This window comes from Sus scrofa, chromosome 11, assembly GCF_000003025.6.
Source record: "Sus scrofa isolate TJ Tabasco breed Duroc chromosome 11, Sscrofa11.1, whole genome shotgun sequence".
Taxonomy (NCBI): Eukaryota; Metazoa; Chordata; class Mammalia; order Artiodactyla; family Suidae; genus Sus; species Sus scrofa.
The window spans coordinates 29,919,504-29,991,592 of NC_010453.5; positions in this window are offsets into that span (position 1 = coordinate 29,919,504).

The window sequence follows — 72,089 nt, forward strand, 5'->3', positions numbered from 1 at the left end:
TCAAATCTATTTTTCTTGGCTAATGTCATATAAATCAGAATTTTAATTACTGGCTAAACTAAAGACCATCCTTGAATTTTTTGTTTTATGTGTGTGTTCTTTTCTACTTTCAAAATAAAATATTTTCTATGCTGTTTAGGCAAACTTATATTCTACTTTCTAAAAATATCTGCTATCATTACCCCAAACATTCTTCAGTATAATGCAACATATTAGAATACTGATTGTGAGGGGTGTGTGTGTGTGTGTGTGTCTTATAAGGCTTGCCATCTTAAAAAAAAAAATTCTGGCTGGGAAGATACTACCCCTCTATAGACTAGACAATAGGCAATTCTTGTTTTTGCTATTTTTTTTTTTTAGGGCCACACCTGTGGCATAGGGAGGTTCCCAGGATAGGGGTCAAATTGGAGGTACAACCACCTATGCCACAGCCACAGCAACACAGGTTCCAAGCCACATCTGTGACCTACACCACAGCTCATGGCAATGCCAGATCCTTAACCCACTGAGTGAGGCCAGGGATCGAATCTCATATTTCCTAGTCAGATTTGTTTCCACTGAGCCACGATGGGAACTCCTAGACAATTCTCAGACATAGCAAAAGTTCCATCTCAGAGCATGATATGAAACTAGACAATGCAGATCCTTATGTCAGCTATCTGGACCAGACACTTCAGGGGGCAGTATTTCTCCCTGATATATTCTGTTCAGGGCCTGTCATCAGGTAGGTCAAGGCCAGGCACCAGTGAGCCCAAAGCACACTGAAGAAATTATTCAACCGGCCAATATGAAGCTGTCTATAATTACCCAAAGAAAAGTCCACAAAATATTCTCTAAGTATCCCCACCCCCACTCCTGGCTACTGCCTCCAGATCACACTGGTGTTTTTCCATGGCATGCCATACCTCCTGTCTTTAGACTTAGGAATATTATAAACTTTATTTCCTTAAAAAAGCAGATTGATCAAGAGTCCCATTGTGGTACAGCAGAAATGAATCTGATGAGGAACCATGATGTTGCGGGTTCGATCCCTGGCCTCGCTCAGTGTGTTAAGGATCCGGCATTGTTGTGAGCTGTGGTGTAGGTCACAGACATGGCTTGGATCCTGTGTTGCTGTGGCTGCGGTGTAGGCCAGCAAGCTACAGTTCTGATTCAACCTCTAGGTTGGGAACTTCCATTATGCCATGGGTATGGCCCTTTAATGCAAAAAAAAAAAAAAAAAAATAGATTGATCATAATTCTACAATCTTAGAAAATCTAAATTTCAAAGTAGTTTGCCTAAAATTTAATTTTTATATATATTTTGAAGTGAAATGCCATTTTTTCTATATCTTTTTCTTTTTTTTGGTTATTAAGATAATTAACAGAGCAATAAAAATTCTAAATTGAGTATTATGTTTACATAAGTTCATACCTTTTAAAATATTATTAACAACCATCTTAATTCTCATCAATAAATGTGCAGACAATAAAAGTTCATGTCTAAAAAATTCCCTTCCTATCTTACACATTTACCATCACATTAATCATTTTAAACGATGAACTCACTATCTTAAATAAAATCCACATTTCCTACCTTCTCTGAAAAACTTCTCCATAGTGTGGCTCCAATCAATCTTCTAAAACTAATTTTCCTCCTTTATCTCCGATCAATACTGACACATCTATATTTCCTTTTTAACATTTTTTACTCATTTATGTATATACATGGAGGTGCTTCTAAATATATTTATATATATTTTTTAATAATTTAAAATTTAGTTTTTTACATTTTTCCACAACCTTTTTTAATTGTAAAATTTATGTAAATTTCTATTACCACAGTAGTCCAAAGCAGTTTGAGTAGGATAGAACTGAATAAAAGTTTAGGGAACCAATTTTCCTTTATTAAAAAGTTACCATAATTTACAATATATAGAGATTATGCAATTTTTCTTCTGTGTTTATGATCTCTAGCAAGACTGAGAGAAGAGAAATTACATGTTTTAAAATTTTATCATGTCTATAGAAGTTACATATAAAGTCATAACGAAAATGAAATAGTAAATTATTTTTGCTGTATAATCAATATTCAGCAGTAGTCACTGTATGCCATTAAACCAAAATAAAATTGAATAATAAAATTCAAAATCCATGCATTATTACAAAATATTTAGTTATTTTTCCTGTAATTTTAGAAAATTCTTCTAAAATTTTAGACACATATGTTGTGATAAAATATGTTGTTGACATCTTTTCTCTTTGAGTACATTTAAGCACCACCTGATTCTCTGTATGCTGGGAAAGACTATGTCTTGATTGGCAAAACAGAAACAAGCTTAATTTTAAAGTATTGGCTGAAATGCTATTATACCATTTTCGACAAACGCTGGTTTTACAGCTTTCACACTTCCTACAAAGATCAACCCTTGACTCTTGTAAAAACTTCACTCTAATACTATTAGTTGTATTTGATGACTAAAATAGAAGTTAGTAAACAGCATATACTGCAAGGTTGAATACCTTTTTAAAACATCCATTCTCTTATTTCTGTTGTTTATCAAAAGAGGAATTACATACACCAAATATCTCAGAGCATCAAAGATTATAATGAGACAAATATATATTCCCTAATAACATGATCACCTAGTACATTTCATAGGTGTCATAGGTGTAGAAAAGTACCCAGAGAAAAATAAACAAAAAGAAATTGTCTAAAAAGCTTTGCTTGAAATGGTACAAAGTTTTGAATATTTTGATAGGAAAACTTGAAGTATGTAATTGCCTATTTCAAAGTGTGTGAAAGTTCCTAGTTATTTATGAATATTTGAAGTTATATTCTTCATTCCTTGTTAATTGCTTGTGACAGCCAAGAGTTAAAATATGGCTATCCTATTATATAATGTAGGAGAACAGCTGCAACACAGTCTGCTACTGCTGATGCTCTTGACAATGTGTCTCCTAATGCCCTAAATACAGCTTCTCCAGGCATGGCTGTTACTTCACACTTTCAGGCTCAAACAATTGGCCTGCTGAAATATTCAAGTGCCACGTAGAGGAAAATCCATTTCCACCCATCACAAAGAGATACCAAGACATATTTGCAGTGAGGACAGAAAAATAAAGCAAATTATTGGCCATCACGATTGCCCTGGTTTCTTAAGGAAATGACTGAAAAAATTTAACTTTTTGAAGAAATTGTTATCAATGCTGTCCAAATGTAAAATTGTTGTAGCAAAATTATTCAACATATTCAAAGGAAGAAATGGGTTGTAGAAAAGTCAAAAGACGTATTGTAAAGATGGAACAGGTAATAAGTAAATTTAACTCTGGTATAAGCCATAATTTCCTTGCTAAAATCACAGAGGTCAATGACAGAAAGCCTCTGAAGACATGTGTCTTGTTCCTTGGGAACTTTTGGATGAACCCATGTAACAGATTACAATTTTTCTCTAGACAGAATTCATAGGACATGATACAGGGAACTTTCCTCATTCCACCGAAATAAATTCTTCCACAGAGTAATATCAGAATCACTATTTTCAGTGTGTCTCCTGGCTAGTGAGAACTAAGAGTTCATGAAGTAATTTTCCTGGGGAAATGATTGTACCAACCATCTTTAATTTTTCAAACCTGGTCTAGACAAAACTCTTAATCTAGCCCAGGAAAATACACTTCCCATCAAGTGTGAGCTCCATAAACTCAAGTGACTTCCCTTTTAAAAGGCCCTATGATTGCAAATAAAAAACTCTTGATAAAGGATTCTTGGATCTTCCATGGAAGTAGATAAAAAACAAAGGCATACTAGAAGGAAACTTAACTAGATCTTATCTGTGCACATTTGTTTATATTTATCATCATACTAGTACAACAGTAAATCTTATTACTTAGTTTTCCTATTAGGAAAACATTTTATTTAGTCAAAACAATTTAGTTGCATATAGCTCTCATATATGAGTATTTTCACACATAATTAAGAAATGTGTTTACATCTGCTGTCAATATATCTAATTGATATACTTATATAAATGAGTCTGCAGACTGAGTGAGATTTTGTTCAATTACTTGGAACAAATATCTCAGCACAAAAGAGGAAGTGGAAGGTACTCTATACCTAAATAAATTTAGAATGTGTAATACATACTCCCAAAGAAATTAAATAAAGCCAGAAAGCTGTGAGCAAATTTATTTCTCAACAGAGACTGCTTAAGGCACAAGTACACAGAGGATAGTATTAAGAGTTTTAATAATACTTAATGTTTTATTAAAGTTTAAAATTTTACTAGAAAGCAGTATCTGAAAGTATAAACCGAGCAGTTTATGAAAACAGAGATACTTCATTAAACAAATAAAATGGCTAATGAATCTTAAAGGATTATCTGGTAGAACACATGAAAAGAGGAGCGTTTACTCACTCCTGAGAAAATAAATTGATGAGGGAAACCTAATGAATATAAAAAACATCCTGGCTTTGCTTAAGTCTGCCTTCCCCTTAGAACAATACCTATTTTAACAAGAACCACACTGATTTCTAGATTATAGAATCTAGAAATCAAAAGATATTTTTAAAACTACGTAAAAGTTTTATTTGTTTTTAAACTATGAATATGGTAGTAATGAAAAAATATGATTACTTTGATGCTGGTGAAACTCTGTTTAGGGTAGCTATTGACAAAACATTTCACGCTAACTCATTTAAAATAATGTAACTATTGCTAATACTTCATTCCAGTTTTTAATTTTTTATATACAGATAGAGTGTACTCTATCTGTATTAGATATTTTGCTAAATATAAAATTTCCTAAATCATTTTTTGTTTAAAAATGTACATCAGACAAATATTCTTATATTTTTTGTTTAAAGATATACACCAGACAAATATTCTTATATTGTTATATACTTAGAAAAAAAAATAGTGTCTAGATGATCATTAATCATCTCTTAATATGAACAATTAAAAGATTGTTAATTACTAATAACTAACACATGGTTTTCAAATGTTAAACCAACCTCGATTTCTGGTGTAAACCTCATTGATTCATTTTTTTTTTTAATATATTGGTAGGTGTGCATACATTTTCTTAAGCAATTTTGTTTTTTTAATGTCTTTCTTTTTATTATCTGTGTACTTGTGATCTTGTGTTGATAACTGTTACTTCTTTCTCTATTTTTGAAAGATATTGTTTGTATCTGTGTGTGTGTGTGTGTGTGTGTGTGTGTGTGTGTGTGTGTGTGTGTGCATGTGTGTGTTGTCTTTACAGGGCTGCAACTGTGGCATATGGAGGTTCCCAGGCTAGGGGTCCAATAAGAGCTTTAGCGCCCGCCTACACCACAGGATCCCAGCTGCGTCTGCGACCTACACCACAGCTCACCGCAATGCTGGATCCTTAACCCACTGAGCAGGGCCAGGGCTTATACCCACATCCTCATGGATACTATTTGGGTTCACTAACCACGAAACCAAGATGGGAACTCCACATGTTTTCAAATATATAGTTTTAGGAATTCCCGTCGTGGCACAGTGGTTAATGAATCCGACTAGGAACCATGAGGTTGCAGGTTTGATCCCTGGCCTTGCTCAGTGGGTTAAGGATCCCACAGTGCCGTGAGCTGTGGTGTAGGTCACAGATGCGGCTCATATCCCGCGTTGCTGTGGCTGTGGCGTAGGCCTGCGGCTACAGCTCTGATTAGACCCCTAGCCTGGGATCCTCCATATGCCGTGGGAAGCAGCCCTAGAAAAGGCAAAAAGACAACAAAACAAAACAAAACAAAAATAACACAAAGATATAGTTTTAGGATTTATATTATTTTTTCCAACATGATTAATTCACCAGTGAAAACTTGTGGGTTTATAAATTTCTTGGTGTAAAATTTTAATTAAATGATCTTATTTATATTCCTAATAGCTTTCAGTATTATTCTGTATATGGATAAAATATTATCCATATACAGAAGAAAAGTTAATTATAGACAGTTAATTATATCCTTTAAATTCACATTTTTAGTAACTTTTAAACCAATTCAATTATTTTGAGTTATTAAATACCAATCAAATTCTCTTATTTTAAATCTGTATATAATTAACTTTTCTTCTGTATATGGATAATATTTTCCTGTTTTTTTCATATTTAGAAATTTATAATTTTGAAATTTACAATTAAATGTTGAACATTGAAAATGACACATTTGGAGTTCCCGTAATGGCGCAGTGGTTAACGAATCCGACTAGGAACCATGAGGTTGCGGGTTTGGTCCCTGCCCTTGCTCAGTGGGTTAAGGATCCGGCGTTGCCGTGAGCTGTGGTGTAGGTTGCAGACGCGGCTCGGATCCCGCGTTGCTGTGGCTCTGGCGTAGGCCGGTGGCTACAGCTCCTATTCGACCCCTAGCCTGGGAACCTCCATATGCTGCGGGAGCGGCCCAAGAAATAGCAAAAAGACAAAAAAAAAAAAAAAAAGAAAGAAAATGACACATTTCTGTTTTATTATTTTGAAAGGGTATTGCTCTTATTTTTCAGGTATCTAAGTATATTTTGGATTAGCTTATTTTTTATGATAAATATTTTAAAACTATTTGGGACCAGAGCTAGACTTCTCTTTACCTGAGTGCTAATTTCCACTACAATGCATGATAATTCTGGCATCTAAGAAATAACTCTGTTGTTCAATTATACATCTACACTAAGACTGATTAGGGCTCAAGTGTCTCCATGGCTGGCAGCTATGGGAATGTTTCTACCTCGAAGTGCCCAGTAGTTTCTTTGCCAACTCTACGAAGTTTCATACTATTCATTAGCTTTGTATTCAGCAAGAGACGTAAAGGATCCGCTATGTCTGGGCCTTTAAAGAAATACTTAAAACTTTTTATTTAAATATTTGGTTATTACATCGGATAGTATTTTAAATACTTTTTCTAAATTTTGTTGCATTTTCTAGGTACCTTAAATACATGTTTTATTGTTGGAATGTTAAGTTTATGTTTTAATTCTTCCATTGAATGAAGAATTTGTTAAAATCTAGAAGAATAGGCAAAATTATGCTTAAAATGAAATAACTGAATGAGTTAAGTTCTGGATATTCAAATTGCGTAAAAGTTTATTTTGAAATTCTATAATTACCTTTTGAAATCTGGAAAGAACATTTTGGTGAGCTCTTATTTGAATTAAAAGCATTTGCATTCTATCCTGGATGGGATGCAATTGAGAAGGTAGATAATTTTGTAGCACCTAAATGTGGCAATATAGTCAAGCTAATTATAAATACAATTACTTTGATAAGCTTTTTTGCAAAAATATTTTGGAAAAATGATTAGAAGCAAAAGAATAATATTTATCAAGATACTTAACCAAAAATATTTAAACCTTGAATATGAAAATATATATAAGTAAGGATATGTTACTCAGAGATACAAAATGCCACAGCATCTGTATAGACAGATCTTCCTAAATAAATATATTTTCATTTTAAAAATATATAAACAGATGTCAAAAACTTCAATTTTTAGAAAGACACATTTGAAGAAAGCATTAGACAAATGTTGGGAAAAATAAGATGTTATTGAAAAAATTTCCAGGAGTTCCCATAATGGCTCAGTGGTTAATGAATCCCACTGGGAACCATGAGGTTGCAGGTTCCATCTCTGGCCTTGCTCAGTGGGTTAAGGATCTGGCATTGCCATGAGCAGAGGTGTAGGTTGCAGACATGCCTCGGATCCCATGTTGCTGTGGCTCTGGCATAGGCTGGTGGCTACAACTCGGATTAGACCCCCAGCCTGAGAACCTCCATATGCCATGGGAAGCAGCCCTAGAAAAGGCAAAAAGACCAAAAAAAAAAAAATAAGAAAAAAATTCCAGAAAAATAACAATGGCATAGAATCAGGAACAGATACTGATAAGAGGTGAATAGATTTCAAAGGGGTTCTGAGAATTATAAAGCTAATTATAATTTCTATTTAATTCATGTGTTTTAATTAACATATAGTAACATTTTAACTGCTAAAAGTATAGAGCTTGACAACTTTTATGACTGCATACATCCATGTAACCACTAGCCAGATCAAAACATGTAATGCTTCCATTATGTTATAAAATTTTCTTTTCCTCTTTCCATTGTAATAGCAGCACTGGTTGTTATCAACTTAAAATAGATGTTTATAACTATATTTTATATAAACCTCATAATAATAAAAAATGCCTACAGAAGATACTAAAATTTAAAAAAAGAGGAATCAAACTGTATCACTATAAAAATTCAGTGAATTTTGGGAAAACTGGACAGCTGAATGTAAGTCAATGAAACTAGAACACACCCTCATACCATGCACAAAAGTAAATTCAAAATGGCTCTGAAAGACTTAAACATAAGACAAGACACCATCAAACTCCTAGAAGAGAACACAGGGAAAACATTCTCTGACATCAACAATACAAATGTTTTCTTAGGTAAGTCTTCCAAAGCAACAGAAATAAAAATAAAAATAAACCAATGGGACCGAATCAAATGTACAAGTTTTGCACAGCAAAGGAAACCATTAAAAAAAAAAAAAAAAAGACAACCCATGGTAAATAATTCCAAGTGATGCAACTGACCGGGGCTTAATCTCTAAAATTACAACTAATACAACTCAACAGCATCCAACAAGCTATTGAAAAAATGGGCAGAAGACCTGAATAGACATTTCTCCAAAGAAGATATACAGATGGCCAACAGTCACATGAAAAAAGTAATCAAGATCACTAATTAGTAGGGAAATGCAAATCAAAATCACAATGAGGTAACCACCTCAAAACCTGTCAGAATGGCCATCATTAACAAGTCAACAAATAACAAATGCTAGAGAGGGTGTGAAGACAAGGGTACCCTCCTTCCCTATTGCTGGGAATGTAAATTGGTACAACCACTATGGAAAGCAGTATGGAGGTACCTCAGAAAACTAAATATAGAACTACCATATGACCCAGCATATAGCCAGGAAAAATTTCTTTGAAAAGGACACATGAACCCATATGTTCACAATAGCCAAGACATGGAAACAACCTAGACATCCATAGAGAGATGAGAGGATTAAGAATATGTGGTATATATACACAATGGAATACTACTCATCCATACAAAAGAACAAAATAACATGGATGGAACTAGGGATGGTCATACTAAGTGAAGTAAGTCAGAATGAGAAAGACAAATACCATATGATATTATATATTTGGAATCTAATATATGGCACAAATGAACCTATCTACAGAAAAGAAAGAAACTTATGGACTTGGAGAACAAACTCGTTGCCAAGGGGAAGGGGAGTAGATAAACAATGAGATCCTGCTGCATAGCACAAGGAGGAATATCTGGTCACTTGTAATGGAATGTGACAGAAGATAATGTGAGAAAACTGTGTGTGTGTGTGTGTGTGTGTGTGTGTGTGTGTAACTGGGTCACTTTTCTGTAGAGCAGAAATTGATAGAATATTGTAAATCAGCCATGAGAAAAATAAAAATCTTAATAAAAAAAAGAAGACACCAAGAGAGGAAAAGAGGGATAAAAGAACAACAAAACAGACAAAATACAATAAACAAAATGGCAATAGTAAGTCTTTTTCTATCAGTAATTACTTTAAACTTAAATGGATAAAATTTTTCAGTCAAAAAACCTAGAAGTGAAAATAGACCTTGAAAGACAAGCATCATACTATCTCACTTAAATATGGAATCTAAAATAAGAATACAGTAGTTCTCATTGTGTCTCAGTGGAAATGAGCCTTACTAGCATCCATGAGGACACAGGTTCGTTCCCTGGCCTCACTCAGTGGATTAAGGATCTGGCGTTGCTGTGAGCTGTGGTATAGGTTGCAGACGTGGCTTAGATCTGGTGTTGCTGTGGCTGTGGTGTAGGCCAGGAACTGTAGCTCTGATTCGACCCCTAACCTGGGAACCTCCGTATCCCCTGGGTGTGGCCCTAAAAAGACCTAAATAAATAAATAAAAAAGAATACAAATGAACTTGCAGAACAGAAACTGACTCACAGACTTGAAAAACTTATGGCTACCAAAGGAGGAAAGTGGAGGGGTAGTAAGGACTGGAGTTTGGGTTTGCCATATGCACACTGAAGTATATGGAATGACTGGCCAATGGGAATCTGCTATATTACACAGAGAACTCTCTCCCATATTCTGTGACAATCTATGTGGAAAATGTATCTAAAAGAAAAAGGATGTGTGTACATGTTTAACTGAATTACTTTGTTGCACAGAAAAATTTATCACATTGTAACTGATTATACTTCAATAAAACAACTATATTTCAATAAAACTTTACAAAATGAAAAACAAATAAAAGGTATAGAGTTCCTGTTGTGGTACAGTGGGTTAAGCAACCAAGTTCAATCCTCACCCTGGCAGAGTGGGTTGAAGGAAGTGGCATTTCTGCAGCTGAGGCATGGTTCACAGCTGTGGCTTAGATTCAGTTCCTGGCCCAAGAACTTCCCTATGTCCTGGGTGCAGTCAAAATCAAACAATCAGAAGGAAAGACAAAAATTCTCAGTGAATTAAGTATAGAAGAAAACTGAAGTTCTATGATGTTGGTCTTGACAATGATATCTTGTATTTAATTGATAAACTCTGATCAGAGACACAATGTATTTTGCTAACATTACATTTTATGTGTCTGGCAAATGCTTTTGAGTTTCTCAAAGGTAAAACTCTAGAACTCTAAAAACTCAAGTGATTTATACATCAAATTTGTGTTGTTTATATGGGGAAATGCTAACTCTTAAATTTGACTTAATATTTCAATTGGTATTAACTTACCAACATCAAATACAGAGTTAAATCTGTACTTTTCTAAAATAAAAAAATGGATAATATTCCCCCCTACATTTTCACTTTTACTAAATATAAGAATTTTCTCTATAAATTTGATGATTTGCAATAAAAGTACTAAGTAAGTAGCACTTGGTTAAGAATGTGATAAAATTTTCCATTCCTGAAATATGTGCTTGCTCTTAAAAATATACAAGAATTATTGAATTATCCAAAAGAGTTATTAGTAGGCATATCAGAGACACAACATATATAGATTATAAAAGCCTCATTTTAACCATTTCTTTCTACTGCTAGCCTGACAAAGTTCTTTTTACTATCAATTAGTGAGATTAATAAAAGATTTTTTAAGTTCTCTATACTTCTACACAAAACTGTATCAATGCAAATAAAATGCAGGCCTATGAAAAATTTAAACTTAGTATTATTTTGGAAATACAACAAACACAAAATTTCCCATTATTGGAAAAGAGAAAATTAAAATTTCAGGAAAAGATATTATTTCTATTTAAGGTCTTTGGAGAAAGTAGACTTTATGCTGTCTCAGATTCCAGTCTGCTGCTGAATGTGGCCTGAATCTGATGTGAATGAATCATAGCTATGTAGTTTCTAAAATCAGAAGATGATATTTCTGATTAATAAACTTTAAAAAAATATGAATGCACTGTCATATTTTAGACCAGAAAGCAACCAGAAGACTTGTCAGTGCATTCCTTATAGGAAAGTTACTGCCACCAATTATGTTGCTGTTATTTTTATTGTTCTATGTGCCTAGTTGTATGAATGACTTTTATTTAGAGAAAAGATCAGTTTCAAAATATACACAAATGATAAGTTATTGACAATGGATTCAACTTGCACTAATTGTTGGTGGCATACACTGACAAAATTATTTTACTTCTCACTGCATGAACAAGGTGGACACTGAATAGAAGAACTGAAAACTAATTCCCACAAAGCACTTGTATCACTTACATATTTGAAAAAAAAAAGAGACTTGGTTTTTAATATTTAAACAGTTTGTTTAAAAATTAAATAGGATTTTTTTCTCTGATTAAATAAATGAGAACAAATGCTAAAAAAATAAAATAAAAAGGTATTTCTGAGAGGACAAGATGGCGGAGGAGTAGGGAGACACGCTCGCCCTCTCCCACAAACACAACAAAAAAAAGCACATCTACAGAATAAATGACTTGCACAGAACAGCAACCAATCGCTGGCAGAGGAACCTAAACTCCAATAACGGCAAGAAGTTCGTGACATTATTGGGCAGAATGGGAGAAAAGAGGAGAGTGAGAGAAGGTGAATCCGAGCGGGACGGGCACTCCCGAAAGGGAACTGCGGAGGAGAAAGGGATCCCGCACCCTGGAAAGTCACCTACCGGGCGAAAGAGCAAACGAACCGGAGGAATCTCCAGATGCAGAGAAGAGTATAACAGTAAGTTGGAGTACGGAAAAACCGATCAAGAACCCAACGGACCATCTGAACTACGGGCACAGTCACCAAAAATTGAGACGCCTGGGTGGGGGCTGGGCACCGAGACCTAGGCTCCAGAGGTTAGTACCCGGGCTGGGGGGGCGGGGCAGAGCAGAAACTGCTTGGGAGGTCTAGAAACCATTTGACGGGGCAGAGAGTGCCTGGGAGACTAGAAAACAAAGCTGTCGCAGAGGAAGGGAGCAATACTCTAGGGGCGGGGAAGTGGAAAGCCGCATCAGAGGGAACCTGGGAGAAGAGCCTGGTCGGCGCCCGTGCTGGGGAGGGGAGAGAAGAAGGGGTGGGTCCCCATAGAATACCCCCCACGCCACAGCAAGCTTACAGGCCCACTAGCTAGCAGAAAGCTGTGCTTCCCAGTGCATTCCCTCCCCCCACCCCCGCCACCCCCTACGCTCTCGCCGAACCTGGGGCTGCCTGCCATCCAGGAGGGCTGGCCTCAACAATTGCCTGAAGCCTACCACCACAGGGGCTGTCCCTGCACAGGACTGCTTGCCCTTTGGAGGGGCTACACTTCCGCAGAGCAGCACCAAACACCACCAGCCCCCTAGAAAAAGCCTACAGCCCAGAAAAGCTAGAACAAGCCTAGCCAGGCCGTGAATAGATCGGCCTAATTCTCCGACGGTTTTTCTGAGTCGGGCTGCCCCGGGGAGGAGCCTCTTGGGTCTCCAAGGGCCCTGCTACCCGCCCAAGACCCCAGGGGGTGCTGAGACCTAGTGGACCAGCTGCATAGGACTGCCAGCTCCAAGCAGGACCCCCTGCAGCCCAGAAAAGCTGCAACAAGCCTGGCCAAGTAGGGAAAAGATCTCAGACGGTCTTTCTGAGTCGGGCTGCCCTGGGGAGGAGCCTCTTGGATCTCCAACGGCCCTGCTACCCGCCCAAGCTCCCAGGGGGTGCCCTACTCCCGTGAAATAACTGCTCAGCACCACCAGCCCCCTGGAAGAGCCCCTGCAGCCCAGAAAAGCTGCAACAAGCTCGGCCAGACTGTGAAAAGATCCACCTACATTCTCAGGCTGTCCTTCTGAGTTGGGCTGCCCTAGGGAAGAGTCTCTTAGGTTCTCAGTGACCCAGATAGCTGCTCCAGCCCCCAGGGGGTGCTGCACTCCTGAGGAGCAGCTGCCCAACACCACCAACCCCCTGCAAGAACCCCACAGCCTAAAAACACCAGAGCAAGCTCTGCATGACCAAGTGAAATCTGCTACCATCGTGGGGTGGACCTCCCAGTTCTGTCTGCCCTCAGGAAGTCCTCCTTTGCTTCAAAGAAACACTGTTAGCCCCATCAACACTCCAGAAAAGCCACACTGCCTCAAAAAAGATTGACCAACAACGCCAGCCCTCAGGAAATATTCCACGGCAGTGACAAGGCAAACACTACCCGATAACGGAGAGTACATCTCCCTCAGGAGAAAGAAAACAACAAGCAAGATGAAGAAGCTGAGAAACCACCCCCAGTCAAACCAACAGGAGAACTCACCTCAAACAGTCAACAATGAAACAGATCTCTGCAGTCAGACAGACCTGGAGTTCAAAAGAGAAATAGTGAAAATACTGAAGGAATTAAGAGAAGATATGAATAGTTATGCAGATACCCTCAGAAAGGAACTAGAAAATATAAGGAGGAGCCAAGAAAAACTAGACATTCATTTGCAGAGATGCAAACTGAACTAGGGGCAGTAAAAACCAGAATGAATAATGCAGAAGAACGAATCAGTGATATGGAAGATAGAATAATGGAAATCACTCAATCTGGTCAACAGACAGAAAACCGAATCAAAAAACTGGAAAGCAATATAAGAGACCTATGGGATAATATAAAGCGGGCCAATCTACGCATAATAGGAATTCCAGAAGGAGTAGAAAAAGATAAGGGAATGGAAAATATATTTGAAGAAATTATCGCTGGAAACTTCCCAAATCTAAAGGATACTGGGTTCAAGATACAAGAAGCACAGAGGGCCCCAAACAAACTGAACCCAAACAGACCCACACCAAGACACATCATAATAAAAATGGCAAAAGTTAGTGATAAAGAGAGGATCCTAAAGGCAGCAAGAGAAAAACAGAATGTTACTTACAGGGGAACCCCCATAAGAATATCAGCTGATTTCTCTACAGAAACACTACAGGCCAGGAGGGAATGGCAAGAGATATTTAAAGTGCTAAAAGGAAAAAATATGCAACCTAGAATACTCTATCCAGCAAGAATATCATTTAAAATAGAAGGGGAAATAAAAATTTTTCCCAACAAACAAAAACTTAAAGAATACAGCAACACAAAACCCAGGTTAAAGGAAATATTGAAAGGGCTTCTCTAAACCAAAAAGAAAGGAAGGAAAGGGAAGAAAAAAGAAAAGAAAAAAAAAAAAGAAGAAGAAGAGGAAGAACTAGGACTGAGGAAACTGCAATCAGAGAGCAGTCACTCAAATAAGCCAGCATACAGATTTAATCATGAACATGCTTCAAACAAAATAAAATTAAAAAGAAAAAAATAAAAGAGTCATCAAAACCATAAAACATGGGCAAGGGATGTTAGGAGGTAAATAACCCTTTTTGTTTTTATGTATGTCACTCTTCTTAATTTTAATATAGTAATGAAGTGTTTGAACTTACAGGACCATCAGCCTAAAACACACAATTATGGGAAGGGGTTAGCATACTTAAAAAACAGGGCAACCACAAGCCAAAACCAAATATTGCATTTGCAAAAAATGAAAAAAAAATACACTCAAGCGGATAAAAACAGAAAAAAAAAAAAAAGAAAGGAAGAATGGAGAACCATAGAATCAACTGGAACACGAGGTTCAAATGGCAATAAATAATCATCTATCAATTATCACCTTAAATGTCAATGGACTGAATGCCCCAATCAAAAGTCACAGAGTGGCTGAGTGGATAAAAAGGCAAAAACCTTCAATATGCTGCCTACAAGAAACTCACCTTAGGACAAAAGATACATATAGATTGAAAGTGAAAGGGTGGGGAAAAATATTTCACGCCAATCGACATGACAGAAAAGCAGGAGTCGCAACACTCATATCAGACAAAATAGACTTTAAAACAAAAGACATAAAGAAAGACAAAGAAGGACACTATTTAATGATTAAGGGATCCATCCAAGGAGAGGATGTTACTATCATCAACATATATGCCCCAAATATAGGAGCACCCAGATACATACAACAAATATTAACAGACATAAAGGGAGATATTGATGAGAATACAATCATAGTAGGAGACCTAAATACCCCCCTCACATCAGTGAACAGATCCTCTAGACAGAAAACCAATAAAGCAACAGAGATCCTAAAGGAAACAATAGAAATGTTAGACTTAATTGATATCTTCAGGACACTACATCCAAAAAAATCAGAATACACATTCTTCTCAAATGCTCATGGAACATTTTCAAGAATCGACCACGTATTGGGACATAAAGCGAATCTCTATAAATTTAGGAGCGTAGAAATTATCTCAAGTATCTTCTCTGACCACAATGCCATGAAATTAGAAATCAACCATGGGAAAAGCAAAGAGAAAAAACCTACTCCATGGAGACTAAACAACATGCTACTAAAAAACCAATGGGTCAATGAGGAAATCAAGAAGGAAATTAAAAACTACCTGGAAACAAATGATAATGAAGACACAACCTCTCAAAATCTATGGGATGCTGCAAAAGCAGTGCTCAGAGGGAAATTTATAGCAATCCAGGCCTTTCTCAAAAAAGAAGAAAGATCCCAAATTGACAACTTAACCCTCCACCTAAACGAATTAGAAAAAGAAGAACAAAAAAGTCCTAAAGTCAGCAGAAGGAAGGAAATTACAAAGATCAAAGAAGAAATCAATAAAATAGAGACTCAAAAAACAATAGAGAAAATTAATAAAACCAAGAGCTGGTTCTTTGAAAAGGTGAACAAAATTGATAAACCCCTGGCCAGACTCACTAAAAAGAGGAGAGAAAGAACCCAAATAACCAAAATTATAAATGAAAAAGGAGAAATCACAACGGATACAGCAGAAATACAAAAAACCATAAGAGAATACTATGAACAACTGTATGGCAACAAGTTTGACAATCTGGAAGAAATGGACAATTTTCTAGAATCTTACAGCCTGCCAAAACTGAATCAAGCAGAAACAGACCAACTGAACAGACCGATCACTAGAAATGAAATTGAAGAGGTCATAAAATCACTCCCTACAAATAAAAGTCCAGGACCAGATGGCTTCACAGGTGAATTCTATCAAACATACAAAGAGGAATTGGTGCCCATCCTCCTTAAACTCTTTCAAAAGGTTGAAGAAGAAGGAATACTCCCAAAGACATTCTATGAGGCCACCATCACCCTCATTCCAAAACCAGACAGAGATACCACCAAAAAAGAAAACTATCGCCCAATATCATTGATGAATATAGATGCAAAAATTCTCAACAAAATCTTAGCCAACCGAATCCAACAACATACAAAAAAAATTATACACCATGACCAGGTTGGGTTCATCCCAGGTTCACAAGGATGGTTCAACATACGCAAATCAATCAGCATCATACACCACATTAACAAAAAAAAGTCAAAAATCATATGATCATCTCAATAGATGCAGAAAAAGCATTTGACAAAGTTCAACATCCATTCATGATCAAGACCCTCGCCAAAGTGGGTATAGAGGGAACACTCCTGAATATAACCAAAGCCATTTATGATAAACCCACAGCAAATATAATCCTCAATGGGGAAAAACTGAAAGCCTTCTCACTCAAATCTGGAACAAGACAGGGATGCCCACTCTCACCACTGCTCTTCAACATCGTTTTGGAAGTCTTAGCCACAGCAATTCGACAAACAAAAGAAATCAAAGGCATCCATATAGGAAGAGAAGAGAGCAAACTGTCACTGTATGCAGATGACATGATTCTATACCTAGAAAACCCTAAGGACTCAACCCCAAAACTCCTTGAACTGATTAATAAATTCAGCAAAGTGGCAGGATATGATTAACATTCAGAAGTCAGTTGCATTTCTGTATACCAGCAATGAAACATTAGAAAAGGAATACAAAAATACGATACCTTTTAAAATTGTACCTCACAAAATCAAATACCTCGGAATACACCTGACCAAGGAGATAAAGGACCTATATGCTGAGAACTATAAAACTTTAATCAAAGAAATCAAAGAAGATGTAAAGAAATGGAAAGATATTCCATGCTCCTGGATTGGAAAAATCAATATTGTGAAAATGGCCATACTACCCAAAGCAATCTACAGATTCAATGCAATCCCTATCAAATTACCCATGACATTGTTCACAGAACTAGAACAAACAATCCAAACATTTATATGGAACAACAAAAGACCCAGAATCGCCAAAGCAATCCTGAGAAACAAAAACCAAGCAGGAGGCATAACTCTCCCAGACTTCAAGAAATACTACAAAGCCACAGTCATCAAAACAGTGTGGTACTGGTATCAAAACAGACAGACAGACCAATGGAACAGAATAGAGAATCCGGAAACTAACCCTGACACCTATGGTCAATTAATCTTTGACAAGGGAGGCAAGAACATAAAATGGGAAAAGGAAAGTCTATTCAGCAAGCATTGCTGGGAAACCTGGACAGCTGCATGCAAAGCAATGAAACTAGAACACACCCTCACACCATGCACAAAAATAAACTCCAAATGGCTGAAAGACTTAAATATACGACAGGACACCATCAAACTCCTAGAAGAAAACATAGGCCAAACACTCTCTGACATCAACATCATGAATATTTTCTCAGGTCAGTCTCCCAAAGCAATAGAAATTAGAGCAAAAATAAACCCATGGGACCTCATCAAACTGAAAAGCTTTTGCAAAGCAAAGGAAACCCAAAAGAAAACAAAAAGACAACTTACAGAATGGGAGAAAATAGTTTCAAATGATGCAACTGACAAGGGCTTAATCTCTAGAATATATAAGCAACTTATACAACTCAACAGCAAAAAAACCAATCAATCAATGGAAAAATGGGCAAAAGACCTGAATAGACATTTCTCCAAAGAAGATATACAGATGGCCAACAAGCACATGAAAAAATGCTCAACATTGCTGATTATAAGAGAAATGCAAATCAAAACTAACATGAGGTACCACCTCACACCAGTCAGAATGGCCATCATTAATAAATCCACAAATAACAAGTGCTGGAGGGGCTGTGGAGAAAAGGGAACCCTCCTGCACTGCTGGTGGGAATGTAAACTGGTACAGCCACTATGGAGAACAGTTTGGAGATACCTTAGAAATCTATACATAGAACTTCCATATGACCCCGCAATCCCACTCTTGGGCATCTATCCGGACAAAGCTCTACTTAAAAGAGACACTTGCACCCGCATGTTCATTGCAGCACTATTCACAATAGCCAGGACATGGAAACAATCCAAATGTCCATCGACAGATGATTGGATTCGGAAGAAGTGGTATATATACACAATGGAATACTACTCAGCCATAAAAAAGGATAACATAATGCCATTTGCAACAACATGGATGGAACTAGAGAATCTCATCCTGAGTGAAATGAGCCAGAAAGACAAAGACAAATACCATATGATATCACTTATAACTGGAATCTAATATCCAGCACAAATGAACATCTCCTCAGAAAAGAAAATCATGGACTTGGAGAAGAGACTTGTGGTTGCCTGATGGGAGGGGGAGGGAGTGGGAGGGATCGGGAGCTTGGGCTTATCAGACACAACCTAGAATAGATTTACAAGGAGATCCCGCTGAATAGCATTGAGAACTTTGTCTAGATACTCATGTTGCAACAGAAGAAAGGGTGGGGGAAAAACTGTAATTGCAATGTATACATGTAAGGATAACCTGACCCCCTTGCTGTACAGTGGGAAAATAAAAAAAAAAAAAGAAATTAAAATGGGATACTACCATCCTTAAAAAAAAAATAAAATAAAATGCTTCTTTTGGGGGGGTAACCATTCTTTTGTCAAAAAAAAAAAAAGGTATTTCTAATGTCTGTACTGTCTAACAAGACAGTATCACAATATGATGATCACTGGAAATTTTTTCAAATGATACACTTTAATTTTTCATTTCTCTTAAAATGTATTCATATATGTGAAAAAAAATGTTTATCATTCATTCAGGAAATTGCTATACTGTGGCAGGCAAAAAGCGAGGGAGGTTCTCAGCTTTTAGAAAAGCAGTTGGTAATATGCTCCGGTCTTTATTTGTCCTTGGTCAGGACCAAAATACTAACAGCCTGAAAGATGGATCTTTTTGTACTTCAGTGTTTCTGAAGGGTTCTTTAAGGAATTCTTTTATTATACTCACCAGTTAAATAGTGAGATTTCCTTTTCTCTGGATATTGTTTAAATCTGAAGCATTTTAGTAGCATTTTCACTCTTCAAGGATATTGGAGTGAACAATTTGCTCTCTCTCCTTTATTTTTTAAAAATTTTATTAAAATATAGTTATTTCCAAATGTTGTGTCAATTCCTGCTGTACAGCAAAATGACCCAATCATATATACATATATATATGTTCTTTTTTTCATATTATCTTCCATCATGTTCTATCACAAGAGATTTGATTTACTCCCCTGTTATTTCTCTGTGAAATGGGGGAGGATAATTCTCACAGTTTGAGTGAAGAACCTGAGATCAAGAACTAAAAGTGGGCAAACATTTATATTTGTCACTTAAATTTTATATTTCCTCAGTATTGTTTGCATCCTTGATGTTCTTGTTGAAATAATATATTTCTTAGATTATAAATTTGTGAGAGGGGAGATTATCATTTAAACATGTTTTCCCATTCATATGTAGTCAATGATGATTATTAAATGTCCCAGCCCCGAGCTGTGTTCAAAAGAGGATATAACTTATATAACTTAATAAGAATGAATTAGCCACTTGCTAAGTGCAAGGTCCTGTGTACAATACTGTGTGAGTTACATATAAGAAGCAGCTTGAAGAAACTGTTTTTTTGTTTGTTTATTTGTTTTTGCCATAGCCACAGGAATATGGAAGTTCCCAGGCCAGGGATCAAATCTGCCAGTGGCCTTCGCCTCTGTGCTCACAATGCTGCATTTTTAAAATGCTAAGCTGCAAGAGAACTCTTGTGCTCTGTTTTTGATTTGATCAGAGAGAATAAGCAGAAACTGTAAGCCAAGGGAACTCTGCATTGTAACTGAATGGCATCAGTATATTTTCTCATCCAATCTTTCTAAAAGGAAGATTACTCAGTTCTGAATCTTATATGGGATGACAGGGGTTTAATTCTGAAGGATTTAAAAGGATTGCTGAGAATTTAATCCCCCAAATTCTGAAATCACTCTCCAATTTATACCACAAAGGCCATATCTCCCCACTAGCCAGGTTTTGTTATAAATTTTTAATTAAAATTGTAAAGATTAAGCGTAACTATTTGATATTTTGAATAACAGAGATAAATTTGTGTCATATTAGCCCAAAAGAATACAATATACCACCACCATCAGTGGTATCAAGCTCACTTTCCCAGCCTTGATGTCAGAATAGAATACAATCTATTGGACACACACTGTCTCTCCTTCTTCATTTCCTGAGAGCAATCCTCCACCTTAACCAATCTAACCAAAATGAAATATTGAGTCTTCCATTAAGTTTAGTAATGCCAGGTTTTGTTAACCTAAATTATCACTGTCATATTTTCTATTTAAAAAAAAACTACTAATTGCTTTTAATACTAATATTTTATTTAATATTGAATATAGATATCCCACATTTAGTATTGTATACCTATACATTAATATTAAATCAGATATTAGGGTGAAAGATACAAAGTAGAAGTGTATTAATAACCCAATTGAAGAAAAATATACATTTTAAGCACATGGAGGGAGCCCATATTCTTCATGTCCATCTCTGTCTCCTGAGGAGAGAAACATTCCCTGTATACAGCTTTGTATCATTTCTTTTCTGATTTCATCACATAGGCTTATACCCTGAACAATAGAACACCAGATTTTTACATGTTTTTGAAATTAGAGTTATGCATGCACTCTGAAACTTTGTTTTTAGTTAATATTATGCTCCTGAGGTTCATCAAGATTGTCTCGTATGGCAGTAATTTACACTATATGGTATCCTAGGCATGGCTGTATTTCAGTCTCTTTCTCTCTTGTTGATTGATATGTCAGTTACTACTTTTTGTATTAAAAATTGTTGCTATGAACATTTTTGTGTATTTTGTCTGGTGCATATGTGGGAACTCTGCCATTGTCTGCAATAAACTGTTGTGAAATTACCAAATAATAAAGTATTTAATTTTTAAAATCACTAGACAATGTTAGAGTCATTTCTAAAGTGGATTTGTAAAAATTCACCACCTTCTTCAGTGGATACTATTTATTGTTACTCTATATAGTCACCAACTTTTAAAACTGTTAGCCTTCTAAGATGATTGCCAAGCTGATGTGTATCAAATGCGGTTGACTTAGCTAATGTTGTGTTTCAGGCTTATAGACTATAAGATTCTTCTAGGATATCCTTGTTCAAAATATTTGTCCATTTTTTTCATCTTAGCAGGTTTGCCTTTTTTCTTCACTGGATCAGGAGTTCTTTATCCTTTTATATCTATATGTTTAAAAATTATTTTCCTAATTTTTACAACCAGTTATACTTAATTTCAATATAGTTAAACTTAGATATTTTTCGTTCTGGTTTGCTGTATTGTCATGACAGGAACTTAATTATATGGGTATGTTTTTGATGCATTTATCAAATCATTTATTTCTACACCTATAAAATATAGTTTTAGTTAATGCAGCTTAATGATAATGTTTGGTATCTGATAAACCACATTTATTACTGCATCCTGTTCATGGTTTAAGCTATGTTCTTCTATATACATTGTGATCCACTTTTAAGTTTTCACATAAACATTTAGTATTTTTCCTTGAATTTGTATACAATCCATTGATTAATGTTAGGATAATTGATATGTTTATGATATTAGATCCTACAGCCTAGGATGTAGCATACTTTTACTACCCTTAATTTTAATGAAATTCAGTCCAATTATTTCTGAAAGAAAATTGAATTGATTTCTATGATTCCTAAATATTTTATTGTTTTTTATTAACACTATACTAGCTAGAACTTTGGTGGTAGTGTTGAATAGTAGTAGTGATATTTTGCTTTCTTCTTTCCCAAATCAGGAAAAAAAAGATACCTCAAGATTTTATTGGGTTTACCATAGACATTCATTGATATGTCTGAATAAAAAAAATCCTTTCTTTTCATAGTTTGCTGAAATTTTTTTTAATGTATGAGTATTGACATTTTTCAAATTCATTCTCTGCATCTATTAAGATGATCATTTTTTGTTTTTTATGTTAATAAAATGATAAACTGATTGATCCGCACTGATTGATTTCACTATCATTCAATTTGTAATATTTTGTCATTTGTATTACACTATCTTCTTTAACTTATGAGTGACTGGGAAATACATTTATATTTACACCAATATGCATACATTTCTTTCCATTTATCTCTACTATCTGATGGGTACTTTACCTCCCCATACCTTGCTTTTCATATTTATTTTCCCACCTTTATTGCTTTTTTTCTTGCATTTATTTTTTTACACTTACTTTTTTTTCAAGTCATCTGAAAGTTAAACACTGTAATCTCTCTTTCTTTTTTTTTTTTTTTTTTTTTTGGCCATGCATATCATGTGGAAGTTCCCAGGCTAGGGACTGAACTTGTGCCTCAGCAGTGATCCAAGCCACAGAAGTGGCTTAAAGTGCTGAGCCACCAGGCAACTACACTATAATTCTATTTTTTTAAAATTTAACTTAAAATACTTATTATTTTCATATTTGAACTTAATCAGTGTCTATACTCTCATTCCAAATAATACAAAAGATTTTACCAATTTGATTCTCATCACTTCCTTCCTGTGTACTTAGTGTTTGAGTTTGAAAACTTTGAAACTCAAAAGCAATGGGTTTTTTTGGCAGCATCAATGGCATGTGGAAATTCCTGGTGCAAGAAATGAGCCCACACCACAGCAGAAACCCAAGCAGCCTCGGTGAAAATGCTGGATCCTTAACCCACTGTGCCAAAAGAGAACTCTTCAAAAGTAATTATTAGTAATTTTTGCATTCAATAATCATTTATGTTTAACTTTTTATAATTTTATATGCTTATTAATCCTTTTTCCAATTCAGCCTTTCAGAGATGATATTCTTTTTTTTAAACCATCTTTACATTTTCTGTTAATGAGAGTCAGTGTAGTAAACACAGCTTTTGTTGGTTTAAAAAAATGTTGCTACCCTTTTCAAAAATTCTACTGAAGCAATATTTCATCATATTGAAGATATGTGTCCATTATCTTCTAACTTGCATTAGTCTGAGAAGCTGTGGTAGAAAATCTCAAAGATGGACTTCAATTATTCCCACCTCCTTGCACTCCTTTTGTGCCCCTTATGTAATTTATAACTCAGGTATGGGTAGGATATATGACTTGCTTCTAACCAACAGAATTATTTTAAAAATTACCACAACCACAATAATGTTACTTAAGAGTATAATGTCAGTTTTGCTAGCTCTCTCTCTTGCTGGTTTAGAAGAAGAAAGCTGCCATGCTGTAATCTGCTCTTTGACAAGGAACTTAAGGCAGCCTTTGACTAACTGGCAATTAGATGCCAGGCCCTCATGTAAGCCTGCATAGAACTGAATGCTGCTAACAATCCCCTTGAAAGGAACTTGGAAATGGTTCCTTCCCCAACTGTACTTTCAGATGAATGCGCAGACCTGACCAACACCATCATTCCAACCTTGCAGAAAACCAAGCTCAGTCATATCCAGACTTCTGGCACACAGAAGCTGGATGAGATAATAAATGTGCTTTTTGTTTGTTTCTTTATTTTGCTGCTCTGTTTCTGGTAATCTTCTTTTGCAAGAAGGTATGAAATACATATTTTTGACACTTGAAAGTAGATTTCTGTGGTAGCAAATGTTTAACTGTGTGAAAGTAGCTTTGGAACTGAGCAACGTACTGAGGCTGAAAGAATTTTGATGACATGATATATAAAGCCCAATTTATCTTGACCAGACTTCTTTTATTAGAAATCTGTAGGTTGAAGATACTGTCAGTGAGGGGGTAAAAAGAAGTAAGAACACATTAAAAACTAATGTTTTCAATATGTCATGGCAGAAAACAGTAAAAGTATTGCTTATAGTTAGGTAGGAAGCAGAACATGTAAGTGACACATTTGGTTGGGTAACTAAGGAAATTTTCAAGCAGAATGTTAAATCTACTCTTTGATTTTTCATGTTTCTTACATCAAAATATAGTAGAAGGAAGATACTTTGAGAAATTAACTGTTAAACAAAATGGAAACATGACTTGATTCCCAACCTCTTCAAATTCAGGAGAGATCCAAAAATTGAGAAATTATTTGAGTGAAAACCCTGCCAACATGATTGAAAGAGACAAAGAGTGCAAAATGAAGAGAGTATTTTGGGGGGCTTAAATTCTATTGTTAAAAATCAGGCTGATAAAACTACTGAGCTTCAAACACATGATACTTTTCATGAACTAGAAAGGGTGACTCAGAGAACAGAAACCAGAGTCCAGAAGGCAGAGCTAAAAAGTGAATGAGAATTATTCCTAGGGTTTAAACCTAATCAAGGAATTGCCAGCATATGTGAAACTGAATTGCAGAATTGCTCTAGATCAGTGGCTACTTTAGATCTCAAAATTATCCTTTTTTTGGATGGTAATTTTTATAGCTGTTGTCTAACCTATCTTAGAATTATATGATGAGCATATATGTGGGAACAGATGGCAAGCTGCGGCAGATGCATGCTCCAGTAGACCCCAGTTATCCCCACATCCTTGTATAAGATTTTCCTATTGAGTGAGGAAAAGACCTGTGACTTGCTTCTAACCAAAGTAAAATTAAATTTATTAAATTTTCAGAGTTCCCATTAAAGCTCAGAAGTAATGAACCTTGCTATTATCCATGAGGAGAGGGTTTGATCCCTGGCTTCACTCAGTGGGTTAAAGGATCCAGTGTTATTGTGAGCTGTGTTGTAGATCACAGATGTGGCTGAGATCTGGTGTGGCTGTCGCTGTGGTTTAGGCCACGGCTACAGCTCCAATTTGACCCGTAGCCTGGAAACCTCCATATGCCATGGGTGCAGCCCTAAAAGATAAAAAATTAATAATAATTTTTAGGTCTTCCCCAAGTTACAAATTCTCTTATTTTTGTTCAGTCCCATTTTCCCAGACATTGGTCTCTTGAACTATTATTGTTCATTTTCAAATCTACTTGATCCTGTTATAAAGTCATTTGATTGCTACTTGCACATTCAGTCCAATATTTTGTTTCACCAAACACATTAAATATTTCACATTCTTTCCTTTTAATATGTGAAGTGATCATGACTGTAATGATTAACCTGTTTGTTAGATAATTCTTAATCTTATTAATACTTCCTTATTTCCTTATATTTTTGAACTTCTACTTCTTGGAGAATTATGGGTGGGTTTTGTGGAGACTTAAGTTGCAGTTGGGTTAGTTAGAGAAGATGTGTGATTTTTTATGACAGGTGCTTATGGACAGTATAATTCCTATTATTAATTAATATATTCTTAACTTGAAATTTTAATGACAAACAATGTGACTTATATTAGGGCTGAAAACCTGGCTGTAGGTTTGCTTGTGTTTATCAAATCTCTGTGGAGGCTTTGCTGTCCATTTAGCAATATTTTCCAGGCAAGATATTTTCTTTGAAATCTTCTCAGCGGTGGGTAAGATTATTTAATTTTTATACTTATAGCATAGGCTATAGGATACTGACTTTTTGCAGGAGGGTGAGGGAAAAAGGAGTCTTCTGCTATGGGTGGACCCTGCACAATTTTCTCTACGGCTGTGAAAAACAAACAAAAACCAACTCTAAATTACTCCTTCACATGCTGTTTAGGTAAATGCAAATTTCTGTCTATGCTTGCCTCTCTGTGTTGCTTATTTCTCTTAATCTTTGCCCTCAGAGTATTAACTGTGAACATTACACAAGTGTTTTAAGAAAAAATTTCAGAGGATGAGTTGATCAAGGTAGCAAATCAGACAACCTGCTGGAAATAGAATTTCCTCCTAATTCTTAACACTTTTATTCAAATTTCACATCCTTCATGACCAAAACCTAGGTTCTTACAACTTCCTTAAATTCTTTATAAAATGTGCAGTCTAAAATGCTGCTATTGCAGTTCCCACTGTGACGCAAGGAAATTGGCAGTGTCTCTGCAATGCTAGAATGCAGGTTCAATCCCCAGCTGGGCACAGTGGCTTTGCTACAGCTGGGGCATAGGTTGCAACCGTGGCTCAAATCTTAACCCTGGCCTGAGAATTCCATATGCTTAAGGGTAGCCAAAAAGGAAAAACATAATAAAATAAAACAAAACACTACTATTGACTGAATTGTGTACCCTCAGTATTCATAGACAACTCAGAAAGAGAGCTCTCTTCAAAAATCAAATTTATCAACCGCTTGATCTTGAATTTTCCACCTTCCAAAACTAAGAGAAATACATTTCCGTTTTTTGAGCCAAACAACCTATGATATTTGTTATGGAAGCCTATGCAGTAAAGCATGGATTTGGGTGTTGGAAATGGAATACTCTAGTAACGAATACTAAACATAGAAGTAGCATTGGAACTGCATAGTGTATAGAGGCTTGAAGAGTTTTTAGATGCCTTTTAGAAATAAGGATATGGGGGAAATTATAGTGGGGTCTCAGATGGAAATGAGAACAAGTTCTTAGAAACTGAAGAAAAGACAAACATTGTTATAAATTGGCAAAGAAGGAAAAAAAAATCCTAAGCTGAAATGTGTTCTAGTGTTCTGCAGAAGGTAAAACTTGTGAGCAAAAGGAATTGGAAACTAGCTAAGGATATTTACAAGCAAAATTTTAAAGGAGCAGCTTGGTTCCTTTTGAGTGCTTAGAGCAAACTGTGGAAAGAAATATACATTGATGAAGGAATAATTAAGCATAAAGAAACCAGAACTTGAAGATTTAGAAAATTCTCAGCCTATCCATATTGCAAAAAAAATGAGGAAGTTTGTTCTGAAGAGGGCACTGTGAATATAGCTGAGCAACTATTTGATAAAGAGATCATGAGTGTGACTCATGGACATATCACCTAGTTCAACAAAAGCCAGGAATATAAATGGGATTTTATCAGCAAAGACACAGCTGGTATGATCTAAAAGGGACAGAGAAAGCAGAATAAAGGAAGTCTGTTAGACTTTTTGGATTCTACACAATTGGATCATGGAGCTATTGGATCATGGCTGTGAATGTGTGCTATTTTTCAAGGAAAGGACCCCAATGGTGATTCAAAGATGAAAGTGCTACTTGGCTCCTTAAGGGTTGATGAAAGACTGTTTTACTGGATAACATTTTATGTGTGTTTTTTTTAATCTTCTTATGAGGATCCACTTTTCTATCTTTAAAAGCACAGTATATGTATTGTTTTCCATCAAGTTTCATATTTAAAAGGTATTTGAAAAAATTTTATTTGAAATGAAAAAAGAAAAGACTTTCCAACAAGAATAAGACTTTCTATTTCTTTCCCACTTTTAGAGATTTTTAAACTTTGTTTGCTGGATATAGTTGGGTTTGGCCACTAGATAGATCCTTCTTAGGGTTCTATTAGGATAAAAATTTCTGCTTTCATTAGGAAAAAAAAAAATTAGGATTTCCTGTTGTGGCACAGTGGGTTAAGTATCAAATCTTATCACAGTTGTAGATTAAGTCACAACAGGGGCTCAAATTCAGTCTCTGGCCTGGGAACTTCTATATGCCCTGGGTACAGCCATTAACAAAAAAGAAGAAAAAAAGAAAGAAAGAAAAAGATAAGGAAAGCAAAGAAAAAGAAACCTCAGCAGGATATATGAATGAGCTTCTTGTGATGACTAGATGCTAGTATTCTTATAATGAATTTAGACTGAGATAAAATAGGTCATGGCTTCTAGTCACATAATTGGAATGTTTCTTAGCCTAAATACATTACTGGTCCATATTTATGTCTGAATTTCAATTGAAAAGCAAGGATAATTTTTCTGTCAAGTAACTCCAAAATGACATTGCAAATGTACTCTTAACTTCAATTTTAAGAAGATTATTGGGCAAATGGTTATTTAATGCAAAGTTATTAATAGTTCATGTTGACTTTCTTGAAAATTACACAAAATAATCCTTCTGTAAGTGGCCCTTGGCCATACTGGATTTTAAAAAAATACTATCTCTCTTTACTTATTTATTTGACATTAAATTTTTTTAAAGACAATTGCTAAATCAAGGGCAAGAGTTCCTGTCTTGACCTTACAATTAATCCAAATATTTTCCTTCACCAAGTCTCTACCATTCTCTAGGCCCGAATTTCTCTTTAATACAAAATGAGGGTTCTAGTAAACAGACTATCAAACCTTTAATTTCCTCTAGACCCTTAGATTCTCTGCCTTGTACCTCGAGGTTTTGATTGTATAGTGCCAACCTTCTTATTTCTATAGAGCCAGTTAATCGCTTGACTGGTCATCATAGCACTTTTTTCCTACATTTTCCTGTTGTTATTAAAAGACTTAGTGAAAAAATAGCTCAAAATTTGAAGATAATTTTCTTCTTATGGAATCATTCTAGCCCTGAAAGTAACCATCAGAAGAGCAGACCTCAGAGTTCTAAGAATGAGAAGAAAAACTTTTGAAAATGATTCTATGGAAACAACAGTTGAAGGTATGTATACATCTGCATTTTGATTCTCAAGCCCATGTCTTTTTGAACGTGGAAAGGCATTGCTATATGTATAAAACATGACCTTAGAACTTTCCTTTAGTTTTACAGAGGTAATGAAATATACCACTAGGGATTATAACCACAGAGGGATTTTTATTCCAAGATTCCCTTTTTCCATTTTTGTAGGGATCTGTCATAACACATAATATAAAACTCAATCTTTTGTGGTTTTTGTCAACTTGTCATAAAACTTCTGGCAAAATAGAAAAATATTATGGTTAATAAAGCAACTTCCTGGACTATGTTTTTATTGTATCTTTGTTCCTCAAGGTAGGAAAAAAAAAAAAAGAGCTTCAAAATGCAGAGGAAAAGAAATGCTTTTTAAAAAAAGGTGTTAAAATTATATAGAAATCTTTCTTTTCCACCTTACTTCAGTGTCTATGTATGAGGAGAATAGGTGTATAATAGACTTATAACTAAGCTTCATTGCTCAAGAGGCAAAGTGGTCATGTAAGATGGGTTTTTCTGGGACCTTAACATTGAAAAGTTAGAAGAAATCAAGATTGTAATGTCTATTGATAGGCAGAGAAAAATGCAAACAGATACATATTACCAGAATGATGTGGCAAACTTCATGTATTGATAAATCTACATTCATACATTATTAAGACCTGACATCCATAGTTTACATGAGGGTTCACCCTTATGGTTGTAAATTCTAAGGTTTGGACAAAGATATCCACCAACATAGTATGATACAAAATATTTCACTGCCCCAAAATTCTCTGTGTTCTCTTCCTTTCTCCTGCTAACTCCTCGAAACCATTTATTTTTTACTCTCTCCATGGTTTTGTCTTTTCAAGATTGCCATATATTTGGAATCATACATTATGCAGGCTTTCAGATTGGCTTCTATCACTTCATAATATTCATTTAAGTTTCCTCTATGTCTTTCCATGGCTAAGTAGATCCTCCCTTTTTACCACTGAGCACTATTCCATTGTCTAGATATACCACAGTTTATCCATTCACCTACCTTGATTTCTTCCACATTTTGGCAATTATGAATAAAACTGCTATAAACATTCCTGTCCAGGCTTTCGTGTGGACATAAATTTTAATTCAGCTGGGAAAATTCCAAACATGAAACTGCTGGATTGTAGAGTAAGCATATGTTTAATTTTTCAAAAAGCTGCCCACTTCTCTTACAACATGACTGTGCCAGGTTACATTTCCATCAGCAATGAATGAGAGTTCCTATTACTCCATAGTCTGGCCAGCCTTTAGCATTGACATTGTTTCAGATTTTGGTTATTCTAAGAGTTATGTAGTGGTAATTCATTATTATTTAATTTTCAATTCCCATGGCCTATTATATTGAGCACCTCTGTGTGTGCTGTTTGCCATCTGTATATCTTCTTTGGCAAGATATCTGTTTAAGTATTTTGCCCATTCTCAAATCAAGTTGTTCATTTTCTCAAGTTTTAAGAGCTCTTTGCATATTTTGAATAATAATCCTTTATCAGATAGGTCATTTTCAAGCATTTTTCCAAGTTTATACTTTGTATTTTTATTCTCTCAATAATTTTAATGAAGTACAACTTATTGAATGTTTATTTTATGGATCATGCTTTTTTATTTATCTAAAGGGGTATCACCACAACCACAGTCAACTAAGTGTTCTCCTATCTTCTAGAAGTTTTATACATATTCATTTTACATTTAGGACTATGCTACATTATGTGTTAGTTTTTGTGAAAGGTATTATCAAGTCTGTGTCTTGATTGATTTTGTTTTTCATGTGAATGTCCAGTTTTTCCAATATCATTCTGCATTCAAGCATCTGTCTTTCCTCCTTTGTATTGCCTTTGTTCCTCTGTTGAGGATGAGTTGACAGTATTTATGGGCATCTGTTTCTAGACTCTGCATTATATCCCATTGCTCTATTTGTCTATTAAGTCACCAATACCATTATGTTTAAGTTTTAAAGTCACACAACATGTCAGTCCTCCAATTTTGTTCTTTTTCAATAATGTGTGTTGGATTGTTTTTTGCTTTTTTTTTTTTTTTTTTTTTTGCTTTTTAGGGCCATACCCATCAGCATATGGAAGGTCCTGGGCTAGAGGCCCAATTGGAGCTGCAGCTGCTGGTCTATGTCACAGCCACAACAATGCAGGATCCAAGCTACATCTGTGACCTATATCAGAGCTCATGGCAATGCCAGATCCTTAACCCAATGAGCAAGGCCAGGAATTGAACCAATGTCCTCAAGGCTACTGGTTGGCTTTGTTACTGCTGAACCAACAACGGGAACTCTGTGTGTTGTTGGATCATTTTGTCTCTCCATTTAAACTTTAGAATTAATGATATGTTGCAAATGTGCAGTAACTGGAAAGATAATTGCAGGTGAGTCCAAGACTCTACTGTGTCTACTCTGAAGCATATTTGTATCAAATACCTTGTACTATCTGATCTGAATAAGATTTGTCAATAGCATTAGAGCAAAATCAAAGATGCATTTTAATCATTAATATCTTAGGCCCTGAAATAAAAATTCTGGGCTCATATATATGCTGTCATTTGCTAGATGTGTAACCTTCCAATTTTTAAACTCTCTGTGCTATAATGTTCCTATTTATAAAACAAGAAAAAAAAAAACAGTATCTATTCCATAAGGTTGTGGTAAGGATTAGATGAATTATAAAGGATGGCATTTATAAAAGTCTCTGGATCTATTAGCACTTGCTAATACTTGTCTCAGGGGCTTGCTCTTTATATTTTGGTAAGTTCCTATTGTTCTGTCATATTTCTACATTTCGGTAAATTGGGAATGTATGCCTCTTTCTCTGTATTTGTGTTTTCCAGATGACTAATGAGGATACTTTTTACTTATTCTCTATATTTTTACTATTGAGTTCCCAAAATCCACTCCCTACAGAGTAGGAAAATAAATTAAAGATGTAAATCTATTTAAGCTTCTTCTTTGTTTAAAGTCATAAAATTCCTCTAACTATTCTTACCAAAAAATCCACGAATTTTGTATGGCTTATAAGATTTGGCCCCAGTTAACTATCATCTCTTTAGAGATTTTTTTAGACTATTGTAAGAACAAATACCAGCATCAACAGTCAACCTCTACTACCACCACCACATTTTTTTGCACATCAAAGTAACCTGTAATAAAGTATTTTTCAGTTTGTTATTTTGTGATTTATTTGCTTACTGGATTATTATTTTCACCTCTATTTAAAAAGTAAACTCCATAAAATTAGGAAAGATGACTTTCTTGTTCATCACTCTTAAGTCTAATACAAAGGCCAAGCTATGGTATATAATATATAGTATAAGTATTTATTAAGTGAAAGAATGTAAATAGAAAAATTCCCTGTTGGATACTTAATAATTTTGTTCCAAGAGATTTCCGTGTAAGAGTACCAATTCATTTTTTTCAGCTAAATGGTTATCATCTAGGATTGCCATTTCACTGTACAGCTCAAATGTGGACTGATTTTAACTTTTCAGATATTTCTCTGGTGGGGAACATGGGACAGAGAGAGGAAATTAAAAGGAAATGAGCTAGACAATAAAAAATTATTATTTTCCTAAGTTTACATTCCTATCTTACTTCTATGGTTCACATTGAGGATACAGATTACAATTATCTAAGAAGTTTTAGTTTTCTTTTAAAACTCATGTGCACATTCAAATCTAAAAAATCAGAATTTTTATAAGTATAGCCAATCACTATTGTTTTGATAGAGCTCTACAGATGATCCTTCTTTCCATTCTGCCTGTAAATAGGGCAATATTGGGTCCAAATAATAGTTGGCCTTTAGAACAAGATGTAAAACCATAGCCTAAAATATATGCTAATCCACTGAATATGAAATATCTGTTGAGACTTCCCAGAGCAATCAATTTTGAATAATCTATACTTCCCAATGGAGGTATCAAATCAGACTGAATTAGATGAGGTGGAAATGCTGCACAAAAGCCATTATTTATCTCCAAAGGAGTGAAACAGGGCAACAAATAGTACACGCCTTATTGCATCCATCATGCACACAATTTTAAAGAGGTTGTAAGAAAACTGTAGATAATAATAGATTTCTTTCTCTGAATTTCAGGAAATGTTTTATCCTATCATATAGCAAATATTCAGAAAGACTCTTTATATTTGAATCCTGGAAATAAATAGGCATAAAAGAGTGAGTCTTCTTACACCACAATGTTTATCAATTATAGACCTACTTAAAGAATTTCAAAATCATTCTCCAAAATGAACTTTGAGAAGTTACAGTATGAATAACATTATTATAGGAAATCCATCTGAAAGCCAACTTGATAGGCTGCAGTGCTAAATCATTGTAAACATTGGCATTGGTGATCCATAGACAGATGAGTAGTTCTTATATATCATCTATTTAGTAAACATACCTCAGTGTGATCTCAGTGTGGCATCTGATATTTCAGTTTGTTGTATATTCAGACCTGGTTGAAGGTATTTGTGCAAACCCTAATATATTAATGTATATTTATTGGTGAGGTTCATTCATTTCATTCAATGTTTATTGAGTGCCGAGTATGTCCCAGGCATTATCTGGAGATATATCAGAAAACAATAACAAAAAAACAAAGCCCAAATCACTTCATCTCAATTGGAGTAAGACATGGTAAACTAAATAAATAAGTAAACCTCATAGTAAGTTACAAAGTAATAAAGTGCTATGAGAAAAAATAAAGGAAGGAAATGAAGTAGGGTATACAGGGGGAGCAGTCACAATTAAAAGTACAGTGGTCAGTTAGGGTCTCATTGAGAAGGTAATTTTTGAATAAATATTTGATGAACTTGAGGAAGTGAGCCAGGCTGATAATATATGAATAATTTAGGAAAAGGAAATAGTGCAAAGGCCTTGACATGGAAGTATGTCTGGAGTATTCAAGGGACAGCAAGGAGGCTGAATAGAATAAACAAGGAACTAAAGTTAGAGGGATTAACAAAAGACTGAATTGTATAGGACCTTGTGTGACATTTGCTTAGAGTAAGATGTGGTGCCATGGAGGGAATGGAGGTTGAATATATACTGACATGATGTGATTAAATATTTAAGAGGATAACTGTGGCTGCTATGCTGAGAATAAAGAGTAACATTGCAAGAGTATAAGCAGGAAAAACAGATGGAGGCCCTTTCACTGAATGAAAAAAAAATGGTGTCTTGAACTAGAGAGATAGTGGTGAAGTTGTTGGTGATAGAGCTAAGCTTTAATTAGAAGGATTTCCTGAATGATTGAATAGATTTGGAGAAAAGAAAGGTCCTTAATCTTGAGGACAGTAAAATCTCATTGGGACACCGTGGTAGGAACAGCTTTGAGTAAAAAGATGCAGGGCTGAATTACATTATTTTGTGATACCTTTTAGGCATTCAATTTGATTTGTAAAGACATAAGGGAAAGTAGGTAGAACTTTTTTAATATGTTGTGGACAACCACACTCCTTAAATATATGGAAATTTTTAATGAGTTTCACTTATTTAAACCAAATATTTTGAATGTGATTTATTAATAAAATTTCTAATTTTTCTTCTAGTATCAAACTTTTATTTCAATCAATTTATGAACTTTAAAGAATGTCTATTCTAGTCACAATATTCTACAATTTTTTACACAGTCTTTTTATTTATTTTATTTTATTTTTCTCTTTTTTAGGGCTGCACCCATGGCATATTCCTGGAAGTTCACAGGCTAGGGTTTGAATCAGAGCTGCAGCTGTGGGCCTATACCACAGTCACAGCAATGCTGGATCTGAGCAGTTTTCGCAACCTACACCACAGCTCATGGCAATACTGGATCCTTAACCCATTAAGCAAGGCCAAGGATCAATACCACATCCTCATGGCTACTAGTCTGATTCTTTACCATGAGCCACAATGGGAACTCCAACACAGTTTTTTTAAACACGACTATTTTTGCATTCACCTCCAGTATTAAGCAAATAGGTAAATATACATATATGTTTTACTCATTTCTTTGCAAATGACAAGAGAACTCTCAATTTAACATTAATGTTTACCTTTGCTTGTTCATTAACAACTTAGGAACAGTTCTAGTTATGAGAGATTTATCACTTTTTAAAAAAATGTGTAAATCCCAGAAACTACGTATTTATAACATTTTATTCAGAAAAAAAGATAAGAAAAAGTAAAACAAAATTTTTACAAAACTATGTTACAACATTTCTATAAAATCCTATTAAATTATTCACAAGGGACTCAGTACTAGAAATAAATTGTGATGTTTAAGTAAGGAGGACTATGTTTTATTGAATTCATATATCTATAATATCAGGACAAGCCTTAAATTGGCAGTGCTATTCTTTTAATGGTATTAAACTAAAGGAGTTTAATCTATTAAAATATTAGACTGAATAAATTATGATATTCTAACAGTTACTTATTAAATTGCTCACATATCTAACACTGTGCTAGATTTTTAATAGGTAGGCAATATTCTTTCTCTTTGTAAGTGAAGATCCTGAAGCCTAGAAAGCAGAGTCAATGCCTAAAATGACCCAGGTATTTAAATGAGAGAAACAGCTTCACACCCAGGCTCTACTGTGTCCAAAATTGTGATCTTGTTCTTTACACTGCATTTGTTGTAACAACTTTCCAGGATGTCATTATCACGTGGATCAAAGGTTTATGAAGTCCAGCCTCTAGCTTCTTAAGATTAACTGGAGACCTGGAGCTGAGGGAAAGCAAATAGAAAAAAAAGGCATAATCTAGCAGCTTATATTTTTAGTCTCCTCAAAGCCAACTCTACTACATTTAAAGGTCAAATTTTATGCTTTGGCAGTGTCTTTAGGCTCCTCCATGGTCAGTCAGTCATGATATCTAGTCCATTTTGTCCTTAGCCACTGCTGACACAACCACCTTGGATGCCCTGGACAAGTTCTGGATCTCAATAAGAGTAACAGTGGGATCGTCATTCCTTGAGTTTTAACACTAAGTTCCTTGGGTTTGGGAGATATCAACATTATTTGTTGTACACACTGCAAAAGTTGGGATTTACATCAGTTTCCAAGAGCACCTGGGGAGTGTGAGGGAGAAAGAAAACTAATATTGATACCTGTTCTGTTTCTGAGAACAGGAATAGATAGATAGATAGATAGATAGATAGATAGATAGATAGATAGATAGATACATGAGGTAAATGGAGATAGAATACATACATACATACATCTACTCATAGTTAAAACTGTACCTCCAGTAATGGACTTTGATGGAAAAACAGACTTTATTTCTCTGCATAAATATCCATAAACATATTTGATATGAAAAACAAAACTATCACCTTGTTTTGGTAGGTAAAATCTCAGGGCACTCTCTGGAAGTGGGTTATCACCCTGAAAGAATGTAGTCAGGCCAGCCACTGAAGTCTTAAAGGACTATGGGACACCTATAAATGAAAGTAGAATCATACATAACTGTTCCATCATGTTATTTAAAACTTATATGTGTTTTTTGAGGTATAAACTGTCAGGGTGATTTCCTTTCTGGTGCTATGAGATTCCAATATATACAAAGGATGCTCAAAACTATTCCTAATTAGAAATAATTTAGACCCAAAATTCTGCTTAAAGATAATCCTGATCTCAAGCAAGAATTATACAATGTGTGGATAGGTAGTCAATTCCAAATAACCAAGCCAAAAATTAAAAGATGAACTATGTTTTGGAAACTAAAGGAACTGGAGGAAAAGGTATGTATAAAATGGGAAAGGCAAAATATAGCAAATTCAGCTTCCTAGTCATTAAATTCTATGTGGCTTTCATTCTCCCTCATCTGTGAACAGAACTTTGTAGATTCTGCTTCCTCATAGCACTGGAGATCAGACTGAGGGAATAAACTAGATTTAACCATGGTTTACTGACTAGAGAAATGGAGATAGAATAAATGACTTCAATGTGACTTAGAAAAAAGAAAGAAAAAACACACTTACCTAAGTTACCAGTGTTTCCAATTTCTACTCAAACTCATGTTGAAATGTTTAAGTGGGACCTAAAATCTAAATAGAATGTTTGGTTTGTTCTACAAGCAAAATAAATATCTGATTAATAAAACAAAAATTTTAGGCAGTTTATTCTGTTTCAATCAAAATGAAAAACATTTAGACTAACCCATATCCCCTCATTTGTATATTGTGCCTATATTTTATAAAATATTTCATATCAAAACATCTGAAAGAATATAAAACATATTTTTCTCATTAGTTAACATTTAATTCTGACACATATATAGCGGTGTTATCTCAGTTTTTTCTGGCATAAGATATTGTATAATTGAACATATATCAGTCATAATTCAGTCATGAGAATATCAATTTGATTTGAATACAATCTAGCTTTCAATTAAAATAATTCCTAATTGTTTTTGTGTCTTTCATGGACATCCTGCATTACTGGTTTTGGAATAAGGATTCTATGTATATATTGTTCCTTCATTCATTCATTCATTCATTAGCAAAATCATCCAACTAAAAGTAACATACTCATGTCCCTAATGCTGGAGAACTCAAGTTACTCAGTCTAATAGGGGAAATAAAGACATACAATGACTTTGGGAGGATGTAATAGAGAATGTAAAAGATTTGTGCTAAGAAAATAAAAATGAAAAAGGGTGATTCTTCCTTGATGGTTTGTAAAATGCTTTGGAAAACACACTCAATCTGGTTTACAAAAGAATGTTTCACATATTCACAAAGAAAACAACAGCAACACTGTTGTATCATCTAATTGGATTTGTTTCTGGATTTGTTGGTGATAAAGCCAATACCATTAATAAAATTTTGTTTAAAAATCAGGTACTGATAAAGTGGTATGAACAAGTTTTCCTTATCCTCAAAAAGTTCTGACTGTCAAGTTATACCCATTTTTTAAAAATTATAATAGGTGTACCATTTTGCAAGTATTAATTTGTGTATTCATGCTTCTTTTCTATTAAGTCAAATTACAGTAATTGTTGTGGTTATACAGAGCATATATATCCAAACAATGAGCATTTTGTGAATAATTGAAAAAAGTGTGCTCTATACTTTCTTTACGTTAAAGTACAATTTTTTTAAGAGAAAACTTTTCAAAATTTGAGTAAAACATGCTGGTAAATAATTACATTGAATTAAATTAAAAGAGATAACGGTCTATTTTTTAAAACTGTGTTTTAGGGAACTAAGAATTTTACATTTGTAATTTAATAGAATTTATTTTTATTCTCTTTGAAACTTTATATATATTTACTTCCTTTATTTCAGGTGCAAAACAATATTATTAGTCATTGTGTCAGTAAGCTTATCTCATTCAAAACTTATTTGTAAGCTGTTTTTAGCAAGTTAAAGATGGCTTGATGACTATTAATGGATTTTAACATAATGGTTGTGCAACTATAGTGAAAGCATTTCCTAATTTATGGCTACTGTTTCTCTATAGGACAAAAATATAAATAAAGATGTGACTAATACCATTAGTTGCATCTGTTTTTTCTATTAAATTAATGTAATTAACATGAGGATTGGATAATTCTCATGTAAATAGCCACCCATAAACAATTTATCTATATTTTTGTATTAATAAAACTATTTTATTCTTATGTTTTATAAATATGCATGAAGTTGGATAAATAGATAAAACCATTTTATTTCCTTAATGTATTGCTTTTTCTTCTGGGCCTTAAAATTCTGTTTAGCTTAGCACAATATTTTGAGTAAAAATTTGAAGTATACATCAATTTAACTGCAGCTAATTACAAAATAGTGAATATTTATGGTTGATTCCCTTAACTATTTAATTAGTGATGCATAAGAAATGTAATTTCATTTGAAATTTCATTCACTGAAGAAGATCTTTAAAATCCCTTAAAATTTTTGGTCAGATATGCCAGTATATTGTGTGCTCAGTATTTACCCAGATACATTCTGACTTTTTCTAACAGTTTGTGAGTAAAGCACCCATAACTGATTTACTTTAACGTAAGCAAAACATAGAGCATACTCTATTTAATTTTTTGCAAAGTACTGATTATTTGGATACATATGCTCAATATAAATACAGTACTTAGATATTGATGATTAGAGATTATTATGCATAATAACTTGATGCTATTTTTATTATAAGTTGAAAGAAATAAAGGAAGAAAGAAAATGGAAAATGTTTTAAGCACCTAATTTGGGCTTGGTACATAGTAAATGGTCATTAAATGCTTGCTAAATAAACATATTAGAATTTAACACAATTTCTCTTTTAAAATCATCCCTCTAGGCAAGTATTCAGGTTGGGAAATTGCTCAAGAAGGCTAACTTCTCAAAAAAAATTAACTTATCAAAATCTACTATGCAATTAAGTTAAAGCTGATCCCCAGCAAAACACTGTGCCATCCCTTTGAAAGCATCATGTTTCGTACACATATTACACCTACATCTAGGCAGCCAGATCTAATTAAACCTAATAGAAGAGAGAATAAGGTAAGTATTCACTTCACAGCAGATTCCTACATAAAACTACTTTATTAGATCAGTTACATATTTCTATGTCAACACCACACCTGCACACATATTTTTGGATTAATATTATTGTAATTATGGTAGTGAATTTTCTAAGTATTATGGTGCTTGACAAGAAATTTTCAGAACCCCCATTCAATTTTGTTTTCCAACAATAAATGAGAAATATTCTATACTTACAGTATGAGTACTTTCTAAAGACTCAGATGTTTTAAATCATAATATGTCAGGAATTCAGAGACATTCTCAATGGATTCATCTACTCAAGCAAAAATTGAATTAATTTATTGACTATTATAGGTAAGACAAAATTTTAAAGGTGGTCACTATTTTGTAGAATAGGAAATCTGAGTTCACTGTGCTTCCAGAGTCCAAATACTAGAACGTTGAGTTATCTCCTTTGTCAAAATCTTTCTTAAGGTCATATTTTCTTTGTTTTTTTATTATATTATTTCTTTCTTTTTTTTTCTTTTTTTTTTTTCTTTTTTGCCGCTCCCATGGCATGTGGATGTCCTTAGGCCATTGATCGAGCTTGCACCACAGCAGGAAACCAAGCTACTGCAATGATAATGGTGTATCCTTAACCTGCTGTGCCACAAAAGAATCCCAAAACCCATATTTTCTTATCAAGGCTCACAGTGTCATGTCTTGCTTTCTAAAATGTATAGATCATTGTTTCAATGTGACTCCTATTGAACTGTGACAGAATCACTACTTAATTCATTATTAAGATAACTATCAGTGTTTTTTAATTGTGGTTACCACAAACAACTTCTAAATAAATGAAAATGACTCATAATTCATTAATTTGAAAATTATTTTTAATTGCAGTCCACATCACAGCAGTTCAACTGAAGGTGTTCAAATTTGTTCTACTTTTAGCTCAACCTATTAATTGCTGAATTGTATAATTTCTTTTAACCAATATTTATTGAGTAACTACCAAGTCATTTGCTAGACTTTGAGCATCCATAGACACATGAGCATGGACCATGGCATCATTAAGTGTAAAATCTTGAGGGGAAGAGAAACACTTATCAGTTACTCTCATTGCAATCTATTGAATGTTTAAAAATCCCAAGAGAGTGAGTGAGTTCTGGTTGTGGATCCACTGGTTAAGATTGCAACATAGTCTCCTGGAGATGGAGGGACCTCAAAGTCTGCAAGAAAAGTGCAGCAGCTGGACTGAGGAGGGAAAAGCAGAGTGATAGCCACACAGATCGTCTGAACCACTGGTCCAGACACCACAGCCTGAGGCACTCAGATAGGATCTGGGTGCTGAGATTTAGCTCTGGAGGACTGTCCCAGGAGGAGGACTGGGCTGGCTGTGTGGGGACAGCCTAAGGGGGTAAGGGGCAGTGCTTATCCACAGGTAGGGGAGAGGTGTACTAAGGGCTGGGGAGTGGAACGCCACAGCAGAGGGAACCCAGGAGAAGGTCTGGACCTGCAGGAGGGGCAAGGTGCCATTGTTGGGTAGGGAAAGAGGAGGAGGAATAGAACACACCATAGGAAACTCCCTGTGCCCGAGTGTGTGTGCATGCCCACAGGTTCTCAGAGGGTGGGGCAACTCTAGCACAGGCTATGGGTGGTGAGAAGCCTCTTGCTCATTTACAAAGGACTGGACACTTCTTGTGCAGGCTACCAGTGGCCAGGCACCTCTTATGTGGGCTAAGGGCATCAGGGGGCCAAGTGCAACCTGGCGCCTCTTGCACAATCTACAGCAGCAGGGACAAATGGCAACAGTCATTTCAGAGGCCAGAGGGAGGTGCGGATTGCCACCACAGGGGGCCTGTGCGTGGACTCCACCTGTGGCCCTAGTCACTTCAGGGGTTGGCAAAAAAAAAGAGGAGGGCACCACAACCAACCACCATACACTATTGCTCTCACTACCCTGGGAACACACTCACCCTTCTGTTGCCATAACCAAATGCTCTGAGCAATGCCCAGACACTTGGTCACTGTCCCTTCCCAGGAATCTGAAACTAGGAGAAGCTTGTGCAGCACATCCTGTGGGGGCTAAACAGGATGACATGTTTCTTGCATGGTTTACAGGAGGTGGGAGCAAATCACCACTGTTAACTCCAGAGGTGGGAGTGGACGACTTCCACTAAGGGTCCATGAACAGGCACCACTTGCAGCCCCAGTCACCTCAAGGGCACCATAGAGGAGGGCGTTGTGATTGATCACCACCTGTTGGTGCTCTCACATGCCTGGGAACACATCGGCCCTGCTACTGCCACAGCTGAATGCTCTGGGCAGTTCCCAATGCCTAATTTCTGTCACTTCCCAGGATCCTGCAACTAGGAGCAACCTGTGCAGCACATCCTATGTGGGCTAAGTGAGACAGACAGCTTCATGCATGGTCTACAGGTGGAAGGGGGCAAACCACCAGAATTATCACTGACTCCAGAGGTATTTGTGGCCTGCTACCACTGGGGTCCCTGAACAGGCAGCACCTGCAGTTCCAATCACCTCTGAGGAGGGCTTTGAATTGAACACCAACTGTTGTTGCACTCACTCCCCTAGGAAGTCATGCACCCTGCTGCTGCTACTGCCAAAACTTTGGAGAACTTGTAGATCTGCCCAGAGCTCATTACCACTTCCAAGAGCTTGCAACTAGGAGTAGCCTGTGCCACCCTCCTGCAAGTTCTTACTGCTGTTGAAAGACCAGTGAGCAGGAACTGACTGCTGGCCCTACCCATTGCCTTTTTTTCCCTGAAAACACACCAAGCATCCTGGGGATAACAGCCTGCTCATACCAAAGAAATAGATAGCAAATATTCAAACTCCCACACCAAAAATAAATAGTAATCACCCCAAAAAATATAAAGGGGTGCTCTTGCACAGAAGTAGCCTTACAAGACTACAGCTTGGCTTCCATAAACTCACAGAAAAAGAAAAACATAAGCAAGATGAAGAAGCACAGAAACCAATCCCAGTGAAAGGAATAGGAGAATTCATCTAAAGCAGTCAACAATGAAACAAACCTCTGCAGTCTGACGGACATTGAGTTCAAAAGGCAGATAGTGAAAATACTAAAGGAATTAAGGCTGAATATCAAGGAATTAAGAAAGGATATGAACAGTAATGCATATTCCTTCAGAAAGAAAAAAGAAAATATAAGGAAGAGCCAAGAAAAATTAGAAAATTCATTTGCAGAGATGCAAACTGAGCTAAAGGCACTAAAGAGCAGAATGAATAATGTGGAGGAATGAATTAGTGACTAGGAAGATAGAATAATGGCAATCAACCCAATCAGGAAAGCAGACAGAAAAATAATTGAAAAAACATGAGAGCAATGTAAGAGATCTATGGGATAATATAAATCGGGCCAATCTACACATAATAGGAATTCCAGAGGAGAAGAAAAAGAAAAGGGGGTTGAAAATATACTTGAAGAGATTATGGCTGAAAACTTTCCAAATATAAAGGGTAATGATATCAAGATATAGGAAGCACAGAGGACCCCAAACAACTTGAACCCAAATAGGACCACACCAAGACATATTATAACAAAAATGGCAAAAGATAAAGCTAAAGAGAAGATTCTAAAGCAAAAAAGCAAAGAGAAAAGCAAAGTGTTAACAATAAGGGAACCCCCATGAGGCTATCAGCTGATTTCTCTACAGAAACACTACAGGCCAGAAAGAAGTGGCAAGATATATTTAAAGTGCTGAAAGGAAAAAAATTTGCAGCCTAGAATACCCTATCCAGCAAGAATATCATTTAAAATAGAAGGGGAAATAAAGAATTTCTCAAAAAAAAAAAAAAAGCTGAAAGAGTACAGCAATACTAAACCCATTCTAAAAGAAATGCTTAAAGGGCTTCTCTAAATAAATAAAAAGTACAAAGAAACAGGACAGAGAAAATGACAATTGGAAAGCAATCACTTAAACGAGCCACCATACAGATCTAAACATGAAGATATTAAAATTAAAAGGATTCAAAATTATACAATGTTCGGAAAAAAGCAAGAAAATATAGATAATTATTTTTTATTTTAATGATGTGTTTGAGTCTATATGACTATTAGTCTAAAGCAAGCAGATATAGGAAGGGATAAACATACTTAAAAAACAGGGCAACCATAAATCAAAACCAAACATTACATTCAAAAAACTGAAAAGTACTCAAGCATAAAATAAATGGAAACCATCCAACAAAAAAAAGAAAGGAAGAAAAGAGAAACATAGACTCCACTGGAAAACATGGTTTAAAATAGCAAAAAAAAAATATATATATATATATATGTATCTATCAATAACCACTTTAAATGTCAATGGACTGAATGCACCAATCAAAAGACACAGTGGCAGACTGGATAAAAAGGCAAAAACATGCAATCGCTTGTCTACAAGACACTCACCTTAGGGCAAAGGACACATATAGATTGAAAGTGAGGTGATGGGAAAAGATATTTCATGCCAATGGATAAGACAGGAAAGCAGGAGATGCAATACTCATATCAGACAAAATAAATGTTAAAGTGAAGGTCATAAAGAAAGACAAAGAAGGACACTATTTAACGGTTAAACCATCCATGCAAGAAGAGGATATTACAATAATCAAAATATATGCACCTAGTATAAGAGCACCCAGATACTTCCAACAAATACTAACAGACATAAAAGGAGAAATGACAGAAATACAATCAAAGTAGGATATTTTAACACCCCACTCACATCAATGGACAGATCCTTTAGACAGAAAATCAATAAGGCAACAGAGATCCTATAGGACACAATAGAAAAGTTAGATTTCATCTACATTTTCAGGATATTACATCCAGAAAAATCAGAATATAACTTCTTCTCAAGAGCACATGGAACATTCTTAAGAATCGATCACCTACTGGGGCACAAATCTAACCTCAACAAACTTAAGATTGTAGAAATTATTTCAAGTATCTTCTCTCACCACAATGTCATGAAACTAGAAATCAAGCACAGCAAAAGAAATGAGAAAAAATTGACTACATGGAGACTAAAATACATGATGCTAAAAATCCAATGGGTCAATGTGGAAATCAAGAAGGAAATTAAAAAATACCTTGAGACAAATGATAATGAAGACACAACCATTCAAAATCTATGGGATTCCACAAAAGCAACACTCAGAGGGAAGTTCATAGCAATATAAGCTTTCCCAAAAAAAGAAGAAAAATCTGAAATTGACAACATAACCTACTACCTAAATCAATCAGAAAAAGAAAAACAAAACCTAAAGTCAACAGAAGGAAGGAAATCATAAGATCAGAGGGAAAATCAATAAAAAAGAGATTCAAAAAACAATAGAAATAATCAATCAAACCAAGAACTGGTTCTTTGAAAAGGTAAACAAAATTGACAAACCTCTGGCTAGATTCACCAAGAAAAGGAGAGAAAAACCCCAAATAAATAAAATAAGAAATGAAAAAGGAGAAGTCACAATGGATACTACAAAAATAGAAAAAAATCATTGGAGAATACTATGAACTATTGCATGCCAACAAATTTGACAACCTAGAAGAAATGGACACATTTCTAGACCTACAGCCTGCCAAAATTGAATCAGGAAGAAACAGATCAACTGAACAGACCTATCACTAGAAATGAAATTGAATATGTCACAAAAACACTCCCTACAAATAAAAGTCCAGGACCAGATAGCTTCACAGGAAAAATCTACCAAACATACAAAGAGGAACTTATACCCATCCTCCTTAAACTTTTTCATAAGGTTGAAGAAGAAGGAACACTCCCAAAGACATTCTAGGACACCACCATCACCCTAATTCCAAAACCAAAGATACCACCAAAAAAGAAAACTATTGACCAATATCTTTGATGAATTCTCAAAAAACTTCTAAGCAACCAACTCCAACAACATATCAAAAAGATCATACACCACTACGAGGTGGGATTCATCCCAGGTTCACAAGAATGGTTACATATACACAAATTCATCCACATCATACACCACATTAACAAAAGAAAAGTCAAAAACCACATGATCATCTCAATAGATGCAGAAAAAGCATTTGACTATGTACACCATCCATTCATGATCAAAACTCTTACCCAAGTGGGTATAGAGGGGCCATTCCTTAACATAATCAAAGCCATTTATGACAAACCCACAGCAAATATAATACTCAATGGAGAAAAGCTGAAAGCCTTCCCACTAAAATCTGGAACAAGGCAGGGAATGCCTACTCTCACCACTGTTATTCAACATAGTCTTGGAAGTCTTAGCCATAGCAATCAGACAAACAAGAGAAATAAAAGGCATCCAAATAGGAAGAGAAGAGGTAAAACTATCACTGTATGTAGATGACATGATACTATGTTTAGAAAACCCTAAGGACTCAACCCAAAAACTACTTGAACTGGTCAACAAATTCAGCAAAGTAGCAGGATATAAGATTACCATTCAGAAATCAGTTGCATTTCTGTATACCAAAAAGGAAATATTAGAAAAGGAATGCAAAAATACAATACCTTTTAAAATTGCACCCCAAAAACTCAAATACTTGGGAATATACCTGACCAAGGAGGGAAAGGTCCTATATGATTAGAACTATAAATCATTAATCAAGGAAATTAAAAAAGATGTAAAGAAATGGAAAGATATTCCATGCTCCCAGGTTGGAAAAATTAATATTATAAAATGGCCATATTGCCAAAAGCAATCTACAGATTCAATGCAATCCCTATCAAATTACCGATGACATTTTTCACAGAACAAGAACAAACAATCAAAAAATTTATATGGAACCACAAATGACAAAGAATTGTCAAAGCAATCCTGAGGAGCCAAAATCAAGAAGGAGGCATAACTCTCCAAGACTTCAGGCAATATTACAAAGCCACAGCCATCAAGACATGTAGTACTAGTGCCAAAACAGACATAGAGACGAGTGGAACTGAATAGAGAACACAGAAATAAACCCAGACACCTAGGGTCAGTTAATCTTTGACAAAGGAAGCAAGAACATAAAATGGGAAAAGACAGTCTTTTCAGCATGTATTGCTGGGAAAACTGGATAGCAACATACAAATCAATGAAACTAGAACACACCCTCACACCATGCACAAAAATAAAATCAAAATGGGTTACAGACTTAACTGTGAGGCAAAAACCATCAAACTCCTGGAAGAGAACATAGGCAAAACATTCTCTGATATCAACATTATCAATATTTTCACAGGTCAGTCTCCCAAAACAAAAAAAAATAAGAACATAAACCACTGGGACCTAATCAAACAGATAATCTTTTGCACAGCAAAGGAAACCAAAAAGAAAACAAAAAGACAACTTACAGAATGGGAGAAAATAGTTCAAATGATTCAACTGACAGGGGCTTAATCACTAGAATATACAAGCAACTTACACAACTCAACAGCAAAAAAGTCAACAATCCAATTGAAAAATGGGCAAAAGACCTGAATAGACATTTCTCCAAGGAAGATATACAGATGGCCAACAAGCACATGAAAAAATGCTCAACATCCCTGATTACTAGAGAAATGCAAATCAAAACTAAAACGAGATACCACCTCACGCCAGTCAGAATGGCCATCATTAATAAGACCACAAATAACAAATGCTGGAGTGGTTGTGGAGAAAAGGGAACCCTCTTGCACTGCTGGTGGGAATTTAAGCTGGCACAAACACTACGGGAAACAGTATGGAGCTACCCTAGAAATCTATACATAGAACTACCGTATGACCCAGCAACCCCACTCTTCGGCATATATCCGGACAAATCTTTTCTTGAAAAAGACACATGAACTCGTATGTTCATTGCAGCACTATTCACGATAGCCAAGACATGGAAACAACCCACATGTCCACTGACATATGATTGGATTAGGAAGATGTGGTGTATATACACAATGGAATACTACTCAGCCATAAAAAGAGCAAAATCATGCCATTTGCAGCACCATGGATGGAACTAGAGACTCTCATACTGAGTGAAGTCAAAAAGAGAAAGACAAATACCATATGATATCACTTATATCTGGAATCTAATATATGGCACAAAGGGATCTTTCCACAGAAAAGAAAATCATGGACTTGGTGGATAGACTCATGGTTGCCAAGCGGGAGGGGGAGGGAGTGAGATGGATAAAGTGCTTGGGGTTAACAGGTGCAGACCATTACCTTTGGAATGGATTAGCAATGAGATCCTGCTATGTACCACTGGGAACTATATCTAGTCACCTCTGATGGAGCATGATAATGTGAGGAAAATGATTCCATACATGTATGTGTAACTGGGTCACCATGCTGCACAGCAGAAAATTGTCAGAATGCTGTAAACCAGCTATAACGAAAAAAATAAAATCACTCTATATAAAAAAATTGTCAGTGTATTCATTCTATTCTTTTGCCCAGTTCGGTTAGCATTCTTATTATTACTGCTTTGAACTCTTTATCATGCAAATTATTTATCTGTTTCATTAGGCTTTTTTTTCCCCATGTTTTTTACTTGTTCTTTCATTTAAACCATATTCCTCTGTCTTTGATCTTTCTCTGTCTCTACGAAATTGTGTCAAACTGTTACTTATCCTGGTCATGAAGACATGTCCTTGTGTGAAATGTCCCTATGTAGTATGCAGGTCCCCAGTGGCTTTTGTAGGAGAGCTGGATCTGATGTGAGCAGAAGGCATGTCTTACACTGCAGTGTACTGGTAGCCAACATATTGGTGGAAGATGAGACTAGAGTCAGAGGGCCAAGAGCCAGAACCAGGTGCAAGCCAGGCTTCTCCTATGCTAAATGGCTGGCATCTGCATTTGGGGACAGGATTGGGGCCCAAATGTCTAGAGCAGGAGCCCTAAGGAAGTTGCGTTTTTCCCAGGTATGATGACCTTCTCTGCCTTGATTTATGATGTTACTGTGCCTGACAGCTTGGGGCTCCTTCTGCCTTTAAAGATTCCACTTTGGAGATTGCTTATCTCCCTGCAGAGCATGCACAGGGACAAACCACCTGGCAATGACTACCTTAGCCCTGTATTCCATTCTACCAAAGCATATATAATTTCTTTGGCAGTACCACCTCTTCTTTAGTGGGGAACACCAGAGCAAAAGGGGCTGAGTAGGAGCTTGGTGTGGGCTGAGGGCATGCAGGTGTGGTCCTGGCAGGCTGGACAGAGCTCCAGGCAGTTTTCAGTATGCTATAACTGGGAGTAAACAAATCTGTGCACATACTCAGCAAGAGTGGTGTCTAGTTTCTTACAGCCTTTCAGTAAGCCCCAGCGGTTTTCAAGCCAGCTAAGGGGGCAGGGTATCTAATATGTGACTCAAACCCCTCAATAGCCAGGGAGGATCCACAAGTGTATAATATTCCTTTCCTCTTCCGTGGTCCCACTAATGGATGTGGTTCTAATCATATTGTTTCTCCTCCTGCACTACCAGACACCGAGTAGATCATTCTTTTTATTCTTGGTTGTAGAAGAGCTGTTCTTTTAGCTCTCAGGATAATTTCAGTGAGAGTTGCTTTCTATATAATTGTATTTTGATGTGTTCATGAAGGGATGTTAAGTCAACCGTCCTCTTATTGGGCCATCTTAATCTTTGAACCTAGTTTTTTTGATACTAACACTTAAAAACATATCTTGGATCATTCGATTAATTTGATATATATTAGCACTTATGTATACATATGTATGACTATCATATCACATATACGTGTGTATATATGTATAAAACATACATTTTAACATGTAATATATATTATATATAGGGTACTCTTTTTTGTTATGAGAATTTCATTTGAAATCTATAACAACTTTGGTGAGGAAAGTGAAGACAACACCTCCATGGTATCCAAAACTTGTTTCTAAAAGAAAAACTCACAGTTCAATTCTCCACACAATACAGAAAGTACTCATTTATCCTTTTAAGCTATAAAGGAAATGCATTAAATGTAATTGATGAGTGGTTGATTGAGAGTATATATCTATAAAAACAATTTAAGTATTGAAACAGATTTATTGGAATCCCTTAGAGCACAAAATTATTTTCTGCATATTTTGAAGCTTACCTTTGAAGCAAAGGATGGAATAGAAAACAAGAACAAAAATGAAGATTTGAATTTCCTCAAATCTAAATATTTGAACATTTCTGAAATGCGAATAGTTATATTTTACCCCTTTGGCTCTTTTGATGTTCTTTGTCTCACAGTATGAGAATGAATATGCATATCTATCTTCATATCTACCCATCTATCTATTATATACTTATCCATATCTGCCTAATATAAACTCTGTACTTCCACAAATGTATAAGAGAAACATTCAGTATCATTACACAGAGTTTACAGACACATGTACACAGCAGAGTTTAGGGTATCACATTTCAGAAGGAGTATAAATAAATCAGATTGAAATGAGTCTTCTGGAAAAGTGTCATCCAAGTTACTGAATATGTGGACCAATAAACAACCATTGCAATGCATACCATAGATAATGAATATAGTAATAACATATGTGTTTTCATATAATTTTCATGGAACATTGCTATGTTGAAATTGACATGTACATATTGCTTATTTTGTTTTAACTAAGCCACATGTTTCAAATTTTACATGTAGATAAAATATAGATAGCAATGCTGTATGTACTTGCTGCTTTTTAACACTACCTACAATTTATTTATATTTTACATAAGTCTCCTTTTTGCTTAGAATTTCTACTTTGGCTTAACTGTGAACATTTTCCCTGAATTCCAAATTCTGTATTGTTACATAGTTTCACAATTTTTAAGTTGATTTAAAGATATAAAATTAGACATTTCTCTTACTACATTGGAATATGAATTTCTAATATGATAATTTTTCAATAGGCAGAATTAGTAGATATGTACTAAATGTATCAAGTCTTAAGACTGCTGACAATTGAGCATCTATCTTTGTATTTTGGGGTTATCATTAAGATAAAAGCAGTATCTCCTATGAACTGGCTTGGCTTGGCCCACGTTCAATAGCTCATTGGTAGCCCAAAGTCAGTGTATTAAGTTGTTATTGTGGAGTGCATATGTATTGTATATTAAGGTTAAAGTCTGTTCTTGTGAAATAACCCTATGCTCTTAGATCTATTAGAATAACATTTGTTTAAAAGATATTTTTCAACAAGTTTTAGAGAAAAGTAAAGTCATTGTTGATTAGAAATTCTTCAGAGACTGTGCTTAGAATAATCACTGCATTTTAGATTTAATTGAATATCAAGTGAAGTTTATTGATAATTTAATTAAATATGAGACTAATAGAATATTTTTCTATTGCAATTATAAGATATTATCAAAATAAAATTAATAATATATAACTTTTATCTACATATTATCTGAAACTATATGACACCATAATAAGAAATACCTCTCTCTCTCCAGAAAAGGAAAAATATCTCTAAGGATATATAAACATAAACATGTACAATAAAAAATTCTCTTGGTTAAAACCAAATAAACAACAGATTAATTTTAATTGCAATGTAAAGGACAGTGAAGCAATCACTTTCTCATTCTATATATTTTACTTGAATAAACACAGCTGAAGAGTAAATTTCTTCCTATGCCAATTGCATATTGAGAATGCTTATCTTTCATGATCTACTATGAGGCAAAGTCATAATATCAATTACAAGTTTCTTGTAGAATTTTGTATGCTTTGTTATTAAAATGCATCTTATTAGTGTTGGCTTATTACACCAGGCTCTCAAAAATGTTGCAAACAAATTCTGCCATCCAATGTTCCTGATATTGTATATCAAATTTGAAAAGTATACTATTGGAATTCCCACTGTGTCTCAGCAGTAATGAACCTGACTATCCAATATCTCAAGAAAATGATAAAATGATATGTTTTATGCTATGTAGATTTTTACCACAAAAAAATGTTGTCTATATGAAGAAAATTCAATAGGTGAAGAGTTAGAATATTTGGAATATATTCCAATATATATGTGATTCAGAGACAGACAGGTGGTAAAATTAGATGAGAAATGAAATATCTTAAAGAGTATTTTAAATTCATTACATGGGATTTATTCATATTTTGTCTCATGTCTCAAAACTCATCTTGAAAATTACAATTTTAAAGACTTGGATAAGGAGCTTACATTTAAATCTAACAATTTCTAACTTGGACATTTTTCTGGGGAAAATAGTATTAGAAATTGCAGGGCTCTAAATGTTCTTATTTGGTTTATCTTAGGCTGCATCTGCTATATCCAGTTCACACACACGAGTTGTGTTAATCTATTCACCCATTTAATCTTCATTTCTGGAGTCAATTATAAGCATTGTTTTAGGAACTAATAAAGGTAAGTGAATCCTTACTCTCAATAGAGTAACATTTTATAGAAGAACTATACACAAAATTAACAGTGAGTACTGCTTTTTTATGATATATAAAAGGAAAAGGTACTGAGACATAGTGAACATTTTATATGTGCTAGTAACTGATTTTGAATTTTGCACAGAATATTGTGTACACTGGGCAAAGATTTGGTAGGGACATTAGTTTTATCTCCATTTATTCACAAGAACAAGGCCATGGAAATTTTGTCAACTACCTCTTTTCCTTAACTTGTCTCATTTGCTTTCTATTAAAATCTCCACTTATTAAATTCTTCATCAGGGGTTTTAAAATGAGAAGTAATTTGTAAGATTTTAGTATATAAAATTAGTATAATATAGATGAAGCTAATGCCTTTTACATTAAAGCCCAGTAGAATAACAAATATATAAGTTTTATAAAATACAAAGAGTAAGGCTTAAAAATAGCAAAGAAAAAATGCACCTAATTTTGTCCCTTTGATCAGGAAAAGAAGTCCACAGGGAACCAATCCTGTGCTGAGTTTTAAATGTTGCAAGTTAAACAAAGACCAGAGAAAGCAGAGGAAATAGAAGGTTCAAGAACAGACACTTGAAAACACATGGCATAATATAAGAGGAACATGCATTTAGAAATTGATGGGAGATGAGGCACAATTGAAAATATGGTAGAAATAAGGCAGAAGAGATTATTGGGACCAAAATTTCAGTTATATGATATAAGTAGAATTTCAGAAGTAAGAAATGAGCAGTTGTTATTGAAATGCATATGAGGGGATGCTGGCTAATATGACTAGGAGTTTTTAAAGAAGGAATCTTGAACTGGGCTGTACAAAGAAAATTTTCATTGTTTGATCCCCTATAATTCCTTGATCCCTAGCATCATCTCACATATTATGAGAGCTGGGAAAGAGAATATTTTTTGGGGTCTTCCTGCAAGTAGAGAAATGAGATTGAATGGAAAGTACAGGATAAATATAATATTAAAAAGACTTTACTGGGGGAGTTCCCATAGTGGCTCTGTGGTTAACAAACCCAACTAGCATCCATGAGAATGTGGGTTTAATCCCTGCTCTCACTCAATGGGTTAAGGATCTGGCATTGCGGTGAGCTGTGGTATAGGTTGCAAATGCTGCTCGGATCCTGAGTTGCTACGGCTGTGAGCTGTGATGTAAGCCCGAAGCTACATTTTTGATTGGACCCCTTGCCTGGGAGTCTCCATATGCTGTGGGTGTGACCTTAAAAAGACAAAACAAACAAGCAAACAAAAAGACTTTATTGGAGTTCCTGCTGTGGTGTAACAGAATTGGCAGCATCTTGGGAGCACTGAAATGCGGGTTCAATCCCTGCCCCACACAATGGATTGAGGATCACACTTTGCAGCAGCTGTGGCTTAGGTTACAACTGCCTCTTGGATTTGATCCCTGATGCTGGAACTACATATGCTGTGGGGTAGCTGAGGAAAAAATAAAAATTAAAAAAACTTTATAAATGTTATAGGACTTTGATTGTTGATATCCTTTATTAATTGAAAAATATGCAAAATTAACAGAAGGGATTTTTAGATTTAAGTATAACTCTCAAGCGGTATCATGGACATATCAGAGATTGGGTTCTAGATCACAGTGATAAAAGGAGTCACACAATTTCCCAGTGTATATAAAAGTTTTATTTACACTATACTGAAGTCCATTAAGTGTGTAGTAGCATTATATCTTGAAAACAAACATTAAAAAACATCATTACTAATGGGACCTGACATATAGCCCAGGGAACTCTACTCAATACTGACGGGTCTATGTGGGAAAAGAATCTGAAAAAGAATGGATGTGTATACAAAATGTTTAAACAAAATGTATAACCGAATCACTTTGTTGTATGGCAGAAATTATCACAACATTGCAAATTGACTATATTTGAATAAAACTTTAAAAAATGAAAAAAACAATAGTATTAGAAAAATAGCATTCATAGAATTTCTTGTAGAAATACATGTTTTAAAAATATGGTTGATGCAAAACACAATAAAGTGCAGTAAAATGAGGTATACTTCTATTATATTTAAATCCAAGTTATATAACTTATATTTTGTGAATAGCTGACAAATATATTCTATCATATTTTGAATTATGTAGTGTAGATTTAATAAAAAATGTTTTAACATTCTCATTTTTGCTTCATTAAAATAGCCATGAAGAGGTTATAGCCCAGTCTATTTTCATGTTAGTCTGAAAATGTTTTACATCAGATAGGACATGTTTCATTTTTAGAATTTTTTTAATACCACATATTCTAGCTGATTGAGTAAACAACTTATTTATTCTTTTAAATGTATTGGATATAAAAACACATTATATATTTTAGCATATTTATTGAATCTGTAGGGCATTCATAAAATTGTGTTTAAAATTCAAATTTTTCTAAAACCTTAATTAAAATAATTGAATTATATTTTAAATTATTTTGTTTTCAATTTCCTAATAGAAAATATACTAGTTCTCCCAAAAAGAAAATATTTCACAAGGTATGTTTTTTCTACAGTTTTCAAAATTTCCTTCTTGCAATTCCAGAGAGATTACAAGTAGTATTTGAAACCTTCGGCATACTTTTTTTCCTGTGTTTTCTCAAATGGTTTCATGCAAACTTAAATATGGTAGAGAAACTCATCCTAAAACACCATCTATTAAAATAATTTGAAAATAATTTCAAATGATAATTTCAGAATGATTCGAAAAACAAAAGTTATTGTTATGTTGTAAATATGTGAGAAAAAGAAAAATGGTACTAAGGTTTTGTGGGCAATAAAAGAGAAGGAAAATAAATATTAAACTACGTGCACTGTGATGAAATGCAGAAAATTGTTAAGGAAAATAAAGACAATTGAGGACTTTGTTTCTTTATTTGGTCCTTATTAGTGAATATAAAAGCATACTGGGATATAATTCAATGTGTATTTTTTTTATCATTTTGTAGTTGAAATTGGAATTGTATTAAAACAATAGTATTCTATAAGGTAACTTTATTTTTGCCAAATATCCCGCTAAATTACTAGCATTATTGACTTTTTTAACACAATATGTTCAAAAATTTCTATCGTTCCATAAATACAAAAAGGAAGGATGCTGTTTACAATATAATGTGTAGTCAAAGACCCTCACATACTAGAATTTCATGGTTTAAGTGAATAATTATTTTAGAAAGGGTATTTCTTAATTCATATACTATGATGAAATTGGAAGCTAACTTTAATAGCTCTTTTGGCCTCAAAATAATTTCTAGTAATAGTTATACAATATATTAATAATCATAATCAATTTGTACTACCATAAGGAATACTCGCACAGTGGGCAAACCCATTTGGTACCCCACTTATGATTCCTGCTTCTTAGAGCCCATGTTTTCATGTAATCTCCACCTGAATGTAAGCAGTAACCATAACTTGCGTGTCACCTAAAGAATATGGCAAAGTGATGAGAAGTTACTCTGTGATTGTTATATTATGTAAGATTCTGTCTTGCTAATAGTTTCACTCAAGACATTCTTCCTAACCTAGGAAATAAGTGGCTATGTTGAATAGTTAATATGCGAGAAGATGACAGTGGTTTCTAGGAACTGATTGTGCCCTCCAGGTGACAGTAAGAGATTGCTACTACAGCTGAAATGTATGAATTCTGCCCACAAAATCAAGTTAACATGGGAGTAGAGTCTAACTAAAGCCTTCAAATGAGAATACAGCCCAGCCAACACGTTGATTATAGCCATGTGATACCATAATCAGAGAACCCAGTCTAGCTGAGCCTGGCTACCGGCTCACAGAAATTATAATAAATATCTCTTTTAAAACACAAAAGTTTTGTAATTTTTTACAAAGTAATACAATTACCAAAACTTTTTAAACAGGAGGACACACTGACAATGACATGCACAATTCCAGTGTCAAATATGAATATTGAACGAGGAAAGAAAAAAAAATCAGAATTTAAGAGGTGAAAATCTTCATCATAATTTATCCATTTTAGAACATAAAAATTCATCTAGTCTCTGAACAAATATTTACTCAGCTTTTTTAAAAACTGAAATATATTTGACATATTGATTTCTGGTATACAATATAATAACCCAATATTTATAGCAAAATGATCACCATAATAAGTCTAGTTAATGTAATTCACTACACATATTTACAACTGTTTTTCCTTGTGATGAAAACCTTTAATATTTGTTCTCTTAGTAACTTTCAAATATACATTATTATTAACTATGGTCACTATGCTGTATATTTCATCCCAGAAATTATTTTATAACCAAGAGTTTGTACTTTCACCACCTCCGCCCACTTCACCCATCCTTAACCACCCTTCTGGGAAACAACAATCTGTTCTCTATAACTGCGAGTTTGAGGTTTTGTTAGTTTTTTGTTTGTTTGTTTCTTTTTAGGGTCCATGAAGTGAGATCATACAATTTTTGTCTTTTTCTGTCTGACTTAGTTCACTTAACAAGATGCCTTCATTGTCAGTCCATGTTGTCACAAATGGCAGGAATTTCTTTTTTATTGCTGAATAACACTCATGCTTGCACACACACATATATATGTATATATACCACATTATCTAGTTATTCATTGGTGTACACTTGTTTCCATGTCTAAACTATTATAAATAATGCTGCACTTAATTATACAGATATCTTTTAAAGTTAGTGTTTCCTTTGGATAAATACATAGAAGTGGAATTGATAGATCATACAGTATTTCTATTTTTAAATTTTATGGAAACTTCATAGTATTTTCCACCGTCTCTGTACCAATTTATATTTTCCTTTTCTCCACACCTTCACCAGTATTTGTTACCTCTTATCTTTTTGATAATAGCCATTGGAAAATGTGTGAGTCGATATCTCATTGTGGTTTTGATTTGAACTTCCCTGATGATTAGTGATATTGAGCATCTTTTCATGTACCTATTGGTCATCTCTATGTCTACTTTGAACAAGTGTCTATTTAGATTATCTGACCATTTTTAAAATTACAGTTTTTCTTTTTCAATGGAATTGTATAAGGTCTTTATATAGTTTATTAATTCCTTATCAGATATATTTTTTGCAAATATTTTCTCAGATCTCATAGGTTGCCTTTCCATTTTGATTATGGTTTCCTTTGCTGGAAAATACTTTTTTAGCTTGATGTAGCTCTACTTACTTATTTTAGCTTTTGTTGCATTTGCTTTTAGTTTCAAATAGAAAAATTATTACCAAGGCCAATGTCTAGAAACTTACTGCCTGCATTTTCTTCTAGGAGTTTTATATTTTCAGTCATATTTCAAATTTTTATAGATTGTGAGTTGATATTTGCATGCCCTGTAGGATAGGGGAGCAAGTACCATTACCTTGCATGTGGTTGTCCAGTTTTCCCAAAACCATTTATTGAAGAGACTATCTTGTCTCCATTGTATATATTTGGCTTTTTTACCGTAAGTTAATTAATCATATATGCATAGATTTATTTCTAGGCCCTCTATTTTGTTACATTTATCTATGTTTCTGTTTTTGTCAATACCATATTTTTTTTCCTTTTTCTTTTTATGGCCTTACTGAGGCATATGGAAGTTGATGGGCTAGGGGTCAAATCAGAGCTGTAACTGAGGCCTACATTGCAGCCATGACAACACCAGATCTGAGCTGCATATGAGACCTATGCAGCTTTGTCAATGTCAGATCCTTAATCCACTGAGTGAACTTAGAGATCAAACATATATCCTCACAGAGGCATCATTGGATTCTTAATGATTCACTGAACCACAACAGGAAGTCCACCATATTGTTTTTATTATTATAGCATTCTAATATAGTTTGAAATCAGAATTTCGATGCCTCCAGCTTTGTTATTTCTAAAAATTGATTTAACTCAGGGTCTTTTATGGGTCCATTCAAATTTCAGGATTGTTTTTCTATTTCTATAGAAAATACTATTGGAATTTTGGACAAAGTGTGCTTTAAATTTGTAGATTGCATTTGTAGTGTATACCTTTTAATAATGTTAATTCTTCCAATAATTCTTAATCTTTTATAATTGGTGACTTTGAATATTAAATAAAAATGCCTTATTTTTCAAATGTGAAATATGAATGATGTGCTACTAATAAATTGTTAATTTTATGCTAATAAAAATAGAAATGATTTTTAGATATGTGATCTTATGGTTAACATGTTTCTGTTTTTTTAATGTACGTTATTTTTTTCATGTTATCTTCCATTATCTTCCAAAACAAGAGATTGGACATGGTTCTCATTTTTTATCCATTCTATATGTAAGAGTATGCATCTACTAACCCCAAACTCCCTCTCCATCCAACTCCCTCCCCTCTCCTCCTGGCACACACAAGGCTGCTCTCCATGATTGTGATCTGTTTCTGTTTTGTAGATAGGGTCATTTGTGCCATGTTTTATATTCCACATATAAGCAATATCATATGGTATTTGTCTTTCTCTTTCTGACTTACTTTGCTTAGTATGAGAATGTCTAGTTGTGTCCATGTTTCTGCAAATAGCATTATTTTGTCCTTTTTTATGGCTGAGTGGTATTCCTTTGTATATATGTACCACACCTTCTTAATCCATTCATCTGTCAATGGACATTTAGGTTCTTTTCATGTCTTGGCTTTTGTGATTAGTGCTGCAATGAACATTGGGATGCATGTACTTTTTTTTAAATATAGCGATTGTTATTTTTTTTTCTATTATAGCTGGTTTACAGTGTTGTCAATTTTCTGCTCTATAGTGTGGTGACCCAGTTACCCATGTGTACATTCTTTTTTCCCACATTATCATGCTCCATCATAAGTGACCAGACATAGTTCCCAGTGCTACACAGCAGGATCTCATTGCTAGTTAATTTCATAGGCAGTAGTCTGCTTTTATTAACCCCAAGCACCCCATCCTTCCCACTTCCTATCCATCCCCCTTCACAACCACAAGTCTATTCTCCAAGTCCATGATTTTCTTTTCTGTGGAAATATTCCTTTGTGCCTTATATTAGATACCAGATATAGGTGATGTCATATGGTATTGGTCTTTCTCTTTCTGACTTACTTCACTCAGTATGAGAGTCTCTAGTTCCATTCATGCTGCTGCAAATGTCATTATTTTGTTCCTTTTTATGGCTGAGTAGTATTCCGTTGTGTATATATGCCACTTCTTCCTAATCCAGTCATCTGTCAATGGACATTTTGGTTGTTTCCATGCCTTGGCTACTGTGAATAGTGCTTCAGTGAACATGTGGGTGCAAGCGTCTTTTTTAAGGAAAGATTTTTCTGGATATATGCCTAAGAGTGGAATTGCTGGGTCCTATGGTAGTTCTATGTGTACTTTTCTAAGGTACCTCCATAATGTTGTTAAAGTGTTATAAAAATGTAATTCATAATGAATATCATTGAAAAGTTTTATTTTTAGGAGAAATTATATTAAAATGAGATTTATTTAAGTGCAGTCATGAATAATTGGTGAAAAAAATTGTAAAAAACAATTTAGCAATTCCTGGGATTTACACCTCTTCCTACATGTCCTTACCTGGTTATCTATCTTATAGAGGCCAGCATTATTATTTTCATTATAATGAATGCAAAATGCATAGGAACATGTAATTTACCAGTTTCTTGCAATACTTTCAGACTCTTAACTTACCTGTTTGTATTTTGAACTTGTTCTGCAATTCAAATAGAATAAAATGATAATTGTGAAACTAAAGTTCATGTCCAAGAAGAAAATACGCTGATATTTTAAAGTATGCTAGAAGGGAAAATGGTTTTAGATAATTTAGAAAATGTAAATGCTATTTCTAATCTGAAAGTCCTTTTTGCTGTTATTCAATAGTTTTATACCACCTGGGAAATCTAAATTGTTTCTGTAAGACCTCAGGTTTCAATTCACATGATATGAAATAAAATCAGCCCATTTTATCATCCTTCATTTCCCTATAACTAACACTGTATGTTGTGGTCATCAAAGGCCTAGTGTGCATTAACAGAGCGTACCTGCTAGTGCAATAAAAGACATGTGTCAGATGAAATGTCTGGCATTGTGGAGATAAGCCTTGATGTAAAGGGAACTACCAAGGACAAACCAGTTAACATTTAAAATATATAAAGTCAATTTTGAATAAAAGAAGAGAGAAAAGATAATAAAAGTATCAAAAAGAAACAAAATTAATTCATACAATGGAATCAAGCAAAGGAAGAATGATGTGTAACAAATATTTGAAAGGCTGTTTAATCAAAGGAAGACTATTTTATATCTTTGAATATTGCATAAAAGAAAGTAAGAATAGATTAAAAAGCACACACAGAGTACATCAAAGTGGCTGAAACCTTCAAACACTTTGCATTATTTCCCTTCAAATGAAAAGATTACACTTGATTATATTATTTTTAACTATCCTGTGGCCACATATTAGCAATATTTTGGATTGTGCTATTGAAAGTGCTTTCTGTACTGTGGCAATGACAGAGATCTTGTCTATAACTAAGAGTACTAGAATATCTGGTCAAGGACTAACTGCAAAATGGATGGATAACTGTTTTCAGCATCTGACACTTTTTATATTATTGTACTTCTGGTCCAGTTCATCTCACTGGTAATGTCAGTAGGCACTCAAATGGCCTATCTAGTTTAATGAAGTTTTGATAAGTGATAGTCACTTGTATGAAAGAATCTACTAAAGTTTCAAGTGAGACATTTCATTTGCTCAAATCTGTGTGAAATAGATACAAATCTTCAAGGTAGAGTGATTAGTACACAGCAGCTTACATTGCCAATGTCATAGAGATTGTAAAAAGTGCCACAAATGTCTACTATTTCATACTCTTGACTCCCTAGTTCAGAGGAAGCTGACAAGAAGTGAAATTATTTGATCAAGTGTGTGCATCTAGACAGAAACAAAACTGTAATAAATCTGAGGATTTCTTCCCACATACCCCAATCCTTTCCCACCATACTACACTGCTTTGATATATATATTACTAATTCTAATTTTACTAATACCTCTTTTATACCCTGTAAGTATTACAAGAAGAAAAGAATTTCATATTTTATTTTCTTTGTATTTTTACTTGAAGAGAAATTTTAACTTCTTGAAAAATCCATACAAAATTAGCATATTTCAAAATTCTCATATTGATGGTTGATCAGAATAAGTATTTTATAACAAAGAGAATAACCATTCATAATATACTTGCCAAATTTTGTGCAAAATAATTTATTATGTACTGAAAACATTAATGATTTGTTTATTAAATATTCTGACATTGGCTTGTTCACTCTACATTTATGAAAATCAAGTTAATATATAGGTATTTGGTGTCAGCACTTAAGTGAATGATTAAAATTTCTAATGTATAATAACTCAATTCTAATAAAATATTTTATACTACATATAGTTTTACTAAATAGTAAGATAAATGATTAACTTATTTGTATATTTTCATAACATGGGAGTTCCCATCATGGCACAGTGGAAAACTATCTGACTAGGAACCATGAGGTTGTGTATTTGATCCCTGGCCTCGCTCAGAGGATTAAGGATCTGACATTGCTGTGAGTCACAGATGTGGCTCGGATCTGACATTGCTGTGGGGGTGGCATAGGCTAGCAGCTGTAGCTCCATTGGACCTCTAGCCTGGGAAACTACATATGCCGTGGATGCTGCCCTAAAAAGACAAAAAAAAAAAAAAAAAAAAAGCTAGGTCCTGGAGAAGAGCATTAGAGTCTATGGATTTGGTCATAGAAAGATATGGACTGACTCAAAATTTTCTGCTGCAAAATAATCTAATTTTATAAAGTATAAAAATTATGAAGACAAAATTTATAAAATATTGGAGTCTTTTCTAAGTATACCTACTATACTTATAGGATAAAGCGAATTGGAGAAAAGAAAAAGAGAAAGGTAAGTGCAGGACTAAAGTAGACAAAGACTGGGATAAGGCTGTAGTTGAAAACTTGTATCTCTGTATAACTCTGTATAACTGTATTCCATTTATGGAATACCTTCTGTATATGTCCTATTATCTAGTCTCCAGCAATTCTCACTGTCTTGCTTTGAAGTTTTGACCTTCTCATTCCCTTCCCTTTGGCCTGGCATCCATGGGCTTTTTTTTGTTGTTGTTGTATTTACAACTGTGTCATATAGATTTTCCCAGGGCCAGGGTCCAACTGGAGCTGCAGTGGCCTATACGACAGCCATGGCAACACCGATGCAAGCCACATCTTCAATCTGTGCCTCAGCTTGTAGCAATACCAGAACATGAACCCACTGAGTGAGATCAATGATCAAACCTGCATTTTCCTAGAGGCAATATTGGGTCCTTAATTCATTGAGCACAACAGGAACTCCATAACATCCATGATTTTGGACTCAATTTGTTCTCTAGAAACACAGTAACCTTAGTCTATTTCTTCACTTACAAGTGACAAATCAGTTACCTGTATCATCAGTATCTGTTAATAATATACTCCAGTGTTCAAAGCATATCCTTACAATGTTACTTAATGATAAAATAAAATAATGTGAAATTTACAGATAAAATTTCATAATAACTTACTACAAATGAATCATGGATCCTTATACTTCCAGTACTCAGAAAGACCAGAACAAAGCATGAATTACTGGGACACAGAAGGATGGTGATAATATGAAGTATTTCTGGAAGCACAGTTTTCTGAATACACTCCTGGTGTGAACATTTCTTCTCCTGAAGTATTTAATCCCTAAGGAGCATAGCAAGTATTTATCAACTTTGAATCTGCAATTTATTATTTTTGTTTGTAATAAAATTATATGACCTAACACTTTACCATGTTTTCAAGGTTTTAAATGGAATTCATAAGTGTTTTATACAATTTCTCATTTAAAAGGAAAGGGATGAAGGTAATATGTTTCATTAAAAGTGTAAAGAATGACTCTTATCCAAGTTATTAGAATTGAACTGAAGAATTACTCTTAGCCTTTTTGATGCCATATATATTGCAGATCCTGAGAATTAAGAATCACACTCGCTCCAATTAATTCTGACTTTTCCAAACCAAATTAAAAATTGACCACAGGGCTATTGCCAGGAGTGACCTTGCCACTAAAGAACAACAAAAAAATGCATAAACAATCAAACGCTTACTTCTCCTAATAGGACTGAATCTTGCATGTTCTTGGTTTTTATAGGGAGTTCCAGATATATTTTTTCTCACACTTAAACAAATATTCAGCTTATGTGTCCATAGAAGATAAAACTATAAGTTTTCACAATAATAAATTTTAATTTGTATCACTGGTTATTTTGGATAGGACATTAATGAGTTCATGATTTGACTGCTGATTTCTTCAAACTTTATCTAAAGGCAAAACTAATTAGATTCTAAAAATAAATGTTTTTTACACAAGTTATTGTACATTCATGTAACCATTTAGGAAAAATATAGTAGAGTCATATGATAAGAAAATGCCAAATTAGGTAAATGTCTTAAGGTTAGTATGATTCATTAAGTACATTAAAGTAGAAAAAGAATGACATAAAATATTGAAAAAAATAACAGGATAATCAACATTATCTAAATTGAATTTTCTAAAATGAATTTTGAAAAGTTTATAAGAATATAGTACAGTCATAAATTTATAGCAAAGGGCAATAAAGAGACAATAAGAAAGAAAGCTTAATCAAGCTTACAAAAAATGAGATCCTTTTTATAAGTAAGTTTAAAAATGAAACATTGGGAGTTCCTATTGTAACTCAGTGGGTTAAGAACCTGGCATAGTGTTCCTGAGGATGCAGGTTCAATCCCTGGCCTCCCTCAGTGGGTTAAGAATCTTTGCTGCAAGCTGCTATGTAGGTTGCAGATGTGGCTCAGATCTGGTATTGCCCTCTGGCATAGGCTTGCAGCTACAGCTCCAACTGACTACTATCCCAGGAATTTCCATGTCCCACAGGTGTGAACATATAAAGAAAAAAAAAGAAGAGGAAAACAAAGAAAGAAAAATGAAATTTTGAAGTTCCCACTGCAATTCAGTGAGATAATGATTTGGCTTGTCTCTGTGATGGTGCCCATTTGATCCCTGGTTTTGAGCAGTGAGTTGAGGATCCAGTGTTGCTGTAGCTGTGGCATAGGTTGCAGCTCTGTGTCAGATTAGATCCCTGGCCCAGGAACTTCCATATGCTGTGGGTGTGGCTGAAAAAATAAATAAAAATTAAAAATTAAAAAATGAAATATTATCTATAAGTGTATATTGTGTTTTTCTATGTGTTTTTGTGGAAAGTTTTCTTCTGGGAATATTAATTTCTTTGCTGATAACTTGCCTGCTTGCCAAAAATTCACTATTAAACAATATTGGATATTTTAAAATTCTTTGAAAATTTAATTTTATTTTAAAAACCTGAGTAATTTTGAATAATAGGTACAAATTCATTACTGACAAATGAAAATATATCTTGGACAACTGTTCAGCCCCTTTGTCATTACCCAGGTTAGCATATATACAGTTTTTTACTGAAGGCTAGAACATACTTTAGTTGTTAATCAAAACTGTGTAGCTGAAAGATGGGGAAAATTGTTGAGATTAAGCATATTTTTCCAAGCAGCTCAAGCGAGCAGTCCATCTGAGACTATCTGATGTAATTATTCTCTAAAGAATAGTGAAAGGATTGATTAATTAAACTTAGAAGATAGTGCTTGTTTAAGTAATTCTTTCCTGTTGGCACATATTCTTTAAAAAAATGTTTTTGTTTTTGTTTTTTTTAAGTTGCAAATTGGTCACATGATAAACTAAATGACACAATTGGGAAAATCTGGAATTATCATAACAATATAACCATAATGATGTTTTGATATAGAAAAAACTGACCCCTCAACCCAGCAATTTTGAAGGTTATTTAAGAAAGACATTTTTCTCTATATACTATCTATAGATCCTCAGATTTTTTTCATCCACATTATTTAAGGAATATTTTAAAATTAATATATCTGCAATAAATCTGTAACCAGATATATTCTTCCCATATTTTATTGTTAGTCCTTCAATAACATGTAGATATAGATATAGATATAAGTAAAATGAGTGTTATCCAAATGCAGTGCCCCTAGAGTTCCTCATTTGCAATTATGAGATTTTCCTTGTCTGGAATCTCAAATTTAAATCTTTGTAAAATACCACCTCACACCAGTCAGAATGGCCATCATTAATAAATCCACAAATAACAAGTGCTGGAGGGGCTGTGGAGAAAAGGGAACCCTCCTGCACTGTTGGTGGGAATGTAAACTGGTACAGCCACTATGGAGAACAGTTTGGAGATACTTTAGAAATCTATACATAGAACTTCCATATGACCCCGCAATCCCACTCTTGGGCATCTATCCGGACAAAACTCTACTTAAAAGAGACACATGCACCCGCATATTCATTACAGCCCTATTCACAATAGCCAGGACATGGAAACAACCCAAATGTCCATCAACAGATGATTGGATTCGGAAGATGGAATACTACTCAGCCATAAAAAAGAATGACATAATGCCACTTGCAGCAACATGGATGGAACTAGAGAATCTCATCCTGAGTGAAATGAGCCAGAAAGACAAAGACAAATACCATATGATATCACTTATAACTGGAATCTAATATCCAGCACAAATGAACATCTCCTCAGAAAAGAAAATCATGGACTTGGAGAAAAGACTTGTGACTGCCTGATGGGAGGGGGAGAGAGTGGGAGGGATCAGGAGCTTGGGCTTATCAGACACAACTTAGAATAGATTTACAAGGAGATCCTGCTGAATAGCATTGAGAACTTTGTCTAGATACTCATGTTGTAACAGAACAAAGGGTGGGGAAAAAAAATGTAATTGTAATGTATACATGTAAGGATAACTTGATCCCCTTGCTGTACAGTGGGGAAAAAAATTAAATCTTTGTAAAATTCTGCATTACTAGGTAATATAAGATGATGCCACTACAAGACCATGAAACCTTAATGAAAGGCATTTTATTCTGTTTAAAAAATGAGTACTAAATAAAATGTCTAGCAATAAGAAAATACAAAATGAACACATTAGGTTGATATTTAACTCAATAATAAAAATATAATTTATATTAAGTTTATTATGGGCAAAATACACTGTGTAAGATATCTCATTAATTCCCACCCAACTCAAGATGTTATTACTATTTATCAGATGAAAATTCTAACATGATACGTAAGAATATATAATATACCTATCCTGTGGAATTGCATAGGGGCAAGCAGAAAATAAATTCCTTGTTTTAACCCCACTACGAATATACAGTCTTATGCATTGTCAAAGACTTCTGATTGCTTTCAGAGTGTTAAAAAAAAAAGTCTGGTCACTCTAATGATGAAGTGCTTATCTTGAGATTATCCAGGTAAGTGTTAATCATAATCTACTGGTGAGTCAATGTCAATGTGTCTACACTTTCCTAGTAGACTTTTGAAGCTGGTATCCCCATGAGTTGAGGAAGAAGCTTATCTCTCCCCACCAATGAGAAATACAGACTGGGGAGATTTTTCTCACTTAATAAACTCACGCATTTGTGGTTTCTCCATCCTTAATTCTTTTATTTTATTATTTTTTAATTTTTTACTATGGTTGATTTACAATGTTCTTTCAATTTCTGCTATATAGCAAAGTGATCCATTTATAAATATATATACATTCTTTTTCTCACATTATCTTCGATCATGTTCCATCAAAAATGATTATAGTTTCCCATGCTATACAGCAGGATCTCATTGCTTATCCTTTCCAAATACAATAGTTTGCATCTACTAACCTCAAACTCCCAGTTCATCTCACACCCTCACAGTCCCCTTTGGCCACCACAAGTCTATTCTCCATGTCCATTAGTTCTTTTATTTTCTGTAGATAGGTTCATTTCTGCCACATGCTAGAATTCAGCTATAAGTGATATCATATGGTATTTGTATTTTTTTATTTTTATGTTTTGTCTTCTACAGCATATTGAAGTTCCCAGGCTAGGGTAGAATCAGACTGTATCTGCCAGCCTATGCCACAGCCATAGCAATGACAGATCTGAGCTGCATCTGAGAGTTTTAGTTCTATCCATGTTGCTGAAGATGGCATTATTTTGTTCTTTGTTATAGCTGAGTAGTATTCCATTGTGTATATGTACCACATCTTCCTAGTCCATTCATCTGTTGACAGACATTTAGTTTGTTTCCATGTCTTGGCTATTGTGAATTGGGCTGAAATGAACATGTGGGTGCATGTATCTTTTTCAATGTAAGTTTTGTCTGGAATATATGCCCAGGAACGGGATTTCTGGATCATATGGTAGTTTTATATTTAGTTTTCTGATGTACCTCCATACTGTTTTCCATAGTGGTTTTACCAATTTACAGTACCACCAACAGTGTAGGAAGGTTCTCTTTTATCCACACCTGCTCCAATATTCATTATTTTGTAGACTAACTAATGATGGTCATTCTGACTAGTGTGAATTGGTATCTCATTGTAGTTTTCATTTGCATTTCTCTAATAATTAGTGATGCTTCATTTCAAGTTCATAAGGATGGTTCAACAAATGCAAATTCAATCAACATCATACACCACATTAACAAAAGAAATGTCAAATATCACATGATCATCTCAATAGATGCAGAAAAAGCATTTGACAAAATTCAACATCCATTCATGATGAAAATTCTTACCAAAGTGGGTATAGAGGGAACACATCTTAATATAATAAAAGCCATTTATGACCACCCCACAGCCAATATAACACTCAGCTGAGAAAATGTGAGTGACTTTCCAGTAAAATCTGGAACAAGACAAGGGTGCCCACTCTCACCACATTTATTCAACCTAGAATTGGAAGTCCTAGCTACAGCAATCAGAAAAACAAAACCAATAAAATGTATCCAAATTGGAAGAGAAGATGTAAAATTGTCACTGTATGTAGATGACATGATAGGATATATAAAAAACCCTAAAGGACTCCACACAAAAACTACTCAAACTGATCAATGAATTCAGAAAAGTAGCAGGATACAAGAGTAATAATCAGAAATTGGTTACATTTCTATATACTAAAAATTAAATATTAGAAAGTGAATATAAAAATACAGTAACTTTTAAAATCGCACTGCAAAAAATTAAGTACCTAGGAATAGACCTAACCAAGGAGGTGAAAGACTTATATTGCTAACAACCATAAAACATTAATCAAGGAAATTAAAGAGGATTCAAAGGAATGGAAAGATATTCCATTCTTCTGGATTGGCTGAATTAATATCATTAAAATGGCCATAGTACCCAAAGCAAACTACAGAGTCAATGCAATCCCTACCAAATTACCCATGACATTTTTCACAGTACTTGAACAAACAATCCCAAAATTTATAGGGAACCATAAAAGACCCAGTATTCCCAAAGCAATCCTGAGGAAAAAAAACAAAAAACAAATAAACAAACAAACAATCAAACAAAAAAGCAGGAGGCATAACTCGCCCACACTTCAGACAATACTACAAAGCTACAGTAATCAAGACAGTGTGGTACTGGTACAAAAACAGACATACAGAAAAATGGAACAGAATAGAGAACTCAGAAATACACCCAGACATCTATACTCAATGAATCTTCAACAAGGGAGGCAAGAATATAAAATGGGGAAAAGACAGTATCTTCAGAAAGTCGTTCTGAGCACACTGGACAGCCACATATAAATCAATGAAAATAGAACACATCCTCACGCCATGCACAAAAATAAACTCAAAATGGCTTAAAGACCTAAACATCAGACAAGACATCATAAAACTCCTAGAAGGGAACATAGGCAAACCATTCTCTGACATCGACCATACAAATATTTTCCTAGTTCAGTCTCACAAAGCAATAGAAATAGAAACAAAAATAAACCAATGGAACCCATTCAAACTTAAAATCTTTTGCATAGCAAAGGAAACCATTAAAAAAAAAAAAAAAGACAACTTATAGAATGGAGAAAATAGTTTCAAACAATGCCACTGTAAGAGCTTAATCTCCAAAATATAAAAACAACTTATACAACTGAACAGCAAAAAAACCCCAAAAAAACCAACTGAAAAATGGGCAGAAGACCCAAATAAACATCTCTCCAAAGATGATACAGATGGCCAACAGGTACATGAACACTGTCCATCCTTAATTTTTTATATCTTCTAGAGATAAATATGCAGCTTAAGATCACATTATTAGGAGTTCCCATTGTGGCTCAACAGGTTAAGGACCAGTCACGGTCTCCATGAGGATATGGTGTACGAACCCCGGCCTTGCTTAGTCGGTTAAGAATCCAGTGGTGCACCAATCTGTAGAGCACCTCACAGATGCAGCTCAGATCTGACATTGTCAAGGCTGGGGCATAGGTCTCAACTGCAGCTCTGATTTGACCTCTGGCCCAGAAAATTCTATATGCTGTAGGTGCAGCCTGCCTGGGGGGTGTAAGTGGGAAGGGTGGGGATCACCTAATTAATGTTCATTCATCCCTTGTGAAATTACGGAATAAATACGCAAGACATTTTATCTTGGGACTTCACCAAACATTAGTCAAAAAGAGTTCCAATTTATCACTCTGTTACAGATATCTTCCTTAAGCTCACGTCTAGTAAGTGAGAGTTCAGAGCTGAAACCAAGGCCTTTAAGTCAATGACTAAAGCACAGTCTGGACATTTTGTTAATTCTTTCTCATTTATTATGGAAATATATATTTAAGTATGTATTATGCTACTTCAGAATAACTTACACTCAAATAAATATATATTTCTTTGTAATAGCATTCATAAACTATGTTGACTAATCACTAGTATATTTATTATTTTTCTTTAATTTGAAGTACTTATTTTTTTATTATTCTCTGTATGTTGTATAAATGTAAGGGTGAATGTGTCCATAAAAATGAGCCTAGAAATTATTAATTATATTGAAAATGACCTACATTTAATGATCACTTAATATCTCTTTGACATTGTTGAAACATATCTTGATGACAGCAATGGATACTGTATATAATTTTGAAAATTTGTATAGCCCCATAATTTTAAGTGCAGACTGTTAAGCTCTAATGAATAATTTTATTTGAATCTCAGATACATTATGAAAAGCAGTCAAGAACTTATTTAAGTAGACTCCTACACCGAGAGTCGCTCTATAATTTTTTGACCAAACATACATTTACTAAATGTACATATATGTATATATAATTCTAAAATTAAATATTCCTATCATCTTTGAGAAAAGATTTTTAAAAACTTAATCACACTAGAAGTGAAATTAACAGTAACTTATTAGTGAGAAATATAAGCTACACATGACTATTTGTGAAACCATTGCATTAAATATGTGTATGGAGGAATATTTACATGTGATTCATTCATTTGTCCTTTTAATTTGCATAGTTTAGCAGTGAAAGGGAAGGAGTTTCTAACAATAAGGGAAAGGAAAATCTTTATGTTAAGATTGGTTATATATTTTTTTGTGAGGAAGAGTGTCACAATTTATTACTTCACTAATATGGTGTATCTGTACCCAAGAAAAGTAAAAATTTTTGGGGGGGGGGTCTTTTTAGGGCTGCACCCACAGCATATGGAAGTTCCCAGGCTAAGAGTAGAATCAGAGATGTAGCTGCTGACCTACAACACAGCCACAACAACACCAGATCCAAGCTGAGTCTGTGACCTACACCACAGCTCACTGGCAATATCAGATCCTTAACCCACTGAGTGAGGCCCAGGGATCGAACCTGAGTCCTCATGGATACTAATCAGTTTTGTTACCTCTGAGCCACCATGGAAACTCCCAAAAGCAAAATTCTTAATTAGAAAGGAATCTTGAAGAAATTTCAACTTTTCAGAGGTGGGATCTTGAAAAACATGCTCACACTTCATAAACCCCTTTTTTATGGAAGACTTATGCACAGAGCACTTATTAGAAACTATGTATGAAGTTTTTATTCAGTACTTCCAGACCAGATTTAATTGAGATATTTGGTCTCTTACTTGCTGAGGTGACTATTTCTCATCCCCCCTTTCTACTAACACTTTAAATACATTCTCCATGATCTTAGGTATCAATGTTTCATCTAATTTCAGTGGGAGAGCAAAAGTAATCATTAGAGGGCTTTCTCAGATTTTTAAACTTACCTGTAAAATTAAACTTACTGTAGACTATATGTTGCACTTGTCCATATTTCAGTAAAATCAATTAAAAATGAATATTTAAAAAAACAAATAATCAAATCTTTTTTGGTTACATTCTGCTTCAACCCCCTTTTCTCCTAGAAAGAATACTTGCACATAAGCATCATGTTCACTTTATTATTTCTCACTCTCTATTGAATAAACATTAACATACCAAAATCATTCTCATCAAAGTTACTAAAGAACTCCACACTTCAAATCTGCAGTTAACTCTGTGTTATAAACTTATTCACACTCTAAGCAGCAACTGAGATACTTCCTTTTTTTCTTTCTTTTTTTTTTTAAACTGTACCAGTGTTCCCACTTGTCTTCTGGAAGACCGTACTCTTCCAATTTTCGTTTTGTCACAAAGGTTGCTAACGTTTTCTCCTCTTGCCTCTTTTTCTTTTTTTTTGCTTTTTTGTTTTTAGGCCAGCCCATGGCATATGGGGTTCCCAGGCTATGGATCATATCTGAACTGTAGTTATGACCTATGCTGCAATTATGGCAATGCTGGACCCTTAATGCACTGTGTGGGGCCTGGGATTGAACCTTTGCCCCACAGCTCCCAAGATAGCCAAAGATCCTGTTCCCACAGTGGGGACTCCCCCTCTGCCATTTTAAAAAATGCATTAGAGGCTCAGAGCTCAAAACTTTCTCTACTCACACTTTATTTCTATATTATCTTTTCCACAATGTTTTGAAATTATTTTTATGCAAATTGCTTTTAAATTTCTAATCTTGAACTACGCCAAGTAGAATAACTATTTACAGAAAATATTTCAGAGGCATCACAGATTTAACTGTCCATAAAACAAATTCTTTATCTTTTTTTTTCAAACATGTTCTTACTGATGTGTTCTTAATCTCAGTATATTACATTAAACACTAGTTGTTTAATTTTGGTAATTTATTGCTC